General features: G+C 36.3%; 1 long non-coding RNA gene and 1 pseudogene across 2 annotated transcripts; one reads left to right on the plus strand and one right to left on the minus strand.

The window, feature by feature from the left end:
• Positions 1-21,151: 21,151 nt before the first annotated feature.
• Positions 21,152-21,725, minus strand: LOC109505269 (histone H2AX-like; annotated as a pseudogene).
• A 2,510-nt stretch (positions 21,726-24,235) lies between these two features.
• Positions 24,236-56,279, plus strand: LOC140854341 (uncharacterized). 2 transcript variants are annotated; one of them, XR_012137550.1, is made up of 3 exons: positions 24,236-24,316; positions 24,469-24,774; positions 55,694-56,279. It is a non-coding gene; the product is annotated as an uncharacterized lncRNA (long non-coding RNA). The 2 variants fall into 2 exon arrangements; XR_012137549.1 differs by lacking the exon at positions 55,694-56,279 and adding an exon at positions 29,494-31,127.
• Positions 56,280-72,089: the final 15,810 nt, after the last annotated feature.

Consider the following 72,089-nt stretch of genomic DNA (forward strand, 5'->3'; position numbering starts at 1 on the left):
CTTTGGGTGATGGAGATTCCTTCCTTTGTTTGTTTGATTTGGAGTCCGAGGAAGAATGTAAGTTCTTCCATCATGCTCATCTCGAACTCCCCCTGCATGAGCTTTGCAAAATCTTGACAAAAAGATTCATTAGTAGACCCAAAAATAATGTCATCAACATATATTTGTATAACTAATAAATCATCTTGATTTCTTTTAATGAAAAGGGTTGTGTCTACATTGCCTCTTGAAAAATCATTATTAAGTAAAAATTTGCTTAGCCTTTCATACCAAGCCCTGGGTACTTGTTTCAAACCATATAGAGCTTTATTTAATTTAAAAACATGATTAGGAAAAGCATGATTTTCAAAACCTGAGGGTTGTTCTACATAGACTTCTTCAGTAATATATCCATTCAAAAAGGTACTTTTGATATCCATTTAAAATAATTTAAATTTTATAAAGCAAGCATATGCAAGTAGAAGTCTAATTGCCTCTAATCTAGCAACAGGTGCAAAGATCTCATCAAAATCAATTCCTTCTTCTTGATTATAATCTTTAGCAACTAATCTTGCTTTATTTCTTATTACATTTCTATGTTCATCTAATTTATTCCTAAAAACCTATTTTGTGCCAATTATTGAATAATTTTTAGGTCTTGATACTAAAGTCCATATATTATTTCTTTCAAATTGATTAAGTTCCTCTTGCATTGCATTAATCCAATTATAATCTTTTTCAGCTTCTTCAATGGTTTTAGGTTCAAGATGAAAGACAAAAGCACAATGATTGAATGCATCTTTAAGTGAAGAACGAGTTCTTACCCCATGCATAGGACACCAATAATTAGCTCCTTAGGGTGATTGTGAACATACCTCCATTCTTTGGGTAGGTCATTTGTACCTTGAGGTTGTTCTTGTTGTTCTTCACCTCCCTCATCCTGTTTGTCTTCATGTTCCTCATCATCTTGAATTGTTGAATCTTTCAGAGTGATCTCCTTCATTCCTTCTATAAGAGGATCTGCATCATCAACACCTTCATTCTTCCTTGAAGGAAGATCGTTAGTTTCATCAAAGACAATATGTATTAACTCCTCTACTACTAAGGTTCTTTTGTTAAAAACTCTAAAAGCTTTACTAGAGGAGGAGTAACCAAGAAAGATTGCTTCATCGAATTTTGCATCAAATTTTCAAGTCTTTCTTTACCATTGTTTAATACAAAACATCGGCAACCAAAAATATGAAAATATGCAATATTAGATTTTCTTCCTTTCCAAAGCTCATAGGGGGTTTTCTTTAAAATTTATCTAATTAAAGCATGATTTAAAATGTAACATGCTGTGTTAATAGCTTCCGCCCAAAAGTATCTTGGAAGGTTGCTTTCACATAGCATGGTACGGGCCATTTCTTCTAGGGTTCTATTTTTCCTTTCTACTACTCTATTTTGTTGGGGTGTCCTAGGTGCAGAAAAATTATGGCCTATTCTTTTTTCATCACAAAATTTTTCAAAGTCTTGATTTTCAAATTTGGTTCCATGATCACTTCGAATGTTTAGAATTGAAAATCCTTTCTCATTTGTGACTTTTCGATAAAATTTAGAGAAAACTTGAAAAGTTTCATCTTTGTGTGCCAAGAAGAAAACCCATGTAAAACGAGAGAAATCATCAATAATTACAAAACCATATCATTTTCCTCCTAGACTAGTAGTTCTAGTAGGTCCAAATAAATCCATGTGCAATAGCTCTAAAGGTCTAGAGGTTGAAACAATATTTTTAGATTTAAATGAAACTCTTGTTTGTTTACCTAGTTGGCATGCATTACAGATTCTATCCTTTTCAAAATTTAATTTTGGCAAACCAAGAACCAATTCCTTCTTAATGAGTTTTGAAAGTGAATGCATGCTAATATGTGCAAGCCTACGATGCCAAAGCCAACTAGTCTCATTAATCTTGGCATTCAAGGATACTAGACATTGCATGTTTATTTGGATAGATCATTCAAATCTACCATATAAATATTACCATGTCTATGTCCAACAAATTTAATGCCTTCATTAATAGGACTAGTTACAATGCAAACAGAAGATTCAAAAATAACTTTATATCCTTTATCACAAAATTGACTAATGCTTAGTAAATTATGCTTTAAACCATCTACTAACAAAATATTTTCAATATACTTGGAGGGAGTGATACCAATGTTACCTATACCGATGATCTTTCCTTTACCATTATCTCCAAAGGTGACCATCCCTCCATTCTTAGCATCAAGTGTGATGAATTGGGATTCATCACCAGTCATGTGTCTCGAGCATCCGCTATCAAGATACCATTTTCTGTTTTCTCCTTGGGATACTAGACACATCTGCAGGCAAAAGTCAAGTTTTTGTTTTAGGTACTCAAGCTTTCTTGGATCCTTTTTGGTTAGTCATAATGGTTCCTTTTGAAACTCATATTTTCTTTACATTTGAGTTTACAGATTTGTTAGAGAAGCAAGTGTATGACTTGTGTCCTACTCTATCACATTTGAAGCAAGTAATATTAGAAAACTTGTTACTTGAAGAGTTTACATAGATATTTTTCAGATACTTTTGTTTCTTCAAGGGGTTATAGCCAAGTCCAGCCTTATCATACACGGCTTTTGATTTTCAAGAATCATATTAAGTTTATTAGAACTCAAGGTGAACTTTTCAACTATTGGTTTTAGCTTGACAATTTCATTCTTTAAAGTTTGATTTTCTTGAAACAGGGTAGATTTTTCAATTGAAATGCTTTCATTTTGTTTCAGTAAAGATTGATTTTTTGATTTTAGATCTTTGTTCTTTATCCCTAGTTTCTTTAGTTCATCAATTAAATCATAAAAAGCTTCATGAAGTTCTTCAAATGTAAAGTCACTAGGAGTTTCGGAATTTATCTCATTTTCATGTGTCATAAGGCAAAGTTGGCTTGTTCAGTTGAGTCTTCCTCTTCGAAGCTTGAGTCATCACTCCCACTCAAGTGGCCATCATGGCCTTCTTCTTGTACTTCTTGGACCTTCTTCAGTTATGGGATTCAGACTTGAAGTGTCCCAGTTTCTTGCATTCATAGCAGATAAGGGGTGGTCTTTATCCTTTTCTTTGCTCTGTTCCTTTTGTGAGTGGCCTCTTCCTCATCCTTGTTTTCTTTTCCTCAAAAACTTTCTTGAACCTTCTGGTAATGAGTGCCATCTCATCATCCTGCTCTTCATTATTGTGTCATCAGTTTCTTCATCTGGTTGAGCTGTGGATTTGAGGAGATTGTTCTCTTCTTTTTGACTTCTTCCTCTTGATGTTGTTTCATGCTCAGCTCATGTGTCATCAATGATCCAAGAAGCTCTTCCAAAGGTAGGATGTTCAGATCTTTGGCTTCTTGGATAGCAGTCACTTTGGCTTCTCAAGTTCTTGGTAAGGACCTGAGAATCTTTCTTACAAGCTCACTGTTAGAATAGGACTTACCAAGACTCTTTAAACCATTTATAATATCAGTAAAGCGAGTAAAATTTCAGTTATAGACTTATCATGCTCATTTTAAAAATTCATATTTATGACGAGCATGTTAATTTTGGACTCTTTACTTGATTAGTTCCTTCATGGGTTACTTCTAATCTATTCCATATTTCTTTAGCAGACAAGTAAGTTGAAATGCGATTAAATTCATTAGCATCAAGAGAACATATAAAACATTCATAGCTTTAGCATTTAGTTGGGCCATTTTCTTATCAACCTCATCCCACTCTTTTGGGTTTGGCTGATTCCACACCATCAATAATTTTAGTGGGTGTGTGGGGGCCGTTTACTATGATACTCCACATATCATAGTCAGTGCTTGTATGAAGATTTTCATCGAGCTTTCCAATAGGTATATTGGACCCATTGAAAAGTGGAGGTCGGTTAGTGGACTGCCCCTCGGCTAGAGAAGTGCCAACTTGAGTTGCCATAGATCTTTAGCTCTTTGATTGGTTAGATCAAAGTAGGGCTAGAGCACCGAGCTCTGATACCACTTGTTGCCCGACTATGCAACCCAAGAGGGGGGTGAATTGGGTTTCTAAAAATTTTAACCTTAACTTATATCTTATGAAAATTGTTTAACAATAGCTAAATAAATAAGGAGAGTATAGTTGATTCAAGGCTAATGGTTAAATGCAAGAATACAAGAGAATAAAGAAGTTCTAAAGAAGAGCAATTAGGCACAACACAAACAAAAAGGATTTATAGTGGTTCGGTGCCAACCTTGCACCTACATCCACTCCCCAAGCTCCTACTTGGGAATTCCAATCCACTAACTTGTATTCAACCTGAATACACTCATCGAAAACTCCGACTCTAGCTATCTCAAGCTAGTCTACTTGTTTCTCAGGTACAAACCAACCCAATACAATCCGATTCAAGTTCGGATCAACCTTCCCTTATTTTGGAACCCTTCCAAAACAAAAACAATAACTCAAACAAAGTATTACAATCAATAGCATAGAAAATATAAAAGAAGCTCCTTTAATGAGCGAATGAGGCTTTAAATATACTTTACTCAAAGAGAAGAAGGCTCTTTTTGATTTCCTCAAGGTGGTTGGAGACTTGAATAAGCACTTGAGGAGTTGGTGAGCTTGAATTAAAAGCTTCTTGAATGTTTTGAGTGGGCTCTTGCTTAGGGCTGAAAAGTATGCTTGAAATTCTCTTTTCAAAAATCTCTCTTCTTCATGATTCCCACCTTTTTATCCCTTTTATAACTTTTAAAAATGGTGGAGAGTAATTTGGACTGAAATAGAGCCGTTAGACCACATTAAATGAGCATTAAATGTACTTAAAATGGGTTAAAAATTAGCCATTACGAAACTTTTCCATCACAGGGGTTGACTCATGGGTCGACTCATGGGGTCGACCTCTGTGGAAAATAGCAAAAAATAATGGTTCTGTAATTTTTACCTAAAAACAGCAGGGATCGACTCATGGGTCGACTCATGCCTGGGGGTCGATCCATGGGGTCGACTCACCGACTGTGCTAGCCAAAAAATCTGCGTGCCAATCAGCTCTTTGTGCCATGAGTCGACTCATGGGGTCGACTCAAATTTTCAATCATAAATATCATTCAAAATATAGGTCCAAAAACTATAAAATTTTCATCAATGGATCATAAATCTTTTGTTCTAGCACTTGATGCTTTCAAATCAGGGTTTGGTAAAATTATAATTTTGCCCCTGAAATGCAATAAGTCTTTTTCAAGCAAAAATCATTAGTAATCTCTTCAAATGCTTTATAATCATCAAAATCAATCCAAGGAGCAACAAAAATAAATAATCTAAAATATCTAGAGCTTTTGAATCCACTAGACCAACGAATTAGAGAGTCTTCTTATGATTTCTCTTATAATGTCTCTTGATTAAGGTGTAAAGATAAACAAGCATGGAGCATGAAGAGATTTAACTCAACTATGATCCATCAAGCATTTCATTTTCACTCTAATTAAGAGACTTTTTCTTTCTTCTTTTTCTCTTGTGTTACCCAAGTATGGGCTATGAAGGGGCTCAAATCCAACTGTAATCCATCAAAATTTTGACAAAGAAGGAGAAGAAAGGATTTAGAGATTTGTGAGCCTTCTACCAATTATTTCCTCTTGTACTGAATCAAGAATGGACTATGAAGAGATTCTGACCCAACGATAGCCCATCAAATCTTTTGGCAAGAGAGATGAAGGGAGGACTCCAAAAATTAAAGCTCTAAAAGAAAAATTCAAAGGAGAAGACTTTTATTCATGGTCTAGCTTCATCACAAATCTCAAAAAAATTGCTTAGCTAGATATAGTTGATTTAAAACTCAAAAAAATAAAATAAAATAAAATCTTATGCTACTTGCTGGAATTTAACTTGTAAACATTAAAAATTATAGAATTAAAAGATACAAAAATTTAAACTACTCTATTATAGAAATTAAAATTATAAAAATTAAATAGAAAAAAATAATTTATTACTGAATAAAAATTTTGATATAAAAATTTTTTAACTCTTAAGCTATTAACAAGGCTTAAAGTTGGAATAAAAAATAATATAAAATAAACTCTCTTACAGAACCTGGCTTCTTTCCCTCTCTTGGCTTGGGGCCAACCTCTCCCTAGCTGACTCTCCTTCTCATGTGTTAGAAGGATAGAAGAAAGTGGGAATAAGGTGGCTAAAAAGATTTAAAAGGTAGGTATGTCTGCTTGTCACATAGGCTCCCAAAAAAAATTATGGTGTAAAGAGAGAGATGTGTTCAATAGAGAGGTATAAGGTATTATTTATTGGTGTAGGTAGGGAGAAAATTTTTATTTTTTTAGATATGGGATTAAAGGAAGAACTTTCTTTTTATTATTATATTATTTTGTTCCATCGCACATCCCCTTATGGATTGCATCAAAGGCTTTTGAAATCTCTTATGGACCCTACCGAAGATCGCTCAAAATTGGCCCATGTGAAGACCTAAGCCCAGTTTGCTTCTTTTTAAAATTTCTTCTGTGAGCTGCATGATGAAATGCTATGGGCCTCATATTGAAAAATATAGATAATTTTATGTATGTATTTAAAAAAATTTTAAAATAAAATACAGTGGAAGATAACTAGAATAATCATATTAACATAATATGTATATGATCTAATCATCAAATTAACCTACTCTAGGATCTATGATATGATATGTTGCATATAAAATCTAAAAAATAGAAGATAAAATCTATATGCATGGATGTAAGTAGTAGATCAAATCTACATCTATCTGAGTTCAGAACTCGATACCCAAGCACGGATCGATGATCATCATTGCTGAGAGATGTGGTAAAGATGATGCTTGCTAGTTGCTCATAGCCGCACATGTGTCTGGCCTCTATGAAAAATCCACTCGAAACTCCGATCTGATCAGTCTCCTAAAAAATGCTAGTTCATGAGAAGACCTTCTCGTTAGCTGATCTAGATCCTTTCTTCAAATCTCTTAAATCTTTTTAGAGGTTGAAGATGAACTTTTGGAGGAGATGAAGATGTAAAAGAAGTGTGAAGAGAAAATAATTTTTCCTCTTATTTTTCCTTCTTCCCAAACCCTAGGTCCAAACCCTAGGGGATTTAGATTTTGTGCTCACTTAAAGAGAGAGGACTCTCCTCTCTTTTTTTTCATGCCAAAAACCCATGCCCCAAGGCTTCTCACCATGAAGAGGACTTTTTCTTTTCTCTTACACACACAAAAGAGAAATAAATCTCCTTTTTATTTGGCATGTAAGGATATGGGTTGAAGAGTCCAACATTGTTTGGACTCTTCCTTTAATTGTCACCCCCTCTCACCAATTTACACCAAAATAAAAGATAGGATGCCCCATCCAAATTTTTTCCACTGTAAATCAGATCTCTATCTAATTTTTCATGCCACAAAATTTCTTTTTGTCACACAAAAGAAAGAGAATAAAGGGAATGGTGTGTGGAGTGATTTGGATAAGAACAAACACCACTTGATAAAGAATGTTTTGAAATCCAATTTCAAAACTTTTCTTTTATCAAACTAAACAAGATTTGGCATGGAAAAAGCAGCAACCCCAGATGTTATTTGCATATAGAAACCTCATGCAAAAATATTTTTGGTGTGAGGAAGGTGGCATCCAAAATAGGATGACGCTAGGGAGGAAGAATCCATTCTTTTATGGACTCTTGATTTTCTTATTTGACTCCAAACCAAATCATATCTGATTAAGCCTAAATAAATAGATGAAATTCAATCTAATTAGATTTATAATTTTTTAATCAAATTTTAATCAAAATAAAAATTGATTGAACCAAAGTTCTGATCAAATCAGGGATAATTCTCCCTTAGCGATTAGGTCATCTCATAATCGAGTCAAACCTAATTGAATCAAATTCAATTAGATTTTATCTAATCCTCTTTACTTAATCAAATTGAGCTAATCAATAATCTAATTATTAATTAATTTTCTATTAATTCACTAACACTCAGTGAATAAATTCATTACAAACTTTGTGTAAACCTTTGAACGATTCTTAATCTTTGATCAGCCACACGATTGTTAGAAACTTCTTTTGAGTGTGACCCCGTATGTTCAAACCTATGCTGGTAGTACAAGAATAAATTTTTAAATCAATCGATGTAACCTTCTAGCAATGGGATCCGATGTCTGGATAGGTCGAATGATAGCGAAGCAACATTCAAAAATCTACTGGTGTATGGTTATCATATAATTCATCCTTTTGATCCTAATGCTTAAGGAAACCCAGGGTTTGACTATCAACCCTGAAATAGTCATTCACATTATATTTCAATCTTTCAAATCCATCATATGGATTATCCGGACTCAGATTTTACTAAATTGAAATACACTGATGCATATCTCCTACTAATTCAGAGGAGTCAATTCCATCTTGACTCATGCACTAACTTGATAAGTACTTGACTGCACCCAGTAACCTTCCATCACTAAATTAGAAATTTAAATGGTTTGAAACTAAAGTACGGTGAGTTGCTTACAAATCATCATGGTGATCTCAGGTCTGAGAGACACTTATACCCATACCCTTCACGAGCAACTCTTGACAGCAGAATGCTTGGTAAATGGTCACGTTCGGTGATAATGTACTCCTACATCTCATCTGCATGTCATACCAGTGTCTCCACACTATTTGATTATGAGAATAACTAATGCGTATGGCACACAATGATCTATATTTGATATCGCTATTGTCATAGTAATAGCATATCGTTTGATCACGAACCAGTTTAAGGACTACGTGATAAATCTTCTTTTATCGATCAAAGTAGTCCTAAGGACTTCATCACAATATAGGAGTTCATTAGAAGATGTACCCTTATGATGAAAAAGGTCAAATAATTTTTATTATTGATCAATTCATATATATTTTTAATTAGTACAATCGTCAAACAATTGACTTTAGAACATATTTTCTAATAACTCCCACTTAGACTAAAGTCAATCAATATAGTATCATATACCCATCTTTGTTTGATCATCTCAGAACTCTTAGATATTGAGGCTTTACTAAATGGTTTGGTCAGAGTCTCCTTTCCATCAATTTTTTAAAGTTTGACGTCACTTCAACAGATTTTTGAATAAGGTGGTAGCGATGCAAAATGCTTGGCAAGCTAATGGAATTTCAGCTCCAAGGCATGAGCTATGGCTCTAGTGTTGTACAATACAGTAGGACCATCATTGGAGGATGCCACTCCTAGCTTGCCAGTGAACCTGTACAGTCACATAGCTTCTTTGCAAGCATCGAATATTGCAATGCATTCTGCCTTGCAATTTGAATTTGACTATAATTTTTTGCTTGGAACTTTTCCAATAGATTGCTCCATTATTTAGGATAAGGTTATATTCTGACATATTCTTGCTATTATTATGTCTAACTAGAAGTCAAATTTCTCAAGTTTTAAGTCAGATTCTCCATAATCGAATCGTCAGTCCTTAGTATTTCTGAAATACTTAAGGATGACCTACTAGTGACTCTCATCCAGATCTTACAGGTATCCACTCACTATCCTAGTGAGTATACCATATCCTGTCTCATATATGATGTATATGATAGAATAAATTCTACTCAAAAATACTCTATGTACGTAGATTGGGATAACCTAAGTAGCCTCTTAGATCTATCTCTATAGATCTTCATCCCTAAGATGAGGGATGTTTTTCTCAAGTCCTTTATGGAGAACAATGATAACAGCAAAATATTTATTTTCTGTAATGTTAAAAATGTTATTCTTGATTAAGAAAATTTTATTCACATACTAAACAAAAAATACACTCATAAAACTATTAACCCATTTGTATTTACAGGATTCTTCTTCATTCTCAATGAAGTCATGCATTTTGATAAATTCTCAACGAAGTCATGCATTTTGATCATTTATCAAAATGCATGTTCCAACTCCAAAATATTTAGCATTGCCATAAAAGAAAATATATCATTATGGTCAATACCATAACATTGACAATATCCTTAGGCAACCAGATAGGCCTTGTAGATCTTCACCTTCTCGTCTGCATCCTCTGATCCTATTGATGATCTACTTACACCCTATGGGCTATATCCTTTCGAGTGGATCAACTAGTGTCCATACACCATTGATCATTATGGACTCATTTTAAATTTTATGGATCCAAGCCACTAATCAGAGTTGGATCTCTACATGGCATCCATGTAGGTGATCGGATCCTTATTATTCTCATCGAGTTCAATAGGATCACATCCTGAAACTAGAAACCAAAGTATTTATCAGATGGATGGGATACTCTACTGGATCTCCTAAATGGTGCCACTACAATAGGTTTCGAGTTTGATCTAATCAAATCTGATTCTATGGGTTCGCTAGATTGTGTCGGTTCTTCTACCTGTCGAACTTCATAAGTTTAACATCAAAGGCATCAGTTCCTTCACCAAGATACTCCTTTTCTAAAAAGAATGTCCAATAACTTTTGTTCTTTAGCAAGGTAGAAGTAATATCTCCTAAATTCTTTAGGATTATCCTACAAAATAATACATATAGAATCGAGATTCAAGCTAATTGGTTTGCAAATGCCTGACATAAAACAAACACTCCCAAATTCTGAGGTAAGAAAGTATCGACTTATGTCTAGTTCATATCTCATATGGAGTTATTGTGATTGATTAATTTGAAATTCAGTTGAAAACATGACAAGTAGTCTCAAGAGCATAATCCTAAAAGGAGATTGACAAACTGATAAATCTCATCATGGATCGAACTATGTCTAACAAAGTCAATTCCAATAAAAGAGAATCTTATTCTTTTCTAGATATGTCATAAACTTATAGAAAAGATATTTTTCTCCTTGATCTGACCGAAGAGTTTCAATGTTCTTTTCAATTTATTTCTCTATCTTATTAAGAAATTATTTGAACATTTCAAATAATTCAAATTTATAGCAAACATATTTGTAGATCTAATACATCAGTATGTTTTAGATTCAGAACATCAAAGGCTTGTTCACTTTTTTCAGCAAAAGATGATTTGATCATCATACTAAGGAGATAAGATTGACAGGTTTACAATGATTCACAATCATTGACTTTGAGGATTATCTCCTGTTGATCCTATTCTTATTTATATGATCGAGTCTAAATTGCCAAAGATAGGCTTCCATGACATTATCTACTCTAAGGAGTTTGTTTGTTGTGTACAGTACACTAACAGACTGTGATAATTCGTAAATATCATTTCTTTCATTATCCATCATGATTTTGACATCATCTATAATGATATCACCAAAATCATTCTATGTTGATAATATAAATCCATCTTTAGCCAAAAGGCCTACGAAAATTACATTCTCAAAATGGACAATGGTGATAATCATCGAAAATGACATTATTAGAATCAAAACTTGCTTGAAAATTTTTAAAGCTAGAACTGAAAGATTTCAGATCCATCATTCAGGAATTTTCTACTATTTTCAATCTCTCTGCTAATCTGAAGTCATTGTAACAATTTGTATGGACTTCCAATATCCAATACTTAGGTAGTAGTGTTATAGATAGAAAAATCATAAAGTGTTATCATATAAGTACCTTGTCTAGAAACCCTTTGCTGATTTTTCTTCCTTAGCCTGTTTAGGTAAAGAGACTCTACCAGATTATGTTAACCTTAGATTCTTTTTTCAATTCAAGCTCCTTAGCCCAAGCACAACTCTTTTGGACCTTCTTTTCTTTTTTTTTTTTTCTAGAGATTGTTGCCCCACTGAAGACACATCTTCAGAGGTACAAAAGAACTCCTTTAACATTTGAAAAAAAATTTTCCACTGAGCATCATCAAATTTACAACTAAATTCATATTCTTCGCTGCTCTTAAAAGTACCACACGGTGATACGATCATTTGGCCACTTCTAATAAGTGCCTTTGATCGCATCATGTGTGTTGGATGTGGGAACATTAGGTGCTGGATCCATTATCATATATAGGATCCATTTATGCTATAGAACTATTTATAATTTTTAATACCATCCATCGAAGTTGGATCCTATAAATAAGTCACTGTCAAATAGTGAACAGAGCAACAGACATCTAGCCATAACTGAAAGAAAAATATAAGACATCTATGTTTATGAATTGATAAAGTCTAAAAATTTGGACTTTAGTCTAAAGATTCTCCCATTATTTTAGTCGAATTGGTAGCCTCTACCTCCAATCTGAGGAATTACTCTAATTCCTTAGTGGGTACTAGAATCCACATAGTTGCACATGAGCTCAACTTTGGTTGGCTCATCCATGTACATCTATGGGTAGGTTCTTTAACTAATTATTTCAGTAAATAATTTTTAATAATTGATTTAGTCTCAAGTAACTTTTTAGTTGATTTTAATCTTCTCTGCAAGCTCTGGTTAGGTCGAACCATTAACATGATTATACTCAAAAATCTAACTACCAAATAATCTGGCCTGACTTTGGTTGGCCAACCTGACTAATTGCTACAACAACTTGATTGAGTCATCTTATTATAAATGATAATTTCAATAGTAGATGAGCACTAGGCTTTTGAGCCTCCAATAATCATCATACTAATAAACCCATTATCACCCAACTTAATGGGAGGCTATGATTTAGTTATCATCATAACTATCTCATTTTAAGGATTTAATTTATGAATTAAGAAAAGAAAAGAAATCAACCAGTAAACCACAATCCTCCCACTAACTTTATCAAGTCATTTAATTTGATCAGAGTTATGCTAGTTGAAATGGCACCTAGATCAGTCACACTGATCAACCTTAGTGGCATGGGTTAACTCGAATTACTTAGCAGTCTAATCAAGACATAATCCATCAAATTGATCAGGTAAGTGAGATCGGTGGGAGGGTATGCTAAGCTTGCTTTAGGCACCATCAAAATGGCTAGTTAAGTTGCTCCCAATTAAAAATTATCGATCGAAATGAAAAAACTTACCTTAGACATCAATTGGTTAATTAGTTTCTATTTGATCAGCCTAATGATTCGGGTTTAACCACTGAGTCACAATCAAGGTCTATTTGGTCTAATCAAAGACTTGACCATCAACAACTATTATAATGATTTTAGAGAAATCTTGATTTAATTTAATTCAATATTTAGTTAGAAAAGATCATCGGTATAAGTAATATTGGCATCACTCCCTCCAAGTATATCGAAAATATTTTATTAGTAGATGTTTTGAAACATAATCTATTAAGTATTAGTTAATTTTGTGACAAAGGGTACAAAATTATTTTTGAATCTTCATTATGCATAGTAACTAGTCCCAATGATGAAGGCATTAAATTTGTTGGGCATAGACATGGTAATGTTTATATGATAGATTTGAATGATCTTTCCAAGATAAACATACAATGTCTGGTAGCCTTAAATGCCAAAATTAATAAGACTAGTTGGCTTTAGCACCGCAGGCTTGCACATATTAGCATGCATTTATTTTCAAAACTTATTAAAAAGAAATTAATTATCGATTTACCTAAACTGAATTTTGAAAAGGATAGAATTTGTGATGCATGCCAACTGGGTAAACAAACAAAAGTCTCATTCAAATCTAAAAATATTGTTTCAACTTCTAGGCCATTAGAATTATTGTACATAGATTTATTTGGATCCACTAGAACTACTAGTTTAGGTAAAAAATGTTATGGCTTTGTAAGTATTGATGATTTCTCTGTTTTACATGGATTTTCTTTTTGGCACATAAGGATGAAACTTTTCATGTGTTCTCAAAATTTTATTGAAGAATTACTAATGAAAAAAAATTTTCAATTCAAAATATTCGAAGTGATCCTGGAACTGAATTTGAAAATTAAGATTTTGAAAAATTTTATGATGAAAAAGGCATTGACCACAACTTTTCAGCACTTAAGACACCCCAACAAAATGGGGTAGTAGAAAGGAGAAATAGAATCCTTAAAGAAATGGCCCGTACCATGCTATGTGAAAGCAATCTCTCAAGATACTTTTGGACGGAATCAATTAATACGGCATGCTATATTTTAAACCATGCTTTAATTAGACCAATTCTAAAGAAAACGTCCTATGAGCTTTGGAAAGGAAGAAAATCAAACATTGCATTTTTTTCATATTTTTGGTTGCCGATATTTTGTTTTGAATAATGGTAAAGAGAGATTAAAAAAATTTGATGCAAAATTCGATGAAGCTATTTTTCTTAGTTACTCCTCTTCTAGCAAAGCTTTTAGAATTTTTAACAAAAGAACTTTAGTAGTAGAAGAGTCAATACATGTGATTTTTTTATGAGACTAATGATCTTCCTTCAAGGAAGAATGAAGGTATTGATGATACAGATCCTCTTATAGAAGGGATGAAGGAGCTCATCCTAAAAGACTCAACAATTCAAAATGAAGAAGAATATAAAAACAAACAAGATGATGAAGATGAAAAATAACAAGAACAACTTCAAGATACAAATGATCTACCCAAAGAATGGAGGTATGATCACAATCACCCCAAAGAACTAATCATTGGTGATCCTACATATGGAGTAAGAATTCGTTCTTCACTTAGAGATGCATCAATCATTTTGCTTTTGTTTCTCAATTTGAACCTAAAACCATAGATGAAGCTGAAAAAGATTATAATTGGATAAATGCAATACAAGAGGAACTTAATCAATTCAAAAAAAATAATGTATGAACTTTAGTATCAAGACCTAAAAATTATTCTATAATTGGCACAAAATGAGTATATAGGAATAAATTGGATGAACATGAAAATATGATTAAGAATAAAATGAGATTAGTTGCCCAAAGGGTTATAATCAAGAAGAGAAAATTATTTTGATGAGACCTTTGCACCTGTTGTTGGATTAGAAGCAATTAAGCTTTTACTTGTATATGCATGCTTTATGAACTTTAAGTTATTCCAAATGGATATCAAAAGTGCTTTTCTAAATGGTTATATTGCTGAAAAAATATATATAGAATAACCCTCCGATTTTGAAAATCATGCTTTTCTTAATCATGTTTTCAAATTAAATAAAGCTTTATATGGTTTAAAACAAGTACCTAGAGCTTGATATGAAATGTTAAGTAAATTCTTGCTTAATAATAGTTTTTCAAGAGAAAATGTAGATACAACCCTTTTCATTAAAAGAAATCATGATGATATCTTACTTATACAAATATACGTTGATGACATTATATTTGGATCTACTAATGAAACTCTTAGTCAAAATTTTGCTAAGCTCATGCAGGGGGAGTTCGAGATGAGCATGATGGAAGAATTTGCATTCCTCTTTGGACTCCAAATCAAACAAACAAAGGAATGGATCTCCATCACCCAAAGCAAGTACACAAGAAAACTACTCAAAAGATTTAGAATGGAGAGCTCCAAAATAATTGGTACATCCATGAGCCCATCACGTAAGCTTGACAAGGATGAAGGAGGTAAAAATATAGACTCAAAACTTTATAGAGGCATGATTGATTCTTTATTGTATTTAACTGCTAGTAGATCAGATATTATGTTTAGTGTTTGTCTATATACTCGCTTTCAATCAAATCCAAAAGAATCATACTTAAATGCAGTTAAAACAATTCTTAAATATTTAAAAGGTACACAAACTCTAGGATTATGATATTCTAAGGACTCATCAATTGACTTAATTGGATATTCAGATGTCGATTTTGCTGGATGTAGGTTAGATAGAAAAAGTACTAGTAGAACTTATCAATTTCTAGGAGTTAACTTAATCTCTTGGTTTAGCAAGAAACAAAATTTGGTGGCACTATCTACGGTCGAAGCCGAATACATTGTAGTCGGAAGTTGCTGTGCTCAAATCTTGTGGATTAAGCAACAACTTGAGGACTTTGGTATCAAACTCAATGAAACTTCTATAAGATGTGATAACACTAGTGCTATTAATCTAACCAAAAATCCAATTCAACATTCTAGATCAAAACATATTGAAATTAGATATTATTTCATAAGAGAACATATCCAAAATAAAGATATAATTCTTGATTATGTATGTACTGAAAAATAATTGGCTGACATCTTTACCAAGGCCTTAAGTGAAGATAGATTCTGTAAAATTATGAGAGAATTAGGAATCTTTGATCCTTCAGCTTGAGTATCTTTTTGATTCCAAATTTAATTTACCAAAAATTCATTGAACCAATTTATTTTTGAGCTAAATTCACATCTCTCCTTTCTTAAAAGCTCAAAACTATCCTTCAAATGATCAATCTCTTAAATAGATACCCTTCCTTCAAGTTTCAAGCTTTTTCAAAATTTCTCCATCATTTTTTTAAATTTTCCTTCTCATGAGTCAACCCCCAAGGTCGACCCTAGGGTAAACTTGTAATTTTTTATTAAAATCCATCAGGCTCTGTTTTATTGGAATTTCTCCGATTGCAAAGAGCTGACCCCTTTGCCATTCATCTTCCCCATTCTACCGAACAAGATCACCTCCCTCTCCACTCTCATCTCAAAATCTCTCTTCCCATCAGATTTTCTCTTTTAAATCACCCCTTTAGGATTTAAATTTCTCTTCTCTTTCTTCTTCGTTTGGGCGGTTCGAGCTTACCCTAGCTTCAAATCTTCTTTTCTAAACCGACCGTCTATCTCCCCAAAATCTTTGCTTTTCCTTAAAATCCCTTCCACTCTACCCCTCATCAAATCTTTCGGGCTGTTTGTAAGTCTCTCCTGTCCAAAATGGCTTCCAAATCAAAGCTACCACAGAGAAAAAAATTTATTCGAGGGTTAGAGGAAGATGTGCACAGAAAAAGAATGGCAGTCGAGCTCTCTTCTACTCCAACTCCAGTTCTAGGTCTGGCTCCAGCTTCTTCACAGTCCCCACTCAGCCCAAACAAGGTACCTCTCTCCAATCGAAAAGTGGAATTCAGGAAGAATATAGATTTTAAATTTTTTAAAAAAGAAGGGTTCTCTATTAGATCAAAGATTAAAAATCAAGGATGGAAGTTTTACTGTTTATTAAAAAAAAATACTTATATTGATTTGGTCAGAGAATTCTACTTAAATTTGAGTTACTGCAATAGAATAGTAAAATCTTTGGTGAAAGGGGTTAACATTGTTCTTGATCCATTGCACTTGGGATAAATCTTACACTTGCCTTATGAAGGCTATACTCATATGGAGCTCCTAATCAAAGAAGAAGGATTAAGTGCTATCTTAGGGAGGGCATTTACTGAAAACTTGAATAAATTAGAAGCAAAAATTCTTTCAATTGAGATGAGGCTTTTACATCACATGGTAACCAAACTGTTTGTCCCTAGGAGTGGCAGACATGATCTCTTATCTGGTAGGGACATATGCATCATGTACCATGTGATCACCAAGACCCCCCTGAACCTTCCTACTCTAATGTTTGAGATCATGAGAGAAACTCTAAATACGTCTAAGGCTCACCTGCCTTATGGTATGGCACTCACCCTGATCTTTAGGAGGTTTGGATTCTATTTTGAGGGGGAGGCAGTCACCAAGTTATCACACTCTGACACCATCAACTGCCACACACTGCACTGCATGGGTTTCTCAAAGACTGATGGCGGTTGGTCGAAGGGTGTTAAGGAGAGAGCTGAGGAGAGAGCAGAGGAGGCATATTTATGTACCACAATTTGGGAGCAGAGTAGATCCTTCAGAAGTCAGACTTGCAGACAATCAAATTGAGTTGATGTCCTAGCATGTTGCTTTCATTTTATCTCAGTAGTTTGCCACCTCAGGCTTTGGTCAGAGGATGATATCTCAGGCTGTTTCAGACCAGACCTTGATCCCTCATATCTATACTGTCTTTCAGATGCTTACAACTCAGTCTGTATGACTTGAGGAGCTTGAGGGATGTGTTCTGAAACTGACGGGCAGAGTTCTAGATTTGCAAAGGCAGGTATTAGCTTTATCCCATCCCAGCCGCATGAGGACATCATGGAGGTCTCCCACCTGTCTGCAAAGGTGGCTAGGCTTCAAGGCGTTTTATAGAGTGGATTTGATTTTTTGAGGAGAGAGATCAGGGGCACCAGTGAGACTGTCTCTACTCAGATTAGTGCCTTGATGCAGTCCATGATGAGAGCTGTGGAATAATTGGACACCATCAGACTTTCTCTCCTAGCACAGTCCATAGCTTCTCAGGCTACAGGATCTTCTCGCCCTTCTGCTCGTGCCGGTACTTCTACCCGTGGCCGAGGCAGACGAGGTCAAGGACGTGCCTGTGGCTTTGATCTTGAGTCTCCTCATCATATCTCTGACTCTTCTGATGCCTCCAGCCATGACATCTATTAGATCTAGCATAGTTAGTCTTTTATGTCTAGGTTCTAGCTTATGGCCTTTGTAATTTTCGGCTGATTGACTCATGGATAGTTTTTTTTTTTTTGTTATCCATGATTTTTGTATGGCCTATGTACTTTGACTTGACTCATATGTATTGTGACACACATGTCATATTTTGGATATATATATATATATATATATATGCTTTTATCTTATATGAATATCTTTGGATTGATTTTTTTGAATGGTCTCAATTGAAATATCTTAATTCTGTGATATGAAGAATGCTTATTATGAATGGCAATATCTTCTATATGAGCAAATTAAAATATCCTTTATGATTGCTATAGTGAGGGAGAGTCTCTTTCATTTTTTTCTTAAAAAATAGAAGAAATGATCTTAATTGATGTTGTCAAAAAGAGGGAGTAGAGAAATAAAATCGAGCAATAAGCAAAATTATCTAAAATCGAGCAATAAGCAAAATTATCAAAGCAAATTTGTCAAAAAAAAATAATCTTATAAACTATCTTAAAACTAACCTTCAAACTACTCATGATGCTTACTATTTAAACAATTGGCTATAATGTTTAAGTGATGCATCTTCATAAATTTGAAATTTTTAATCAATGCTTTATATATATTATATGTTATATTTTGCTTTTGCTCAAACATTTTGTCATCGTCAAAAAGGGGGAGATTGTTGCTTCTTGAATTGATTTTGATAATTACAAAATATTTGAGGGGATTACTAATGATTTTGGCTTGGAAAAATATTTATTGTATTTCAGAGGCAAAATTATAATTTTACTAAGTTCTGATTCGAAAGTCTCAAGAGCAAGAACAGAAGATTTATGATCTATTAGAGGCAATTCCATACTTTTTGGATGGATATGTTGAGAGAAATTCAAGTTTAAAAAATTGGGTCGACCCCTTGGATCGACTCCTGTCAAAAGGGGCTGAACAACACGTCATTTCTGGCTGGCACACCCAAAGAGGACGACCCCACGAGTCGACCTCTGTTGCTATGTAAGCCAAAGTTGTAAAACAGTCAGTTTTTGTTCTGTATATGTTATATGTTATATTTTGCTTTTGCTCAAACATTTTGTCATCATCAAAAAGGAAGAGATTGTTGCTCCTTGAATTGATTTTGATGATTACAAAATATTTGAGAAGATTACTAATAATTTTGACTTGAAAAAAGATTTATTGTATTTCAGAGGCAAAATTATAATTTTACTAAGTTCTGATTCGAAAGCCTCAAGAGCAAGAACAGAAGATTTGTGATCTATTAGAGGCAATTCCATACTTTATGGATAGATATGTTAAGAGAAATTCAAGTTTAAAGAATTGGATCGACCCCTTGGATCGATTCCTATCAAAAGGAGCTGAACGGCACGCCATTTCTGGCTAGCACACTTAAAGGGGACGACCCCATGAGTCGACCTCTGTTGCTGTGTCAGCCAAAGTTGCAAAACAGTCAGTTTCTATTCTGTACCATAGAGGTCGACTCATGGAGTCGACCCCTGTGCAGAGGTCGACCCCATGAGTCGACCTCCTGTGACGAAAACTTCCGTAATGGCTAGTTTTTAGCTCTTTTTGGTAGTATTAATGCTCTTTTAATGATCTCCAACGGCTCTATTTTCAGCTTAGATTTATCTCTAGCATCCATTGAAGATATAAAGGCACTTAAAAGAGAGAAAAAGTAAGATTTTTCAAGCATTCATTTCAGTCCTAAGCAAAAAGACCTCTTCAAGTAAAAGAAGCTTTCAATTCAAATTCACCAACCCCTCAAGAGCTCATTCAAGTCTTCAACTACCTTGAGAAAAATTAGAAAAACTTCCTTCGTATTGTGTAAAGTGTATTTAAAGTTTTATTTGCTCATTAAAAGAGCTAAATTTATATTTTCATGTGATGAACTCATATACTCTGTTTTGTCTTAATTTTTAATTTTGGAAGGGTTCCAAAACTTGAAAAGGTTGGTCCGAACCTTAAATCGAATTGTATTGGGTTAGCTTGTATTCAAAAAATAAGTGTTCTAACTTGAGATAGCTAGAGTCGGAGGTACCGACGTTGTATTCTTGTTAAATACAGTCTAGTGGATTTGAATTTCCAAGTAGGAGCTTGGAGAGTGGATGTAGGTGCAAGGTTGACACCGAACCACTATAAATCTTGATTGTTTGTGGTGTGCTTACTTACTCTCTTCCTAAATTTATTTATTTTCTTACATTCTTGCATCTTATTGCTACACCTTGCTTAAATCACACATTACATATAACTTGCTTAGTATTACTTAATCCTTGTCGTTCTAAATTAACTTTAAAATTTTGAAAACCTATTTCACCCCTTCTCCTTCTTGGGTTGCATAGCTGGGCAACAAAAACCAACTGAGTTTATTTGTCAGCTCAAAAAAATAAATACACTATAGTTAGAGAGATTATAGTGAAATTTTTAAGGAAAGCTTAGAGAGTGGACGTAGGTATGGATTGCATCGAATCACTATAAAATTCTTGTATGTTTGTGTTGTACTTTTGATGTTTGCTTTATTTGATTTTATTCTTGCTTAGCTTTGATTTAATTCTTGCATGGCTTCTCATATGCCTTAATTATATTTAGTTTCCGCTGTTGCATATTGTTATCACCTCACAATCACTCAAGTTAGGTTAAATTGAAACACATATTTGCTTCAGGCTTAATTTGGCTTAAAATTTAATCAACCCAATTCACTGCCCCCCCCCCCTCTTGGGTTGCTACCTCTGGGCGACAAAAGGGTATAGTTTAATTCAACATCAAAAAGGTATTGCAACAAGTTAACCTAATTCATACATCAAATTATCACTACCAAGGGAATGCAACCCCTAAGAAGAAATATCCCCATCCTTTACTAAATTATCTTGAGATGGTTAGACATCTAAAACTCCTATGATGCAGATCCAAGCTCCTCCTTCTCCTTCCCCACCTTCTTAGGCAGCAGAGTTTGGTGAATATTAGGCAAATCACCACCATTAGCAATAGTCACCATCCCAAGAAGCTTGCTCAACTCCTAATCATTCCTTACCACAAGCTGTATGTGCCTCATAACAATCCTAGTCTTCTTTCCTAGCCAACTCTAGAACATAAAAAATATCATTAAAAAAAAAAAAAAGAAGATCAAACTTTGAATCAGAAAGGTTCACAAAAATAGAACAAAAATCCATAAAAAAAAGATCAAATTTTGAAAAAAGAACAAACTTTGAATCAGAAGACAGAACAGAAATACATCCAATAGATATCAGACTACTAACCTCAGTAGTGAGGTACTCGAGGATGGCAGAGATGTAGACAGGAGCGCTGGCACCGACGCACTCGACGTACTTTTTGATCTTGAGGAAGCGAGCAATGTGGTCGATGGGGAACTGGAGGCCAGCCTTCTGGGACTAGGAGACGGACTTGGAGGACTTGGGCTTGCCCCTACCGCCCTTGGTCGAAGCTGTGGAACTAATCATCTTCTTCTTAGATCAAGGGGAAAAAGCCGCTAACCCTCTATGGAGGCCAAGAGGATTAGAACAAGGGATCGACTGGTTCGCTTCCGTTGGTGGGATGGGTTAGCTACAGATCACCAGTGTGGCTATTGGGAAAGCGACAAACTAGTGAAGGGAAACAAAATGAAAGAGGAGATGGAAGAGGAAAGGTGTGGAAAAAATCTCTTCGCTGAAAGTGGAAGGGAGTGAGAAAAAAAAATCTCGTATGCAGAAGAGGAAGCTAATTAGGGACGCGTGGGATATTTTGGGATGAGTTGGGATATACATTTCAAAAATTTTTATCAATGAAAATAAGATTATTTCTAGTAGTTGGAGTAGATTGCTAAAAAAAATAAGATTATTTCCAGCAGTTCGATCAGCTTGTTGGAAAAAATAAGATCTTTCCAGTGATTCAATCGAATCGCTGAAAAAAATAAGATTTTTTCCAGCAATTGATGTGACCATCAGAAAAAAAAAAAGATTTTGCCTAGCGGATTTGAAAAAATACTGTCTAAAATTTTTGTTACTAGTGGTTTTCTATATTCGCTGGTAAAAGTGTTGGATCTATGCCCTAAAAGTCAATTTTGGCTAACACATTTCATATCTCTAAGATATGATTTTGTACTTATTGGGCAGTTATATTATCATTTATGTTTATGTATCCATGAATCATCCAAGGGATTAACAAGATGATGACACATATTCTCAAAAAGTTGAGAATTTGAGACATGTGTCATTGATGGCTGATTCCTAAATTGCTCCTGATCATAGAATCATCATGGGGATGGTGATTGATCTAAATAGACCAATACACAGATCACTTCCTTCGGACAGATGGATCTCAAGTTTGTAGCATAGAGACACTAGAGCGAAAGTGCAAGTAGTTGTGAGAGAATAACTAGCATTGAGTGTGATCAATACGAGAAGTCACATGGATATCTGCTCATTCGTTAGTGACTTTCTCGATGCTGCAGTTGTATGACTGGTCCTTTGACCTGAGATGACACTACTGCTCGTAGTGAAGCTACTAGAGTTTGACTGACACATCAACATAGGTCTCAAAGAGTCCTTATAGTGGATGTTGGTGACAGTTGGTCTACTGTAGGTGTGGGGTGTGCATCAAGATGGGATCTATCGACACTAACAGAAAGGAGTAGTCCAATGAGATTTAAGAGAATGAGTCCTTAAGTCTATGGCCATAGCAGTGTGATTGATGAAAAAAAAATTTTATAGAATCACAAATGGACTCGAGCTGATTGAATCTATCATATGACTGATGTTGAGGTTTGACGATTCATCTATGACCTGTCATCTGGTTGGAACTCACGATAGAGGGACTGTATCATTTGTTAACTACACCTAGAGGTTCATCTTTTATTGTGCTGAGTTGCTACTACATACTGCTAGGTGTCACTGGTGGATTGTGAGACTCACAAGTATCATCTTGATGATCGATGATCCTTGATGGGCAGAGTTAGAATTGTTCCAACCCATTGAAAAGTATTTCAATAATATTGTGATAGAGATCACAATATATCTCACTACAAGACAGAATAGAACCTATAGGGTCACACACAAAAAAGACTTTTGACTGATCAAATGGTTGAATTACGATTATGAATTGTAACAGGATTTGATTATCAATTTGATTGATGATTGATCTAATACAAATGTTGCATTATGTAACTTACTAAAGAGTTAGTGAGTTATAGGAGGATTAATTAGCAATAGAATTGCTAATTGGCTCAATTTGATTGAGCAATGGGGCTTGCATCAAGTTCAATTTGATTGAATTTAATTTGACTCATTATGTGTTTGACTTGATCAACCCCAATTGGGTTATAGGATAACCCCAAAAGGATCAAATGATTAGTCCCAATTGAATTAGAATTTGGGTTTGACTCAATTTTTAATTAGACTAGGATATATGAATTCTAATTTGGACTAAGAATCTTCATTTCTTGGGTGTATCAAATCCTAATTGGATTAGAAATAAAAAATTGAGTTTGACTCAAGCACCAAGAAAGAGTCCAATAGGACCAGGACTCCTCTTCCAATAGGAGACATCTATTCTAAATAGTTTGAACTCTAAATCAGATTTGGATTCTCATTTATTTGAGTCTAATTTGATCTTAATATGATTAGAATTAATTGATATTTTATTTGACTTAAAATAGCCACCAAAATGAAGAGTCCTGTGAGATTTAAACACCTTGATTCCATGCACCAAATATGTCCCACGTTTCAACCTGTTTTGGATGCCTCATCCAACCAGATTGGATGCCACTTTTTTCCTCCTTTTTAGCATGTAAGAGAGAAGAGATATCACCCAATTTACTGTGTAAAATCTGGTGTGAAACCTGGTTGTTAGGTGGCATAAAAAATTAGGAAGAGTCCTAACTAGTTTGGACTCTTGATTCTTATCCAAACTAGGTCTCCTCTCTAGCCTATTTAAACACCACCCCTTGGATGGTTTTTGTAGAGATTAACACTAGGTTTCCACATCCTAGAGGAGAGGATTTCACATGGAGAAAAGCAAAGAAAGAAGGGGTGACATCCATGGTTCTTGGCATGAGGTTTGTTATGCTCCCTATCTCTTCTTTCTTGCAACAACCAATTGTTAGTTGTTAGGACATCATCTTCTCCCCCTTTTGTCCATGTTTAGACATGGTTGTCTCCTCTTCCCTTTGTCCAAAAGTTGGATAAAATTATTATATCTCTATTGTAGAGATTTGGTGCATGGATTTTAGGAAGAAAAGAGAAGAAAAGATTTTTCTCATGATCTCTAGCATAAAGATCAAGATCCTCCTACATCTTCTTGTTCTCCAAGTGTATTTTAGAAGAAAAGAAGATTTTTAACTATCAATATGCGATCTCTGCAAGAAAGTTAGCACTCCAGTGAGATCAAAAGGCTTCTGATCAGATCAGAGTCTTATATGGATATCTGTAGAGATCGGATGCTTGTGTGGCTAGAAGGGACCTTCGGAAGACATCCATGATCATCTATTCGAGTTGAAGATTGATCCATATCCAGGTATATTTTATATTTATTTTTTTTATTTAATTTATATATCTGAATCTTATCTCACATATGATGATCCTATTTATGGTTTGAAGATTTGATCTTATGCATGCTTAGATTAAATTAGATTTAATCTGAAAAATTTTAAAATTCCACTGTGTGCTTGTTTTGCAAAATCAGACGTGCATGAAACCATAAAACTATAACAGTGGTATCAGAGCTACATCATATGCATGAGATTAAGATTTAGATTTAAAATCTATAGAAAAAAATTTTAGATCAGAAAGATTTTGATGTCGTTCTAACCTAAGATTGTCCTAGCATAATTTGTTATACTGGATGGTTGTCTTAGAATGATGTTAAAATTTTTAATTAGATTGGATATTTAGATTTGATTTTTTTAGCATATATGTGATATATGTTTTGTTATTTAAATCTGAAAAGAGTATCGAGATCTATTTTAATTCATATATATGATATATGAAAGCATGTTTAAGAGCTGAAATTTATTTCTATGACTTGAACATGTTTATGTATGTGAAGTTAGAAAATATATCCCAAAAGTCAATCGTCAAGCTGTTGACGGTTGAGCAACCTTGTATTGTAATTGATTTGTTAATAAATAAAATATATTTTTGATATTTTCATCACAAGTTTTCATCTTCTAATGAACTCTGTTGTTGTGATGAAGTCTTTAGGACTATTTAGATTCAATAAAGAGGATTTATCGATTAGTCCTTAAAACTGTTCACGACCAAATGATAGGCTGTTAATAAGGATGACAACTTCTATCGAGCATAAGTCGCTGTAGGCCATATGGGTTGGTTGTCCTCTTAACCAAGGAGTGTGGAGACACTGGTATGACATACAGGTGAGATGTAAGGGTACATCATCATTAAACGTGACCAACTCTAGAGCATTCTGCTGTCGAGAATGTCTCTGATGGGATATAGGTATACGTGTCCCTTAAACTTGAGATCGCCTTAGTGACTTGCAAACAACTCACTGTGCTTTGGTATTGGACTAACTAAATTTTTAATTCAGTGATAGAAGGCTTCTGGATATAGTCAAGTACTTGCAAAGTCAGAATGTGATCGAGATGGGATTGACCACTCCAAGAGTTGGAGAAGAATGAATCGCTGTATTTCAATTTAGCAAAATCTTGACCAGGATAATCCATCAGATGGATTTGATATTTTGAAATACAATGTGGACAACCTAATCAGAGTTGACAGTTAAACTCTGAGATGTCCTATAAGCATTTTGGTCAAGGGGATGAATTATATGGAAACTATATCCGCATGGGTTCTAAGGATGTTGTTCTACACATTCGACCTCTCCGGCCGTCGGGTATCATTGCTAGATGGTCACTTCGATTGGTACAGAAATTTATTTCTGTACTACCAACTTAGATTCGGACCTATAAGATCACACACATTAGAGTTCATAATCCGATCGGATAGTTGATCAATGATTAAGAATCGTTCTAGGGTTAAACGATCAATACGATTGACATTTAACCTAATGCAAGTATTGCAGGAAGATCGATTAGTAATTCGATTGCTATTGGCTTAATATAATTAAGTCAATGGGCTAAGATTAATTTTAATTGAATATAATTTAATTAGATTTGGTTTGGACTTGATTGGATCAAGTCCAATTAGTTTATTGGATAAGCCAAGTGCAAGGAAAAACTAGTCCTAGTTCAATTAGGACTTGGGTCAACCTAATTTCTAATTTGATTAAAAAATTAAATCAGATTTAAATCTAATTTAATCATATTAAATTAAGTTTTTAATTGGATTAAGATATATTTTAATTGGGTCGATTTGGTTTTGGTTTGATTTGGTTTGAGAAACCAAATTTGAACAAGTCATAGATTGAACCCTAGTAAGACTAGGATTCCACCTTGCGCCATCTTAGCCCCCCATGCCCACTCTCTTATTTTATGCAACAAAACCTTCTCTCTCAGGCCTTCATGCATGCCCAAAAATTTTCACTCTTTCTCTCTTACATGGAATGTGGTTGTGGACCAAGTCAAAGTAGGAATTAGTTTGGATTTCAAATTCTATGAGATAAAATTTTAGGAAACCAAAACTCTTTCCTTATGGCACTGATTTTATCCAATTTTTTTTGAAATTTTTGTGAGTTTTATGGAATATATTGTGTGTCCTTTGCTGGTGGTTCATGGAAGAAAAAGAAAGAGGGGGTGCCCATGAGTTGGGCACCCCTTGTCTTGCCTTATTTGGATTTTCCTTGACTAGGTATTTGACCTAGATAAAGATTCTTCATATCTCATTATTTTTTATGAATTTCTTCTTGAAATTTTTATGGATTATAGAGCATTGAGAGACCTTTGAGGCATGTGAAAATTAGGAAGAAAAAGTGTTGGGGCATAAAGATATAATAGACACAAAACTAAGTGTCTAGGTGAGTGCAAAGAGAAGAAAAAGAGGGTCTTCTTCTAGGGTTGCTGTGTTCACCTCTTCCCTTCCTCCATCTTGAGTTTTCTAAGAGTGTCTCAGATCTAAAACTCCTTCTCCTACTTCTCATCTTTGGAAGAGTCTAAATCAAGAAGAAGGAGGCATCTGATCGACCATCGAAGAAGGATCAGCGCAGTACTAGCATACTGTACTGATTTTTTGGATCAGAACTTCTAATCGTGATTCGTGGGCTTGTGTGGATGACTCCTAGAGGTTGATGCATGTGTGGCTCGCAACATCATCCTCAAGCCCGGATCAGCAAAGTTAGAACGTCTAACTTGCAAGGTAATAGATCTAATTTATTATATTTTACATATATTAGATCTAGTATAGAAATATGTTGATATGATCAACATGTAGTTCTTGCTCTTTATATTTTAATTTTTGATTTAATACCATGTAATAATCATGTAATAGGATCTTAGATCTAAATTTTTTTTGATTTTATAAGATAAATTTTGATTTATTTTAGTCTTCCGCTGCCTGATCTTAAAAAAGTTTCAAGATCTAATCCTTAAACCCTAGATCTGGTTCCTTCAATTGGTATCAGAGCCTAGGTTGTTTATTACATGATTATTTATATATACTTAGATTATTTTTTATATTAGATCTACTTTATAATCTGATTGTTAAATCTAAAATTAAAATTTTTAGATCAATCACGAACTGTAGGTTGTCCTACTGTAAGGTTTACCCCTTACAGTGCAAAGATTGTCCTAGTTCGTGTAGATCTATCTTTAATCATAAATTTATTAAATATAATCTAGATTAAATTTATAATTTATTAGATTTAAAAAATATTTAAATCTAAAATAAAATCTCTTTGTTAATAATTTTTGTGCAAAAAAATCATATATTTGTCTGAAAAATTTGCGCAGTTTAAAGTTGAAATTGTTTCAATTACATGAACCTGTTTAGATTAGATCTAAAGTAGTTTCATACTTATTTCACTTATATTTTGATTATAAATCAAACATGCAACTTGGTTGGTAGAACCATATTATAAAATTATTTTACAAATATGAAAATTATTTTCAAAAAGCCGAACCCCAATCCTCAGCCCAAAACTTAATTGAGAATTAAAAGTTTGTTTGATTAGGTTCTAGGATTGTGAATTGAAGAACCTAAGACACAAACCATAACACATTGGGTTAATGGGTTAGTGAGAATTAGGTCCATTAATTAGGTTAGACCTAAGGTTAGATTAAGGATGAACTTAATTAGAGAATTGACTAAATCTAATCAATTATTGTCTTAGATTAGGTCAATGATTCTCTAGATCAATTACAATAGTTGGCTAAGCAGTCTAGCACAAACTGTTAGGTTGATCTAATCGAAACTAATTAAACCAGTTGGTGTCTAAGGTAAACCAGACCGGTGATTTTTAATTGGGAGTTCGCTTATCTGACCATTTCTAATGGTGTCTAAGGCAAGCTTTGGCAGACCCTCCCACCGATCAAACTTATCTGGCCTCTTGGTGAAATTATATTTTGATCGGATCACTTGACTATTTGAGCTGACCCATGTCAGCTAGGTAAATCAGTGTAACTGATTAAGTGCTCCTAGACCAGCCCTTTTAATGGTCTCCCTTAAGTTGACTTGATGAAGCCAGTGGGAGGATCATGATAAGCTGGTTCATCTAACCTCCTCCTCTAAATCAATTAAATCCTCTAAAATTATTAGATTCTTAAAATAAAATAGTCATGGTGATAACTAGATCATAGCCTCTCATTAAGTGGATGATAATGGGTCCATCAGTAGGATAATCATTGGAGGCCCAAAGGCCTGGTGCTTATCAGCTGATGGAATTGTCATTCATAATATGATTTCTTGACTGCATCTTTCTAAATGGTGGTTAGGTTAGCCAACCAAAGTTGGGTCTAATCATTTATTGGCTAGATGGGCCAAGTATGGTCATGTTAATGGTTGGACTTAATCAGACCTTTTCAGTGGAGGCCAAAGCCTACTGATTAGAGACTGGAGCAAAATTAAAATTACTAAAAATTATTTAGAAAAATAATTAGTTATGAATCTACCCTTAGATGTACATGGGTTGACCAACCAAAGTTGGGCTTGTGTGCAGTCTAAGTGGATTCTAGTACCCACTAAGGAATTAGGGTAATTCCTCGAATTGGAGGTAGAGGCTACCAATTCAAATAAAATAGTGAGAGAAACTTTTTGATTAAAGTCCAAATCTTTAAGTTTAATGAATCAATTACTAATTAGGTTATGGTTTTTCTTTGTGCAGATATGGCCACTTCTCTATCGCTCTGATCATTGTTGGACAATGATAAGTTGGTAGGACCCAACTTTAGTAGCTGGTACCGAAAGTTGAAAATAGTTCTGGAGCATGAACGGATCCTATATGTGATAACGGATCCTGTACCTGAGGAGCCAGCTACCAATACATGTGGAACAGTCAGAGATACTTACCCGAAGTGGCTCAGTGATCGGATCACGGTGCACTGCATCATGCTGGCTGTCATGAGCGACGAGTTCAGTCAAAGATTTGAGATGGCTCAGCCAAAGGACATGCTTCAAGTGTTGGAAGATGTCTTTGGCACACCCGATGATGTGAAAAGGTACAAGACTAGTTGTGCCATCTTCAACACCAAAATGCGGGATGATGCCTCTGTCACTGATCATGTATTATACATGATCGAGCTGATGGAGCGTTTAAGCAAGCTCGACTTTTTCTTACAAGAGCAGCTTGGGAAAGATGCAATACTGAACTCGCTACCCAAGTCTTATCTCCCATTCCTCACTCATTATAGAATGACAAAGCCTGAAGTAAACTACCACGGGTTACTGGGGTTGCTTCAAAACTTTGAGAATTTTTACCAACTCCACAAGGAGTTGGTGAACTTAGTGGGAGGTTCGTCTTCTGGTTCTCGATCCTTTAAGAAAGGGAAGAAGAACAAGAAGAAGAAAGTGAAGAAGGTGCAAGTTCAAGCTGGGACATCTGTGCAGGGCCAGACTAGAAAGATCAAGCCCGAAAAGAGTCTATTCTACTGGCAAGCACCCTAGATTAGATAGTGTATCAGATATCTACTTATGGCACTGTAGGCTAGGTTATATAAACAAGAACAGAATAAACAGGTTGACTCAAGAGAAAATCCTCGAAGTCAGTGATTATGAATCAATTTCAACCTGTGAGTCCTGTCTTCTTGGTAAAATGACCAAGTCACCTTTTACTGAAAAAGGTGAGAGAGCTACTGAGCTCTTGGGCCTAGTACATACTGATGTATGCGGACCCATGAGCACAAGTGCTAGAGGTGGATATTTTTACTTCATCACTTTCACGGATGATCTATCCAGATATGAATATATCTATCTGATGAAATATAAGTCGGATTTATTTGAAATGTTCAAACGATTCCGAAGTGAAGTAAAAAAATAAACTGGGAAGAGTATTAAATCTCTTCGATCTGACCTAGGAGGAAAATACTTTTCTGGTGAGTTTCTCACATATCTAGGAGAGAATGGGATTCTCTCCTAATGGACTCCTTCAGAAATATCACAGCATAATGGTGTGTCTGAAAGGAGAAATCGGATTCTGTTAGACATGGTCCGATCCATGATGGGTTTTGCTAGCTTGTCGATATCCTTCAAGGGATATGCACTCAAATCAACCTGTTATCTGTTAAATAGGGTTCCAAGTAAGTCTATAATTAAGACTCCATATGAGATATGGACAGGGCGTAAGCCAGCACTTTCACACCTTAGGGTCTGGTTGTGCCCGACCTATGTCAAACGGTTAGTTACAGATAAACTCAAACCTAGGTCAGACAAATGCACATTCATAGGGTACCCCAAAGAGACCAAAGGATATTTTTTCTACCATGCTAATGAACAAAAGGTGTTCGTCAGCCTTAAGGCAATCTTTTTAGAAAAGGAGTTCTTTGGTGAAGGAACCATTGCCTCTAAGGTTGAACTTGATGAAGTTCAATAGGTGAAGGACCGACACCAATAGCTAAACCTGAGTCAGATTTGATTAGATCAGATTTGGAGCCCAATGTACCTGCACCATTAAGGTGATTCGATAGAGTACCATATCAGTTGGACAGATACTATGATTTTTTGGTCCGAGATGGTGATCCCATCGAACTCAATGAGAACGATGAGGATCTGATCACCTATATGGATGTAATACAGAGACCTAATTTTGAAAAATGGCTTGAAGTCATGAAATTTGAAATGGAGTCCATGAAGGTCAACGATGTATGGACATTGGTTGACCCACCTGAAGGGGTTAAATCCATTGGGTGTAAATGGGTCTTCAAAAGGAAGAGGGGCGCAGACGGAAAGGTGGAGACCTATAAAGCCCATCTGGTTGCCAAGGGATATTGTCAACGTTATGGTATTGACTATGACGAGACGTTCTCTCCTATGGTAATGCTCAAATCCATTCGGATAATGCTTGCAATAGCTACCCATCTGGATTATAAGATCTAGCAGATGGATGTAAAGACAGCTTTCCTGAATGGAGAGCTGACCGAAGAGGTGTATATGATACAACTTGAGGGATTTACATCCACAGATGAGTCCAAGATGTGCTAGCTTCAGAGATCCATTTATGGATTGAAGCAAGCTTCTCAGAGTTGGAACATGCATTTTGATAAGGTGATCAAAACATATGACTTCATTAGAGCCCTGCATCTATAAATGGGCAAATAGTCCAGTTGTGGTATTTCTTGTCTTGTACGTAGATGACATTCTCTTAATCGAGAATGACATCCCCGCACTACAGAAAATAAAAGTTTAGTTGTCATCGCAGTTCTCCATGAAGGACTTGGGTAAAGCATCCTATATCCTAGGGATAAAGATCTATAGGGATAGATCTAAAAGGATACTTGGATTATCCCAGTCTACGTACATAGACACTGTGCTGAAGAGGTTCAGTATAGAGAATTTCAAGAAGGGCTATCTACTGATAGGCCATGAAATTTCTCTCTCCAAGAAGGATTATCCGATAACTCCTGAAGAGAGAGAGTGAATGAGTAGAGTCCCATATGCTTCGATCGTGGGATCTATCATGTACGTCATGACATGTACAAGGCCAGATGTGGCATACTCACTAGGAGTAGTGAGTAGATACCAATCTAATCCTGGAGAAAATCATTGAAAAGTGGTTAAAGCCATCCTTAAGTATTTGAGAAATACTAAGGACCAATGATTGGTTTATGGCGAGTCAGATCTGAAACTTATGGGGTTCACAGACTCCTGCTTTCAATCTGACCATGATGACAGCAGAAGCGTGTCGGGTTATATTTTTACTCTGAATGGTGGAGCCATCTGCTGAAAGAGTTTCAAGCAGCATACTATGGCACTCTGTTTGTGAGGCAGAGTACATCGCAGCATCGAATGTCGCGAACGAAGTTGTGTGGCTAAGGAAATTCATCATCGAGCTCGGAGTAGCACCCTCCCTCGATGGTCTGATCCTGCTCTACTACGATAGCACTGGTGCCATAGTTCAGGCGAAGGAACCCAAAGCACACCAGCGGACGAAGCACATTTGTGCCACTTCAACCTGATCCAAAAGATCGTGGATCGAGATAATGTCGACCTTCAAAAGATCAACGAAAAGGAGAACCTGACCGATCCCTTCACTAAAGCCTTGACAATAAAGGAGTTCGACAACCATAAGTTGAAGATGGGTATTAGATACTGTGCCGAGTGGCTTTAGGACAAGTGAGAGTTATTGAAAAATATATCTCAAAAGTCAATCGTCAAGCTATTGACGGTTGAGCAACCTTGTATTGTAATTGATTTGTTAATAAATAAAATATATTTTTAACATTTTCATCACAAGTTTTCATCTTCTAATGAACTCCATTGTTGTGATGAAGTCCTTAGAACTTTTTAGGTTCGATAAAGAGATGATTTATCGATTAGTCCTTAAAACTGTTCATGACCAAATGATAGTCTATTAATAAGGATGATAGCTTCTATCGAGCATAGATCGCTGTAGGCCATATGGGTTGGTTGTCCTCTTAACCAAGGAGTGCGGAGACACTGGTATGACATACAGGTGAGATGTAAGGATACATCATCATTGAACATGATCAACTCCAAAGCATTCTACTGTCGAGAATGTCTCTGATGGGATATAGGTATAAGTATCCCTTAGACCTGAGATCGCCTCAGTGACTTGCAAGCAACTCACTGTGCTTTAGTACTGGACTAATTGAATTTCTAATTCAGTGATAGAAGGCTTCTGGGCACAGTCAAGTACTTGCAAAGCCAGAGTGTGATCGAGATGGGATTGACTACTCCAAGAGTTGGAGAAGAATGAGTCACTGTATTTCAATTTAGCAAAATCTTGGTCAGAATAATCCATCAGATGGATTTGATATTTTAAAATACAATGTGGACAACCTAATCAGAGTTAATAGTTAAACTCTGAGGTATTCTATGAGTATTTTGGTCAAGGAGATGAATTATATGGAAACTATATCCGCATGGGTTCTAAGGATGTTGTTCTACACATTCGACCTATCCGACCGTCGTGTACCATTGCTAGATGGTCACTTTGATTGGTATAAAAATTTATTTTTATGCTACCAACTTAGGTTCAGACCTATGAGGTCACACACATTAGAGTTCATGATCTGATCGGATGGTTGATCAACAATTAAGAATCGTTCTAGGGTTAAACGATCAATACGATTGATATTTAACCTAGTGCAAGTGTTGCATGAGGATCGATTAGCAATTCGATTACTAATTGGCTTAATTTGATTAAGCCAATGGGTTGAGATTAAGTCTAATTGAATATGATTTAATTAGATTTAGTTTGGACTTGATTAGATCAAGTCCAATTAGTTTATTGGATAAGCCAAGTGCAAGAAAAAACTAGTCCTAGTTCAATTAGGACTTAGATCAACCTAATTTCTAATTTGATTAGAAAATCAAATCAGATTTAAATCTAATTTAATCTGATTAAATTAGATTCTTAATGGGGTTAAGACCTATTTTAATTGGATTGATTTGGTTTTGATTTGATTTGGTTTGAGAAACCAAATTTGAACAAGTCATAGATTGAACCCTAGTAAGACTAGGATTCCACCTTGCGCCACCTTAGCCCCCCCATGCCTCCTCTCTCTTATTTTGTATGACAAAACCTTCTCTCCCAAGCCTTCATGCACATCCAAAATTTTTCACTCTTTTTCTCTTACATGGAATGTGGTTGTGGACCAAGTCAAAGTAAAAATTAGTTTGGATTTCAAATTCTATGAGATAGAATTTTAGGAAACCAAAACTCTTTCCTTATGGCACTGATTTTATCCAGATTTTTTCTAAAATTTTTGTGGGTTTTATGGCACATATTATGTTCCCTTTGCTGGTGGTCCATGGTAGAAAAAGAAAGAGGGGGCGCCCATGAGGTGGGCACCCCTTGTCTTGCCCTGTTTGGATTTTTCTTAACTAGGTATTTGACCTAGACAAGGGTTCTTCATATCTCATTATTTTTTATAAATTTTTTCTTAAAATGTTCATGAATTATAGATCATTGAGAGACCTTTGGGGTGTGTGAAAATTAGGGAGAAAGAGTGTTGGGGCATAGAGATATAATAGACACAAAACTAAGTATCTGGGTGAGAGCAAAGAGAAGAAGAAGAGGGTCTTCTTCTAGGGTTGCTATGTTCACCTCTTTCCTTCCTCCATCTTGGCTAAGTGACTTACATGTGGAGTTTGCTCTCTGCTCCTCTATGTATTTCTACTAGAGGTAGTCGTGTATTCTGCTATTCTATGTGCTTGGATATCTGGTGAGACCTAGGCTCCTTAGCAAAGGCTATGGTGTCATTGTCTTTGTAGTATAGTGTCATGGTATTTGATGACATGACAACCAATTCTGCAACTAACATTAGAACCAGAATGCATCCTACACATCTATAATGTACTCAGCTTTCATTGATCGATTATTTAAAATCTTTTCAAAATATCGACACAGGAACACACCCATGATATAGACATTCTACCATTAATATCAGACATAAAATTTGAATTGGTGTATCCTCCCACTCCTAGCTTTGATCTTTTTTCAAATTAAGAACATATTCTCAGTTCTTCTTAAGAGCTTAAGGATATTTTCACAGCAATCCAGCGCTCTCTGTTAGAATACAACCGATATCTACTTATGACAATCACAGTAATAACTATATCAGTTCAAGTATATTATATGGCATATATCTATGCCCGAGAGGGTAGCAGACTCCTCTCTGAGATTTCTATGCTGAGATCTTTCAGCATCTACTCTCTATACTTTTATCTATGAAAATACAAGCATCCAATTGCATCTATCTCTATAGATCTTTAGGATGCTTGCTTTATGTCTTTTATAGAGAAATCTATATTCAACCATATTTTAACCGATGTCAGTTTTGGACATTTTCACTGACCCTTTTGAAATCTATAATTTCTCATATCTGATCAAATAATTTGATCATATCATTGAATGAATGTTCCAACTCCAAGATCATTACAAATTTTGTGATCTCCTATCACAAGGAGCGAAATCCATAGGCTATTCTATATAAAAATTTTCAGAAGATTTCTCCTCAGGAAAGCTATTTCACATCACTTTCTTGGAGTCGATGTCTCACATCGTCTCGTTGTAGGTTTTGGGATCATCTCTATTTTTTCATCTCTAATGAGAAATGACTTTCTCTACATCCTCTGTTAAGCATACCCGAGTACCTTTCGAGAGGATTGGAGATCCTACTATATGTACAAAGTAGAGGAGGAATATACGTCTATTGGCTCATGATGATAAATAGGTTCTTAAGGTTCCAAGGCTTACTGCTCTTCAGAGACACTCTCTTTGAGCTTAACTTTCCTCCCACTGCTTCATCTTGATCCAATAATTTTTCAAGAAGATAGCATGTCGGGTCACAATCACATTGTGATCCTTTCAGAAAGTAGTATCTCAAACTCTTTTAGGATGAGCTTTATAGACCTATCCTCTAACATATCCACCTATTGTCCTAGACACAGGCTGGATATCCTTGAATTTCAAAATAATCAAGATTCAGTTCTCACCATGCAATATCTCATATGGTGTGGTAGGAATAGGTTTAGAGAGAATCCAATTTCATAGAATTAAAACATGTCCCTAAAGAAACAAAATAAATTAGTAAAGTTCATTATAGACCAAACCATATCTCATATAGTCTCATGACTCTTCTTATCTCGTTGAGTGAGATGTACTAAGAGCAGTCCAATATGAAACTATGCCATTTTATGAGATAATCGAAAAATTTTTTTTATTAGTATTGCATCCTCGATCCGATAGAAGTACCTTTAGAAATTTTCGATTTGTTTCTCTACTTTATATCTGAATTATTTGAACCTTTTAAAATTTCAGATTTGTATCTTATATACAAGTAGAGACAACTCCTTGGTTAGCACATCACATGGGCTACACACATCAAATGTGTACAAGGATAAGTATCTCAGTGGTCCTTTTCCTCTTATCCTACAAGAGTAGGTTGGTCATATTTTCTCAAAGAAATGATACACAAACTAGATTTGACTCAACAATCAATGAGCTCAAGCCCATATTTCTCCAGTTTGTTAATCATTTCTTCTCCAATACGCCTTAGCCTAAGGGTCCACATATACTTTAAGCTTATCTCAATTCTGGATCTCTCAGATCCAATGACATTCACTATTTGCTCAAGTAAGTTCATATATGATTCACCATGTAAATGATAAAGATCGTCTCTAAAAACTAAATTCAAATGATGATCGTGAAGAATAGATACCCATGACCGCAGCAGCAACTGTTGCCCTATAGCCAATTCAAGGGTTACTTCCTCAACCCTCTATCTTCCCATCGACTCTACACTAGAGTCCATAGCTCAACTGGAAGAAGAAAAAAATCATAAGAATAGCATTGAGCAATCTTGACATGCCTACTCTAGGCATGTATTTGTTTCTTCAGGCTCTCTAGATATTTACATCTGAACTTTTTCAAGATTTTTTTGTTATTAACACTTTGATCAATTTAGATAAAGTACCATGATGGTCTTTTATATGGTAGTTTACCATAAACTATCCATATAAACTAATCAGAGATTGCAGGATCAAATCCATAAGCAAATCCTTGTGCATGATCATGTCGAGCTTTTTAAGCTCCTTAATTTCTTTGATTATTATCAAATAACGATCATAGACTGACTCTCCATCACGTATCATATGCACTGTACGACTTTAATCATCTCACAATATTTGCAGATGAATCAACATGTCGCAGGTAGTAAACATGTGCTCATGCATAGCACCTATTTTAATTGTCATTGTCCATTCACTCATTAAGTATAGCTCATTGACTATAGGTTGGATGGATTGTTAACATCAGAATATCCTGATAGAGAATATTGCTTATTTTTTTAAGATTTAAGAATAATTCTTAGGTTTGTGAGCCAATCTATATAACTGGTTTCGGTTAATCAGTTGATATCTAGGATTCAAGCTAGAGGGTTGGAAGCTGACACAATAAACAACAGAGAGTAAAGATTCTAATTGAATATTTATACTTATTTTGTGATTTGCTCTAGAAACTTTTAGATGTAAAAAGTGACTCCCACTATTTTATCAGATCTCCTACACTCTCTGGATGGAGAAACGAAAATTCTGACGTGACAATTGGATTTCTAATGGGTGCGCGGTCCCATCGATGCCGTGCACTTCACCTAACAGTTATTGGTAACATGAATGAATACCGATGCATGGATAACTCTTTGTTCAGATACTTTTCTAAGCATGTTGCAGCTACTTGATCTCTAAGTCATATGGGCTCACCTAATAGTTATTGCCGACACTCCTTAGTTAAGTCAAACCCACCGTTCACAAGCAGGTGTAAAGCCATCATTGAATCTCTCACCTAACAGTTATTGGATTAAATCCCATCTTTACTCCACAGCAACTCTTTGCTAATAGAGTGGTTGCATATTTTCGATGCAACTGAACCACTGTAACCAGCTGAAAATAATCAATGCCGGTAGCACGCCCGCACATCTACAATGGTGGAAGACCTTGGACTGAATATTTGTGGAGAGATTTGAGTTTAGATCTCATCTAATCAGCCATCACATGACTGATGTAATTGACATGGGCTAAATCAAACCACCAAGCAACCATATTTGAGGCTCAATCTTCCAAATTGGCTAGATAGTAGAGATTGGTGGGGGTCCCCCCATTGCTTTCCTTAGATATCAATAAATTGATCAGATAAGTGAATGAAACTAATTAAATAACCACCTTTCAATTATTTGCCTTAGATATCAATTGGACAATTGATCCATAGGCTGGTAAGTCACTTTGCCAGCCTAAGACTAAAAGCATGTCTTGTGAAGATAGGGCTTGGTACATGGCAGATTGGCTTTAGTGCAAGTGAGAGATTATTGGATCTATGCCCTAGAAGTCAATCTTGACTGACACATTTCATATCTCTAAGATATGATTTTGTACTTATTGAGCAGTTATATTACCATTCATGTTTATGTGTCCATGAATCATCCAAGGGATTAACAAGATAATGACACATATTCTTAAAGAATTGTAAATTTGAGGCATGTGTCATTGATAGTTGATTCCTAAATTACTCCTGATCATAGGATCATCATGGGGATGGTGATTGATCCGAATAGACCAGTGCATGGATCGCTTTCTTCGGACAGATGGGTCTCAAGTCTGTAGTATAGAGATACTGGAGCGAGAGTGTAGGTGGTTGTTAGAGAATAACTAGCACTGAGCGTGATCAATATGAGAAGTCAAAAAGATGTCTGCTCACTCGTTAGTAACTTTCTCGATGCTACAGTTGTATGACTGATCCTTTGACCTAAGATGGCACTACTGCTCGCAATGAGGCTGCTGGAGTTTGACTGACACATCAACATGGATCTCAAGGAGCCCTTGTAGTGGATGTTGGTGATAATTGGTTCACTGTAAAAGTAGGGTGTGCATCAAGATGGGATCTATCGACCATAGTAGAAAGGAGTAGTCCTATGAGATTTAAGAGGCTGAGTCCTTAAGTCTATGACCATAGTAGTGTGATTAATGGAAAAGAGTTTTCATAGAATTATAAATGGACTTGAGCTGATTGAATCTATCATATGACTGATGTTGAAATCACGATAGAGGAACTGTATCATGCATTAACTGTATCTAGAGGTTTATTTTTTATTCTGCTGAGTTACCACTACATACTGCTAGATGTCACTGGTGGATTATAAGACTCACAAATATTATCTTGATGATCAATGATCCTTGGTGGGCAGAGTTGGAATTGTTCCAACCCATTGAAAAATATTTCAATGATATTGTGATAGGGATTACAATATATCTCACTATCAAATATAATAAAATCTATAGGATCACACACAAAAGAAGCTTTTGACTGATCAGATGGTTGAATTATAATTATAAATCATAACAGGATTTGATTATCAATTTGATTAATGATTGATCCAATGCAAATATTGCATTATGTAACTTACTAAAGAGTTAGTAAGTTATAGGAGAATTAATTAGTAATAGGATTGCTAATTGACTAAATTTGATTGAGCAATGGGACTTGCATCAAGTCTAATTTGATTGAATTTAATTTGACTCATTATGGATTTGACTTGATCAACCCCAATTGGGTTATAGGATAACCCCAAAAGGATCGGATGATTAGTCTCAATTGAATTAGAATTTGGATTTGACTCAATTTCTAATTAGACTAGGATATATAAATTTCTATTTGGACTAAGAATCCTCATTTCTTGGGTACACCAAATTCTAATTGGATTAGAAATAAAAAATTAAATTTGACTCAAGCACCAAGAAAGAGTCCAATAGGACTAGGACTCCTCCAATTAGGAGACATCTAATCTAAATAGTTTAGGCTCCAAATCAGATTTAAATTTTTATCTATTTGAGTCTAATCAAGTCTTAATATGATTAGAATTAATTGATATTTTATTCAACTTAAAACAACTACCAAAATAAAGAGTCCCATGAGATTTAAACACTTTGATTCCATGCGCCAAATATGTCCCATGCCTCAACCTGTTTTGGATGCCTCATCCAACCAGAATGGATGCCACTTTTTTTCTCTTTTTTAGTGTGTAAGAGAGAAGAGTTATCACCCTATTTACCATATAAAATCTGGTGTGAAACTTGGTTGTTGGGCGGCATAAAAAATTAGGAAGAGTCCTAACTAGTTTGGACTTTTGATTCCTATCCAAACTAGGTCTCCTTTCTAGCCTATTTAAACACCACCCCTTGGATGGTTTTTGTAGAGATTAACACCAGGTTTCCATGTCCTAGAGGAGAGGATTTCACATAGAGAAAAGCAAAGAAAGAAGGGGCGATGTCCATGGTTCTTGGCGTGAGGTTTGTTATGCTCCCTATCTCTTCTTTCTTACAACAACCAATTGTTGGTTGTTAGGACATCATCTTCTCTCCCTCTTATCTATGTTTGGACATGTTATAATTTGGGGTTTGAAGCATGCATATGTATTTTAAAAATTTAATTTTTTAAACATCACAGTAGAAAATAAGATTAAAATAATTTTAATCTAAATTTTGTATGCATAAAAATATAAAACCACATGGATCTATTTCATATGCTGAAATTGATATATGTTGAAATTTAAATTGTGATCAAATCACATATCCTTTTCACAATATCTTTCTTCAAATCTAGATCTAAAAGAGATGAAGCTCTCTATTAGCTATACAAGTATCCGGTCTCTACGAGTATCCACTCGGGATCAGCTTGGAACAGTGCTCTAAGATCTGAATTTTGATTCTTCAAAATTCAGCCTGCTGAATCTGAACAAAGTCTGGATCACGATCAACGTTTGATCTTTCTCCTTAATCCTTATCTTCTCTTCCTCTCTAGCCTTTCTCCTTATCTTGTAGTGCTACAAGAGACCAACAACCAGTAGATGAAGAGCCGCCCAATGCCTTGGGCATGTGCAAAACTTGGGACGCGTGTCCCAAGTAGTATGGCATGGGGACTCCTAAGGAGAAGAGAAAGAGGGAGGAAGAGAGGGCGTGGGAGGTTCTCTTGGGGTGGAGAGGTGCTGGCTTGGATGGTATTAGGACCTTAGGGGACCTTCTCTTTTATAGGCATAAAGATTGAATCCTATTCAATCATATAATACAAATCCTACTTGCATTAGGATTCCTATTAACTTAAGTTATCCAACTTATATTAGGAAGTCCTTTAGGCACCAACTATTGGAGCTCTTGCACCCATAATTAGACACCCTCTTTTGCACCCAAGAGATACTACATATGAGAACTAAAGAATCTCTAATCAATAGATATGTCCAAATTGAATAATTCAAAGTGGTGCCCCATAATAACTATCAAAGAGATTCATAAGGGACTTGCACTCTTAATTTATGTGATCCATAATCTTAGACATCCAATAATTGAAGTCTCATGAATCTTATTTATGTAGATAATTAGAAGATAATTAAGTTAGAATTAACTTATCAAATAAGTAATCCTAACTGAAAGAGAAATTGGGTCCAACCATGTGCTAGCAAGGTTACCATAAACCTAATAGATTTCTCTAAACCCAATTGACACTTCATAAGCTCAATTACTAATTTCAGACATGATCCTTTTGTTGTGTGACCTCATAAGTTCAATTCTATCTGGTAGTAAGACATACAATGATCTACATCATTGTAACATTGAAACTCTTTTCAATGGGTCGAAACAATTTCACTCTAACTCAATCAAGGATTATTGATCTAAAACAACCCTAGTGAGCTCTCACAATCTATCAATGACACCTAGCAGTATATAGTGGCAACCCAGTAAAACTAAAATGAACCTTTAGGTATAGTTAACATGTGATTCAGTCCCTCTAATATGAGTCCTGACTAGATGGCAGGTCATGGATAAATCATCAAACTTCAACATCAGTCATATGATAGATTTGATTAGCTCAAGACCAGATGTGATGTCTATAAAAATTTTTTTCCATCAATCACTCTATGGTGGCCACAGATTCATGGACTCAGCTTCTCAAATCCCATAGGACTACTCCTCTCTATCAAGGTTGATAGATCCCATCTTAATGCACATCCTACTCCTACAGTGGATCAACTGTCATCAATATCCACTACAAGGGCTCATTGAGACCCATGTTTATGTGTCAATCAAATTTCAACAGCCTCACTGTGAGCAGTAGTGCCATCTCAAATCAAAGAATCAGACATACAACTACAGCAATGAGATAATCACTAACAATTGAATAGAATCCAAGTGATCTCTCGTATGGTCACGCTCAATGCTAGTTGTTCTCTAACAACCATCCACACTCATCGCTCTGTGTCTCTACATAGTAGATTAGAGATCCATCTATCCTAAAAGAAGTGATTTGTGTATTAGTCTATCCAGATCTGTCACCGTCCTTATGATAATCCTATAACCGAAAATCTTTAGAAATTAAATACATGTCTCTAATTCTCAACATCTTGAGAGTATATATCGAAACTAATTTTATGGATGATTCAAAGACACATGACACTTGACTAAAAAAAAATTTACTATTTTATTGATCATATCAAAATATTAAGTATAAAATTATGTCCTAGATTAATTACAATGTATCAGCCATATTGGCTTCTAGGATATACATCTAACAATCTTCTATTTGGACTAAAGCCAATTGGCCATAAATCTAAGTCCCATCTTTTCAAGATGGACTTCCATTTTCGGTTGGCTCAGCTGCTTAGTCAGTAGGTCTACTACGTTATCCGTGGAGTCTACTCTTCGCATCTCGATATGAGGTTGTCGCATATATCGGTGCTCTATGTGTTTGGATTGCTGATGAGATCTTAGCTCTTTAGCAAGGGCTATGGTGTCATTGTCTTTGCAGTACTGTATCATGAAATGATATCCAGTTTTACAACTAACATTAAAATCAAAATTCATACTATACATCTATAGCACAGTCAGCCTCCGTTGATCGATTACTTAGAACCCTTCTAGTAAATCGAACAAGAATACACCCTCAAATCGCAACTCAGAATCACCTCCAAATATCAAGAACAGATCCTTAGTCTTTCTTAAGTACTTAAGGATGTTCTTCACAGCTATCCAGTGCTCCTTATCTAGATTCGACTGAAACCTATTTGTGACATTCACAGCAAAGGCAATATCAAGTCGAATATATAGCATGACATACATGAGGCTTCCTATTGTCGAAGCATAAGAAATCCTACTCATGCACTGAATCTCCTCAAATGTGGTCAGACACATCACCTTGGAGAGACGAATACCATGCCTAAGAGGTAAAAGACCTCTCTTGGAGTTTTTCATGCTGAACCTCTTCAGCATCTTCTCTATATATAGCTTTTGTGACAGGTCAAGCATCCGTTTAGATCTATCCCTATAGACCTTTATTCCGAGAATATAGGATGCTTTTTCTAGATCTTTCATAGAGAATTTCTTGGACAACCATCTTTTGATCATGGTCAACATGGGAATATCATTCCCAATGAGAAGAATATCATCCACATACAGTATGAGGAAGGTGATTGTACTCCCACTGACTCTCTTGTATACATAAAATTTTTCTTTATTTTTAATGAAATCAAATGATTTGATTGCCTCATCAAAATGATGGTTCCAACTCCAAGAAGCCTGCTTTAATCTATATATGGACCTTTGCAGCTTGCAGACTCTATGATCACTATCACCGGACATGAAACCCATAGGCTGCTCCATATAGATATCTTCCTCAAGATATCTATTTAAAAAGATAGTTTTTACATCCAATAGGTACAATACCTTTAGGTGGATCCACTAAAGTTCAAACTTGGTTCGAGTGCATCGAGTCAATTTCTGACTTCAAAGCATCTAACCATTTCTCGAAATCGATATTAGACATCGTCTCGTCAAAGGTATTGGGATCATCTCCATGACTCCTATCTCTCATAAAAAATATTTCCTTTATTTTCTCCGTAAGCATACCCGTGTACCTTTCAGGAGGTCAGGAGACTCTGCTAGATCTATGAGGTGGTAGAGGAACATCAACTACTGACTTATGAATTATAGATTCCTGATGATCTATAGCTCTAGGCTCTTCAGAGATCTTCTCTTCGAGCTCTACTAACCTCCCACTGCCGCTATCCTGGATAAATATTTTTCTAGGAATATGGCATTTCGACTCACAATCATATTGTGATCTTGTAGAAAGTAGTATCCCATAGATTTTTTTAGATACCCTATAAAACGAGCTATAATAGATCTATCCTCCAACTTTTTTCCATCTGTCTCTTGACATAGGCTGAACATCTCCAAGTCTTAAGATAACCCAGACTCGGCTTCTTACTAAACCATATCTCATACGGTATGGTAGGAACAGACTTTGAAGGAATCCTATTCAACAAGTGAATGGTAGTTAACAAGGCATGTCTCCAAAGAAATAAGGATAGATCAGTGAAGCTTATCATGGATCTAACCATATCCAATAGAATCCTGTTCTTCCTTTTAGATACCCCATTGAGCTGAGGTGTTCCAGAAGGGGTCCACTGAGAGACTATGCCGTTGTCCTTAAGATATTCTAGAAATTTTTGACTAAGATATTTTCCTCCTCATTCAGATCGAAGAACCTTAACGGGCTTGTCTGTCTGCTTTTCTACTTCATGCCTGAATTCTTTAAACTTTTCAAAGACCTCAGACTTGTGTTTCATTAGATACATATATCCGTACTTAGACAAATCATCGGTAAAGGTAATGAAGGAGGTGTAACCATCCTTAGTCTGTACATCAAATGGCCCACACACGTCAGTATGTACCAGGACAAGTAATTCTGTGGCCCTTTCCCCATGTCCTACAAAGAGCAACTTAGCCATCTTTCCTCGAAGGTAAGATTCACAAACTGGATATGGCTCTGGGCAAAGAGAGCCAAGGATCCTATCTTTTTTCAGTTTGTTTATCCTATCTTCTCTAATATGGCCTAGTCTATGGTGCCATAAGTACTTTTGGTTAATTTCATCTCTGAGTCTCTTTTGACCTACGGCACTCACTATTTACTCGTTTAGGTTCACATTCACATCAACATGCAAGTGATAAAGACTGTCAATTAAAAGACCTCGTGCAACCAATTTATTTCATAAATAAATAGAACAAAAGTCTTTATTGAAATTAATTTTAAAACCTTTCTGTGCTAGCACAGACACGAAAATTAAATTTTAACTAGCTACAGGAATATAATAATAGTCTTTCAAATCTAATCTAACGCTAGACGGTAATCGAAGAGGGTAAGTGCTAATGGTCTCTGCAGCAATCTTTGCTTCATTGCTGATCCGAAGGATCATGTCATCTTTTCTTAACTTCCTACTTTCTATCAGACCCTGCATTGAGGTACATATATGAGCACTCGAGCTAGAGTCCAATACCCAATTAGAAGTAGAAGAAACCATAAGGTTAGATTCAATTACGAGCATACCTTCGAAAGGTTTGTCACCCATTTTGATCTTTTTGCTCTCTAGGTATTTTGGACAGTTTCTCCTCTAGTGGCCTTCAGCATAATAGTGGAAACACCTTTTCTTTGGCTCAGCCACCTTTGGACCATCCTTTTTTGGCTTGCACTCTTTCTTCTGCTTCTCTGCAGCTTTAGCCTTCTTCCTTCCAACAGACTTTTTCTTGGAAGAAGAAGTCCACTCCACAGTAAGAACAGAGCTCCTTGAACTCTTCAAGGTACTCTCCGTTGTGACCAACATGTTGACAAGTTCGAAAATAGTACAATCAAGTTTGATCATATGAAAATTCATGATGAATTGATTATATGAACTGGTAAGGGATTGAAGGATCAGATCCATCTACAATTCCTTTTGCATATCCATCTCGAGCTTCTCAAGCTCCTCAATATCCTTGACACTGTCATACAATGCTCATGGACAGACTGTCCTTCACGCATCTTCAGGTTGAAGAGTCTTTCGGACACTTCGAAGCGTATAGTATGGCTCTGCTCACCATACAACTCTTGTAGGTGAGTAATCATGCCTCGAACAGTAGACATATGCTCGTGCTGGCTTTGCAACTCATTTGATATAGACGCCAGCACATAGCACTTAACCCGACCATTTTCATCAGTCCACTTTTTAAAAGCAGCTCTCTGCTCAGCAGTAGGATGGTTTGGCAATATAATGAAATCTTGGTCGAGAACATGGCTTAACTTTTTTGAAGTCAGGACAATCCTGAGATTTCTGAGTCAATCTTTGTAATTATTATCGGTCAAATGATTGGTTTCAAAGATGCAAGCTAGAGGATTTGAGGCTGACATGTTGGTTTAACTGTGAGAGTAAATATTCAAGTTAGACTTTTGTACTTAATATTTTAATTTGCTTCTAGAGACTTTAAGATGCAAATAATGACTCTCACTAATTTTTTGGATCCCTCCACTCTCCAAAAACGAAACAAAAATTCTGACGTGACAAAAGATTCCTAGTGGGTGCTGCGGTCTCACCGATGACATGCATCTTACCTAATAGTTATTGATAACATACACATCGATGCGTAGGCAACTCCTTGCCCAAATGCTTCACTAAGCATGTTGCAACAACTTGGTCTCTAAGTCATGTGGCTCACCTAACAGTTATTGCCCACACTTCTTAGTTAAGCTCGACCTACCATTTACAAGCACGTGCAAGACCATCATTGGGTCCCTCACCTAACAGTTATTAGGCCCAACCCCATCCTTATCCTGGAGCAACTCTTTGCTAATAGAGTGGTTATGTGTTCCTGATGCAACTGAACCACTGTGACCAGTCGAGAATAATCAATGCCGGTAGCACATCCGCATATCTACAACGGTGGAAGACCTATGGACTTTATTTATGGAAAGGTTTGGATTTACATCTCATCTAATTAGTCATCATATGATTGATCTAACTGGCATGGGTTAAACCAGATTGCTAAGCAACCTAATTCAAGATCCAATCTTTCAAATTGGCCAGGTAAGTGGAGAACGATGGGGTCTCCCCATTGCCTTCCTTAAACACCAATGAATTGGCCAAGTTGGCTAACAGAATCAATTAAATAACTATGTCTCATTAACTTGCCTTAGATACTAATAGGTTGATTGATAAGAATTAGTTAGCTCAAGCGAATCGGGCTCAAACCAACGAGCCAAATTAGGTCTTTAAGTTAATCGATTCTACATATGGGACTCGATCTATTTGATCAACAATAATTATATGATCATTAACTTAATTGATCTAACTTAATTCAATACTTGACTCAGTTTGACTAATTACTTAATCGAATTAGATCCATATGACTCAAATAAAAAATCTTAGATGTAATCCTATTATATGACCTAATTTTTGATTTTTCTATGACCAAAACTCTCATGTACAAACACAAATTTCAGATTCTAAAATTATATTTTAGATTTAAATATTTTGTATGAAAGTAAGTTTTAAAATATAAAAATAATTTTCAGATTTTAGCATACAAATATATATCATATATATGCATGTATAATTAGATCTAAACAAAATTTTAGATCTAAGCATGATGTAATATATCTCATATACTAGTCATGAATAAGATTAAAAATAAATTTATAATCTAAATATGTAATCATATATCACATATATGAATCAAAATTCAGATCATAAAAAATTTTAGATTTCATACATGCATCTATATTTCACATGAACATTAATTAGAACTCTTTCTAGATCAAAATTCAAATCTATGCATGCAACAACATATCAACTATATGTTCTAAAATTAAATCTAAAATTAGATTTTAAATTTGAAGATCCATCCATACATCTTATGTATTAAGAAAAAAATTAATTTTGAAATCTTTTCAAAGATATGTATATCAAAATTTAGCATATGAAAACCCGTTGCTCTGATACCACTGTTGTAATTTGGGGTTTGAAGCATGCATATGTATTTCAAAAACTTAATTTTCTAAATACTACAGTAGAGAATAAGATTAAAATAATTTTAATCTAAATTTTACTTGCATAAAAATATAAAACCATATAGATCTATTTCATATGCTGAAATTGATATATACTGAAATTTAAATTGTGATCAAATCACATACCTTTTTCGTAATCTCTTTCTTCAAATCTGGATCTGAAAGAGATGAAACTTTCTGTTAGCCACATAAGTATCCAACCTCTACGAGTATCCACTCGAGAGCATGGAACAGCTCTTTAAGATCTGAATTTTGATTCTCTAAAATTCAGCCTGCTGAATCTGAACGAAGCCTAGATCGCGATTAATGTTTGATCTTTCTCCTTGATCCTTATCTTCTCTTCTTCTCTAGCCATTCTCCTTACCTTATAGTACTACAAAAGATCAACAACTAGTAGATGAAGGGCCGCCCAATGCCTTGGGCGTGTGCAAAACTTGGGACGCGTGTCCCAAGTAGTATGGCATGAGGACGCCCAAGGAGAAGAGAAAGAGGGAGGAAGAGAGGGCATGAGAGGTTCTCTTGGGGTGGAGAGGGGCTGGCTTGAATGGTATTAGGATCTTAGAAGAGGTCTCCTTTTATAGGCACAAAGATTGAATCATATTCAATCATATAATACAAGTCCTACTTGCATTAGGATTCTTATTAACTTAAGTTATCCAACTTAAATTAGGAAGCCCCTTAGGCGCCAACTATAGAAGCCCTTGCATTTATAATTAGACAACCTCTTTTGCACCCAAGAGACACCACATATGAGAACTAAAGGTTCTCTAATCAATGGACACGTCCAAATTAAACAATTCAAAGTAGTGCCCCATAATAACTATCAAAGAGATTCATAAGGGACTTGCACCCTTAATTTATGTGATCTATAACCTTAGGTACCCAATAATTAGAGTCTCATGAATCTTATTCATATAGGTAATTAGCAGATAATTAAGTTAGAATTAACTTATCAAATAAATAATCCTAACTGAAAGAGGAATTGGGTCCAACCATGTGCTAGTAAGATTACCATGAACCCAATGGATTTTCTAAATTCAATTAATACTTCATAAGCTCAAATACTAATTTCAGACATGATCTCTTTATTGTGTGACCTCATAGGTTCAATTCTATCTAGTAGTGAGACATACAATGATCTACATCATTGTATCATTCAAACTCTTTTCAATGGGTCAAAACAATTCTACTCTAATTCTATCAAAGATTGTTGATCCAAAATAATTTTAGTGAGCTCTCACAATCCACCACATCTAGCAGTTTATAGTGGTAACTTAGTAGAACTAAAATGAACCTCTAGGTGTAGTTAACGTGTGATTCAGTCCCTCTATCGTGAGTCCCGACTAGATGGCAGATCATGGATAAATCGTCAAATCTCAACATTAGTAATATGATAGATTTGATTAGCTCAAATCTAGATGTGATATCTATGAAAATTCTTTTTCATCAATCACTCTACTGTGGCCACAGATTCATGGACTTAGCTTCTCAAATCCCATAGGACTACTCCTCTTTATCAAGGTTGATAGATCCCATCTTGATGCGCACCCTACTCCTACAGTGAACCAACTATCGTCAATATCTACTATAAGGGCTCATTAAGACCCATGTTTATGTGTCAATCAAACTCCAGCAGTCTCACTACGAGCAGTAGTACCATCTCAAGTCAAAGGACTAGACACCCAACTACAACATCGAGACAATCACTGACGATTGAATAGAAATTCAAGTGATCTCTCGTATAGTCATGCTCAATGTTAGTTGTTCTCTAACAACCATCCGCACTCGTTGCTCTGTGTCTCTATACAGTAGATTAGAGATTCATCTATCTCGAAGAAAGTAATTTGTGCGTCAGTCTATCCGGATCTGTCATCATCCTCATGATGATCCTATGATCGAGAGCCTTTAGGAATTAAATACGTCTCTAATTCTCAACACTTTGAGAATATATATCAAAACTAATTCAATGGACGATTCAAGGACACATTACACTTGAATAAAAAAAAATTTATCCTTTTATTGATCATATCAATATATTAAGTATAAAATTATGTCCTAGATTAATTACAATATGTCCGCCATGTTGGCTTCTAGGACATACATCTAACGGGATATTGTTATCTCCTCTTCTCTTTATCCAAAAGTTAGATAAAATTATTACATCTCTATTATAGAGATTTGGTGCATTGATTTTAAAAAGAAAAGAGAAGAAAGGGTTCTTCTTATGATCTCTGACGTAGAGATTAAGATCCTCCTACATCTTCTTATTCTCCAAGAGTATCTTAGGAGAAAAGAAGATTTTTAACTGTCAAGATGTAATCTCTGCAAGGGTGCTAGCACTCTGGTGAGATCAAAAGATTTTTGATCAAATTAGAGTCTCATGTAGATATCCGTAGAGGTTGAGTGCTTGTGCGGCTAGAGGGGACCTTCAGAAGACATCCATGATCATCTGTTCGAGTTGAAGATTGATCTATATCCAGGTATATTTTGTATTTATTTTTCTCTATTTGATTTCTGTATCTGAATTTTATCTCACATATGATGATCCTGTTTATGGTTTGAAGATTTGATCTAATGCATGCTTAGATTAAATTAGATTTAATATGAAAAATTTTAAAATTCTACTGCGTACTTATTTTGCAAAATCATGCGTGCATGAAACCATAAAACTATAACAAAAAGAGTGTTGGTGAATCTTCTTTTTCTTGTAGTGAGCTACTTCCAAGTTGATAGAGATAAGATCTACTATTAATCTCCTATCGCCTACCCATCCTCTCTAAGAAAGCCCATACCTGAAGCTGTAGCACAAATTTCTTCGGGCCTAAAACTATAACTCTGAAGTCCATACTCCTGTAACTTTAAGTTTTTGAATCTAAAAATCTAAACTCTGATTACCTATAAACCTGATCTTTAAATTTCTACAGCCAAGCTCCAAATCGAGCTTCCTAAGCTCGATTCGCTACCTTCTTATATAAATATTCATGAAGTTTGAATGAAACTCTGGGTGGCACCACCTCCCATTTCATCAAAAATGTTTCTTCTCTAATTAGAAGGACAAAGTGCTAGCTTATGTTTTCCATGGGAGTGTTTGGATTAAGTACTCAAAAAACTTATCTCCAAAAACCACTTTAGAATTTGAGATGTGGTACTCATTCGTGTCTCAAGTAAGTGGTGCCTTGATGTGAACAGCATGATTACCCACTATGATTTGGATACCGTAAATTTAAGACAAAACCTACGCCATTCATGGTACCCTGCTTTATGCTTGGCAGGAAAATGATTAGTTTATTGCATCGGTTAACAATCATCCTTAACAGACCAAAATTGTCCTCCCTAGAGCCACTCATAGAGATTAGTGATAGACATAACCCTTTATGCGAAGGGTTGATCAAAAGAGCATAGAGGGTAATGTTGACTAATATAATATCCAACCCATCAACCCAATTAAAATAGTCACACGAATTTCAAAGTGATGGAAAAAAGAGAGAAAATAAAGAGAAGAGTCCCAACATCTTCTTCTCTACTCTCATTGGACTCCTGATTGGAGTCAAAATCTAAAACTAGGAGGGTGTCTAACTCCTTCCCCTCTTTATCTCTATTTAAAAGGATCATCTACCATCGATAGCCTCTAATCATTGCCAAGAAGAACCATCTTCTCCTTTTTGAGTTCATCGAAAATCATAGTTGAATGTTGTTGAGAAAGCCAGGTAATGGCCGGCATTCTTCAATTGATCATCCTCCCTTCTTTTCTTAGCTATTAGGTCATAGATTCTGACTGACGAACCATCGAATTTTGTCAAAAAGGGGCTCGGATTGATTCTCCTATTTCTACTTTGATTTGCACCTCTTTTTTTTTTTATTTCCAACAGCTGTTATCATCCCTGACCGTCGACCTATATCGCCGCAACCTACATCCCCGGCCACCACCACCGTCGGAGAGTAGCTCCCCTATTCTGAAGAACAAGGGGAATGAGAAGTCCCCTCCCTCTTCCCTCCCCCTCTCACCTTCCTCTCTCTTCCAATTTTCTCTCTCTAAAATTATTTTTTTCTCTATGAAATTTTTTCTCTCTAGAATTAGTCTAGTCAAAAAAAAATTTAATGATTTTGACCAAGCTTAGTGAAGGATTCTGATCTGCGATTGTGGAACAGCATGCTGGCAGCCATCTTGACTTGATCGGATACTATTAGACTTGATCACCCATGATTTTTATTAAATAATCTGTATACTAGTTCAATCATGATTTAATGAAATTATCTTGCTTGGATCGATCAAAATGTCGAATAGTATCATTTGATCAGTCATGTTCCATCTTATTAATTTCTCTTTACTATGATATTTCTTCTTTACTTGATTTATGAATCCAATGAAGAGTCTCTAGCTCTGTTGCTTTGAATCTGAGTTAACCTAATAGATAGATTTTGAACCATCCTATAGATTGGACAGTATATCTGCACCATCCTTATCTGTATCGAGCATCATAAGATTCAGTCTATGTTAATCTCTATTGAGTTTTGATATCTTAGCTGTCTTTGATTAGATAAAGTTACTTAATCGAATTAAACTGACCCTGATCATCGAATGACATATTAGCCTCCACTTCCATTATTGTTGGACACTACTGATTTAACATCCTTGATCTATGTTAAACCACCTATCTTCTAGCCTAATCTTGATCAATGAAGTTATGATAATTAGACCAACCTGGATCATTGGATGCAACTATCCATCTCCTATCTTTCCATAGTTATTTATACCCTTCCTAATTATTAGACTTGATTCTGCAATAAAAAGATGTTCGATAGTGGATTCTACAATCTATTTATTGAAGATTTGAAATAAAACTTCTAAAATTATTCGAATCTTATCAAAGTATATATAAGGTAAGTAATGAACCATCTTTTTGAGATATTTTATAATTTACTTTGAAAGTTAATAATTAGTCTTGAATATATGATGATTTATGAAACTATATTTTGAATAGAAAGAGATTTACATATTTAAGATTTTTGAAACATTATGGTTTAATTTATTATGAAATATGCATATGTAGAATGAAATTATGAGATATATATATATATATATATATATAGTGCTTAATATCATAGGATTTGAACTCTCAGCCTAACTATATTTAGTGGATTCTATCAATAGGGGTTAAATATTGGTATTCAGTGGATCCTACCAATAGGGGTTAAATATTGATATTTAGTAGATCTTGTCAATGGATGTTAAACACTGATATTCAGTGAATCTTGCTAATGGAGGTTAAACATTAGTATTTAGTGAGCTCTATCAATGGAGATTATGTATTGACACTCTGATCATTGAGCTCTGGCCCCATCATAGATTATAAATATGGTCATAGTTAAAGGTTGTTGAGTTATACGTGATTTGTTTCGAATCAAAATTATGATTATATATGAATATAAATATTGAAAAAGATTTGATTTGCATTAATTAGCATAGAATATGTTCATATATTTACTCATGGCATTTGCTTTTGACTATCATATCTTACGATAATACCTGAAATATCTAATTAAGATATTTATTACTTACTTGACTATCAAGCTCATTAACTCTCTCTTTTTTTTCAGATTTAAATACTTAATTTTGAATGTTGGTACTGCTTGGGAGTGAGTTTAGAGACAAAAATTAACAGTACTAGTATCAATTGAGTTTACATATAGATTTATTATTATATTTTATAGGATTATTATTGGAGTTTTAATTAATGTAATATCTTTTGAATATTATTAAAATTTTATAAGAGATTAAAGTTAATTATAGTTAGTTAAATATTTATTATTAATTTTACTGTGATGCATTGATATTATATTTGGAATGTCTTGCATGTTTGTAAAGAGAGTTCTCCATGAGTATGCAGCGGTTACCATAATCTCTAGACTCACGATCTTGGATTGGAGGCGTAGCAATTAATATAATATCAGAATATAAGTGGATAAATTATGACACATAGAAACAATCATAGGATAAATTTAGGTGGATGGACATTAGGAACATTAAGATATAGATCTATGATGATTGCAGTGTAAGTTATCTTTATGATTTTTGCTTAAACCTTGTGAATATATTTGAAAAAATTTCAAAAGAATTATGATTCATCGGGTTTGATATATGATGCGGCAATCTATGGATTATATATAATTAGTTGGATTTTGATCTAAAGTAATGGCAAGAAGATTGATCATGAGAATTTATTGTACATTGTGATTATTAGTTTGATCATCGATTGTTTAAATGAATTTGGGAGCTTAAATTTGATATGGACGTAATACTATGATAATATTTCTAGGTTTGAAGTTAATTATTGAGTGACAAATTAGAATAAATTAGCAAGAAGTTGGATTAGATTTGATCTAAGAAAGATTTTTATGATATTTGATCAGAATATTCTTTAAGGTTTATACTGAAATATAAGTTATATATGAAGCTTGCATATAGAAGCAATAATATAGTCCGGGATATTGCGAAGAAGTCTATTTTTTATTGAAAAAATTGATTATGAAATTGTAGAATATTTATTTTGATAGAATCTTTAATTATCATCTTTGGATTCAAGTAATGGATCTTATTTATGTCTATTAGAGACCATATGGTGTGTACGAAGCTTCAATTCAAAATTTAGATTTCTAAGTTAATCTATAGATCCTATTTATATCTATCTTAGGATTATGGGATTATGAGACACTATAATTTAAAATTTTTGATTTATAAACTGAGGCCCTTGGTAAAATATGATATTGCATAGAGATTTGATTTTAAGAGGCTTGCATGCTTGTTATGGAAGGATTTTGATAGATGTCAAAAATCTCGATGGAAGAAACTTTAAAAGAAATGATTGAGTATGTTTTACTTAGATATTTTGATTTAAGTCCTAACTTGACAAAGCATCGGAAGATTTTTCTTATTGATTTTATTTATAGAATTTTGATTTAAAATTTATTAAAATAAATTGATAAAAAATTAAGATTTAATTTATATTGGATGATAGTAAACCTATATGATAGTTTTGAATACGTTATAAGATGATTGTATTCCGGCCAATATTTGGGATGAGAATCAAAAGTTTATTTTTGACTTTAATTAGAATTTAAAATTTTAGATCTTTTTCATCATGGAGTAATATTTTGGTCAAAATTACATCATAAATCTAAAATATTTTGATGATTTAAATCAGAGTATGCAGTGAAAATATGGTGATTTAAATTATTTTAAGGTAGTCGATAATATTAATTTTTTGAATTAAAAATTTATGATAGGTGATATAATTTGATATTTTTTATAAAAAAAATTTATTGATAATGAAAAAAATAATATTTTTGATGATCGACGATATAACATAAAAAATATTAAAATATTTAATATTTAATTTTTATTATTTAATATTTAATTTTTTTTATATTTTTTAAAAATATTAATCATCAAAAATTAATCACCAATAAATGCTCTCCGTGTGCGCAGATACGGAGCTTAAGACAGTCCGTCCCTATTCATAAATTTTCAAAACAACCAGCAGCATGATTTGATTTGGGGGACCCCTGAGTTTTAAAGAGCAGGGAGACTTGGGATTTTTGAAGGCTGAGATCATGATTTGGATGGGGCCCAGCGAGGAAAAAGCCAAGGCACGGTTCGGCTCACAGGGGCATTCACGCGCGGCTATAGGTCTTTATGTGCTCCATTCACATGGCATGGGGGCGCGGGTTCAAGTGGGTCCGAGAGGTTTGAAGCTGGCTGCACGAGTATGGGGGAGTGGGAGCGGTTCATAGCAGCCTGGGCTACGGTTTGAAGGCTTATACGGTTTGAGAGCTTGCGCGGGAGCATGCGTGCGGAAACGATGCGAGCAAGCAACCTGGTGCATGGGTCCGAACGTGGGCGCAATGTGGTTTGAACGAGCCGGACCAGGTGCAACGATTCATGCGGACGAAAGAAGGCTTGTGCGCGGGTTTGAGCACATGAGACGTGTGACGGAACGGATGCTGACGGTTTTAAAAGGAAAGTAACAAAAAAAAAAAAAAAAAAAAAAAAAAAAAAAAAAAAAAAAAAAAGGCGCCCCCTTGTTCACTCTCTTCCTCTCTGTTTAACCAGCTACCTATCTTTTCATCCATTCTTTACAAATAAAATTCTAACCATTCATCTACCTATTTTCTTTAATTCCATATCTAAAAATCATAAAAATCCCTTCCCTCCTAACACCTATAAAAAAAATCTCTATACCTCCATCGTAGAAATCAATTTGAGAAATTCGAAGAAACCTTCAAAAACTTTGTAAGGAGGAGAGAAGGGATCATGCACAGCTAAGGATCTTTATCTTTGGAAAGCAGATGAGGTTTTTAAGTATTTATATTTTATAATTTTTTTATATAATTAAAATTTGATTGTAATAATTTTTTTTTATGAATAATTTTTTTTTTATTTTTTCAAGTATTGTGCTTCTTATTTAGACTATAATTTAGATTTTTGAATAGCCTATGACTACGTAGAAATGAGTCGTGATCTAAGAATATGATTCGTGCTCAGCGAGATAGGCTATACTTGGAATCTGATTATAGATTATTTTATTTTTATATTTTGAATAGCTTATGGCTACGTAGGAGCAGATCAAAGTACTATGATCCGTATCCAGCGAGATAGGTTATGCTTGAGGATCAATCATAATTTTAATAATTGCATGTTGAAGAAATACTTTGTATTATACTAAAAACTGAATTGAAATCTTGAGACATCTTGTTAACTCCTGGATTGATTTTGATGATAACAAAAATATTTGAGTATAATTTATTCAGTTACTAATATTATTTTTGAGGATGTGTAGCTTTCAATTCCAAGTACTCACCAAGTTTCAAATATTTTCTATAAATTAAATGAAGTACCACCACTCAAGCAATTTGTGAAGAAACTCTAGATTAGATATACTTTCGAAAGAATGTTAATAATGATTAAAATCAAGTTAAGAAGGTAAGTTTAGCCTAGAAATGAAATCGGAGAAGAAAGACTGGTAAAGACCTCATGGCATGCTTGGTACGTAAGCTTAATCGATCCAATGGATATTTGAGTTGACTTAGTCTCAGAGGATAGTAGAAGATAGAGAGGCTGATATTTGAAACATTGTTTAGTTAGCGGACCAAGTTAGAATTGAGCCGACTCAAACAGAGAGTAAGTCGACTTAGAGGTCAGTTAGTCGACTCAGTCTCAGAAGACAGACAAGATAGAAATATGAAATTTTTAGGTCATGACTACTGAACCAACCAAGTGGTCACTTAGCCAATCCAGAGATCAACTTAACCGACCCAGATAGAGACTGAGCTAACCAAATCACAGAGAAGCAGCAAAAGATAAAAAGGTTATTTTTCAGTCGTCTGATACTTAGCCGATTAAGAGGATTTTGAGTCGATCCAGTGAAAAACTTAGTCGACTCAAAAAAAAATTAGTCGACTAAATTACTATAATGGCTAATTTTTTAAATCTGTATTTTTTCGCCCCAACTTGCTTCCAATGACTAGATCTTCATTTTCAATGGCTAGGACATTAAATACTGCCTCTTCAGATGCCTTAGAATGGTGGAAAAGCTTGAGAATATAAATGAAGCACCTTAGAGTATTAAAAATAATTTTTGAACATTTATTGAAGAGCATTCAAGTCAAGTTTAGTTTATTCATTGTGTGAGCCATATTGTGAAAAAGAGTGATTTCAAGACATACTTGTATTATTCTGATCATCCACTAATCAAAGGAAGTTAGGTTATAAGTATTAAAGAGCTTCACCAACTTCCTTCAAGCATTTAAAGAGAAGAAATCAAGCCAACAAGCGATATTCAGAATTTCTTTTCTCGGGCTTCATTGAGTTTTTGTTTCTAAACTCATTTACTCTTGTATTAATTGTGATTATGAATTTTTATTTTCAAGTTTCTTGGAATGAGAAACTTAGGTTAGTCCAAGCCTAGAGTTGGATATTGTATTGATTTGATTGATGAGCCAAAGATAAAACCTATCTGGTTGATTGTTAACCTAGAAAAAATAATCATTATAAAGTTATGGTTGGTGAGCCTAGGTCAAAATCAACTGGAATGGATTGTGAACCTAAAAAAAACAATCGAACTATAATCAAATTAGTGATTATAGTTGAATTTTCAAGTGGTTTACTTAGAGAGTGGATGTAGGTGTCGAGTTTGATGTCGACCACTATAAAAGCTTTGTGTTTATAATTATGTGACTTTTTTTATTATTCTTATTCATTACTTATGTTTTAATTAATTTCATTAAGCACTTTGAAGTAAATTCAGTACAATTAAAGTTTAAATTTTTAATTATCCAATTCATCCCCCCACTTGGGTAGCCATCCTTGGACAACAAGTGGTATCAAAGCAGGTGCTCACTTGTTACTCATTTATTTTGAGCTAAAGATACTATAACAAACCCAAGTAGGACTTCATTGGTTGAGGGACAATCAACCAATAGACTTCTATTTGTCAATGGGATCTGTTGGGTGTAAACCCCCCCCCCAGCCGAAGTTCGTGTCCGAAGTGACCCCTCGGGGATTCTATAAGAAGACTCCGTCCGGACTCATACGGGAGCTGGACTTCGCTCTCGACTCCGATCGCAAGAAGACTCCGTCCGGACTCCTACAGGAGCCGGACTTCGCCCTCGACTCTGATCGAAAGAAGACTCCGTCCGGACTCCTGCGGGAGCCGGACTCCATCTCCGACTTCAACTACAGACAAGCTCCGTCCGGACTCCTACGGGAGTCGGACTCCGCCTCCAACTTCGGCTGTAGGCAAACTTCGTCCGGACTCCTATGGGAGTCGGACTTCGCCCTCGACTTTGATCGAAAGAAGACTCCATCAGGACTCCTACGGGAGCCGGACTTCGCCCTCGACTCTGATCGCAAGAAGACTCCGTTCGGACTCCTACGGGAGCCGGACTTCGCCCTCGACTCTGATCGAAAGAAGACTCCATCCGGACTCCTACGGAAGCCGGACTCCATCTCCGACTTCAACTGCAGACAAGCTCCGTCCGGACTCCTATGGGAGTCGGACTCCGCCTCCAACTTCGGCTGCAGGCAAACTTCGTCCGGACTCCTACGGGAGCCAGACTTCGCCCTCGACTTTGATCGAAAGAAGACTCCGTCCGGACTCCTACGGGAGCCGGACTTCGCCCTCGACTCTGATCGCAAGAAGACTCCATCCGGACTCCTACGGGAGCCGGACTTCACCCTCGACTCTGATCGAAAGAAGACTCCGTCCGGACTCCTACGGGAGCCGGACTCCGCCTCCAACTTCGACTGCAGGCAAACTTCGTCTGGACTCCTACGGGAGCCGGACTTCATCCTCGACTTCGAACGCTGGTAAGCTCCGTCCGGACTCCTACGGGAGCCAGACTCCGCCTCCGACTTCAACTGCAGACAAGCTCCGTCCGGACTCCTACGGGAGCCGGACTCCGTCTCCAACTTCAACTGCAGATCGGACTCCTACGGGAGCCGGACTCCATCTCCAACTTCGGCTGCAGGAAAATTTCGTCCGGACTCCTACGGGAGTCGGACTTCGCCTTCGACTTTGATCGAAAGAAGACTCCGTCTGGACTCCTACGGGAGTCGGACTTCATCCTCGACTTCGAACGCTGGTAAGCACCATCCGGACTCCTACGGGAGCCGAACTCCATCTCCGACTCCAACTGCAGACAAGCTCCGTCCGGACTCCTACAGGAGCCGGACTTCATCCCCAACGTCGACTACAGGAAAACCTCATCTAAACATCTCCCACAACTTCACATCGGTAGCCCATCCTCAGGCGAACGGCGAAGCTGAGGTGACCAACAGAACCCTTCTGCAGGGGATCAAGACAAGGCTTGAAAAAGCGAAGGAAACTTGGGCAGACGAACTTTATCATGTGTTATGGGCATATCGAACTACCTAAAGACTGCCCACAGGGGAGACCCCCTTTGCTTTGGCCTTCGGAACGGAGGCCGTCATCCCAATTGAGCTTAAACTTCCATCGGCACGAGTCATGGCATTCGACAAACATCAAAATTCGCAAGGTCTTAAAGCCAACCTCGACTTGCTGGAAGAAAGGCGGGAGGTAGCTCAAGTTCGAATGGCAGCCTACAGACAGAAAGTCGCCCGCTATTACAACTCCCAGGTCAAGAATAAAGCCTTTAGAGCAGGAGATCTAGTGCTTCGACGAGCCGCTGTCTCGCAACCTCAGGATCGAGGGAAGCTCGCCCCAAACTGGGAAGGCCCGTATGAGGTCAAAGAAGTAGTCCGGCCCGAAACTTATTACCTCAAGGAGCTCGGAGGAGCAGACCTCCCGCGACCATGGAGCTCGAAAAACTTACAAATGTATTACCGATAACTTTATTTTAAGTAAAAGTTGCATATCTACATGTCTCCCCTCTTGGCACTAGCTTATATCGACAGGGCAGTCAAAACAAACTATGTCGGAAGCAGGAGGGGAACTTCGTCTCGACAAAGTCGAAGGTCTGGTTCTCTTTAGACCAGATGGGGGGAGAGGCCCTGCAATGCCCATATGCGCCCCCACAGCCCTGTTAGGGACAGGAGGAGAACCTCGCCCTAACTTGAGCAAAGTCGAAGGCCCGATTCTCTTTAGATCGGATGGGAGGAGAGGCCCTGCAACGTCCATATGCGCCCCCACAGCCCTGTTAGGGACAGGAGGAGAACCTTGCCCTAACTTGAGCAAAGTCGAAGGCCCGGTTCTCTTTAGATCGGATTGGGGGAGAGGCCCTGCAACGCCCATATGCGCCCCCACAGTCCTGTTAGAGACAGGAGGAGAACCTCGCCCTAACTTGAGCAAAGGCGAAGGCCCGGTTCTCTTTAGACCAGATGGGGGGAAGGGCCCAGCAACACCCATATGTGCCCCTACAGCCGCGTTAGAGACAAGAGGAGAACCTCATCCTAACCAGAGCTGAAACCTGTTACGGCAGAAATAGGGAAAGAACCTCGCCCTGACATCAATTAAGGTCTGGTCATTCAAGACCAGACGAGAAAAAGGGGGACCTTCCCCAGTGGCCCCTTCGCAATAAAACTTCGTCCGGACTCCTACGGGAGCCGGACTTCGCCCTCGACTTTAATCGAAGGAAGACTCCGTCCGGACTCCTACGGGAGCCGGACTTTGTCCCCGACTTCGACCGCTGGTAAGCTCCGCCCGGACTCCTACGGGAGCCAAATTTTGCCTCTGACTTCAATTGCAGGTAGACTCCATCCGGACTCCCACGGGAGCCAGACTTCACCCCGACTTCACCTACGGGAGCCGGACTCCTGCAGCTCCACTAAGAGCGGAGGGAAAAATCCCACTCGAAAAAGAAAAAGGGGAGAGGGGTTAAAAGGGAAAGTGATGGACTGAGTCGGTGATAAATGGAAAACAAACAGCGTCAAAGATGCAGAGAACCCCATCTCAGCAAGGATTGGGGTTCTTATCAAGAACCCCAGCTTTCAAGGAAGCTTTCAACGCAAGCCCAAGATAAGATAACTTCCTCAGGGTGACGGAAGCTCAAACCTTCGAGCTCGAGACCTAATGGGGGGCACTAAACCCGAGCGGCCCCAGACGAATCTGCGACCACGGACGAAAAAGATGGATCGATACGATGACAATCGGATACCTCTGAACGATGCAAAGGTCGAAAAGAAGCTCGGCAAGCGACAATTCAACACATGAGTAAAAGAGGTAGCGAAAAATTTTCTTCTCATATTTTTCATCAAATATGCATTATAGAGCTATTAAGGTTGAAGGAAAAGGATAACTAAAAGGCGAGCCAGCGTGACAACTATCGGTAACCTACGGACGATGTCAAAAAAAAAAAAAGAAAAGAAGAGAAAAAGAAAGAAGGGAATACAACAATAACAATGGTAAAGGAAAGAAGTTCGGCGGACAACAATTTGATGCAAAGTGCGGACGAAGTAACAAAATCTCCTTCTCATTTTTTGATTAACAAGATGTACGTTACAAGATCCAGAGGGCCAGAAAAGAAAACATTATTACAAGGCTCGAATACAAGGCTCGGAAGGGATACACCGGAGGCCACTTCAAGCTGTAGACTTCTCTTCCCGGTTCTATCCTTTCCAGCCATATTTTTTAGTGCGTGTGATAAACCTCTCGGCTATCTCCCCCCACCTCATTCCGCTCCATCTCCGAAATTCCAACCCTAGGGAGAAAAGGATGGGATAGAATTCAGGGGGCAGCAAAGGCAACGGCAGCGGCGACGATGATCTGTTTCAAGAAGAACCGGAGTTACCCTGGAGGCAACGATGGCACCGGAGATATGCGCCACCATCGGGTGCTCCATGATAACCGCCGTCCTAGGTGTTCCGACAAGGTCGGCATGCGCTACTTCCACCGTCCCCACAACAAGTTTTACTGCCCCACTGTCGGTGCCGACCGCTTCTGGTCTCTCGGCCCCGACGACATCAAGGATCCTGCCACGGCTTGTGACGACAGCTCTGCCCCCTTGACCGGTGTCACCCCGTTCAGCTACTCCAAAATTCTCAGGCGGAACGCCTTCACCGGTTGTCCCCGTTATTAAATCCCTGTTGTTGAAGAAATTTTTTCTCGAGCCCCCTTTAAGGCGACAGGAACCCTCAGTGACAGTTTGACAACTGGAGAACTCACAGATCACTGTTCTCCTCCTCACACTCTTCCTAGTTCGTGGCATCCTCTTGAGGTTGGCCTTCGAGGTGGAGGCCCCGACAGGAGAACCCCTCGGAGAGACTCGGGGAACTGAAGACGGCGGAGAGCCGGCGGAGATGGCAAAGACCGGTGCGAAGGATGCTCGGAGTCAGAAAGGGCACCGATGGAGTGGCTGAGTGGCTAAGCTCTTAGGCGGAAGAAAGACATCGACCCTCAGGCGAAGTGAAGCCCCTGGAGGAAAGGCGGGGGCTTAAATAGGCAACGGAGCCTGGCGCAGTTATGGTGGCAGGTGTCCCTAGGCCAACCAGTGCCCACCGCGTGTCCCACTCACTGTGGCCTAGGGTTGATCGTTCGCAGACTTTCATGGCGTGACGCTTAGGATCACGTCCTGGTGGGAGTTTCGAAAAAACTCTTCGGGTCGCCCTAATCGAAAAAAGGCTCCAGCATGCATGCATTAAATGCCAAGATTTTCGAGGGCGGTCGTATGCAGAATTCAAGGAAACGACTTCGGCTGTGAAAATTTTCTGTACTTCTTCTGATCGAAACTTGAACTCGAAAGTAGGGGGACTGGTGTTGGGTGTAAAACCCCCCCAGCCGAAGTTCGTGTCCAGAGTGACCCCTCGAGGATTCTACAAGAAGACTCCGTCCGGACTCATACAAGAGCCGGACTTCGCCCTCGACTCTGATCGTAAGAAGACTCCGTCCGGACTCCTACGGGAGCCAGACTTCGCCCTCGACTCTGATCGAAAGAAGACTCCGTTCGGACTCCTACGGGAGCCGAACTCCATCTCCGACTTCAACTGCAGACAAACTCCATCCGGACTCCTACGAGAGCCGGACTCTGCCTCCAACTTCGGCTGCAGGCAAACTTCGTCCGGACTCCTACGGGAGCCGGACTTCGCCCTCGACTTTGATCGAAAGAAGACTCCGTCCGGACTCCTACGGGAGTCGGACTTCGCCCTCGACTCTGATCGCAAGAAGACTCCGTCCAGACTCCTACGGGAGCCGAACTTCGTCCTCGACTCTGATCGAAAGAAGACTCCGTCCGGACTCCTACGGGAGTCGGACTCCATCTCCGACTTCAACTGTAGACAAGCTTCGTCCGGACTCCTACAGGAGCCAGACTCCGCCTCCAACTTCGGCTGCAGGCAAACTTCATCCGGACTCCTATGGGAGCCGGACTTCGCCCTCGACTTTGATCGAAAGAAGACTTCGTCGGACTCCTACGGGAGCCGGACTTCGCCCTCGACTCTGATCGCAAGAAGACTCCGTCCGGACTCCTACGGGAGTCGGACTTCGCCCTCGACTCTGATCAAAAGAAGACTCTGTCCGGACTCCTACGGGAGCCAGACTCCACCTCCAACTTCGGCTGTAGGCAAACTTCGTCCGGACTCTTACGGGAGCTGGACTTCATCCTCGACTTCGAACGCTGGTAAGCTCCGTCCGGACTCCTACGGGAGCCGGACTCCACCTCTGACTTCAACTGCAGACAAGCTCCGTCCGGACTCCTACGGGAGCCGGACTCCGTCTCCAACTTCGACTGCAGACCGGACTCCTACAGGAGCTTGACTCCATCTCCAACTTTGGCTGTAAAAAAATTTCATCCAGACTCCTACGGGAGCCGAACTTCGCCCTCGACTTTGATCGAAAGAAGACTCCGTCCGGACTCCTACGGGAGCCGGACTTCATCCTCGACTTCGAACGCTGGTAAGCACCGTCCGGACTCCTATGGGAGCTGGACTCCGTCTCCGACTCCAACTGCAGACAAGCTCTGTCCGGACTCCTACGGGAGTCAGACTTCATCCCCAACATCGACTGCAGGAAAACCTCATCCGAGCTCCTACGGGAGTCGGACTTCACCTCCGACTCTAGCTACAGACTCCAACCGAACTTCAGCCGACAAGTCTGGACCCCCTGGCAGGCCGTAGTAACGGCCATGACTCTGCTCCACTCCCTGCGGTAGATCCTACGCGGCTCCATTACTCCCTGGCAGGCCGCAGTAATGGCCACGATTCTGCTCCACTCCCTGCGGTGGATCCTGTGTGGTCCACCACTCCCTGACAAGTCACGACAATGGACGTCGCTCCACTCCCCGCAACTGATTCCACATGGCGAGCCATGGTGACAGCCACGACTCCACCCCATTACTCTTCATGATAAATTTCTCCTGGTCCCGTACAGCCCACTACGAGGCGATCATAAACAGTCGCTATCAACCCGCTGCTCCCCCAGTCTATAAAAGGGAACCCCAGATACATTATTCTCTAAGCTCTCATTTTTTAACTAGAAACTCTGCTAAAATTTTCATTCGAGCACTCCATTCTTGTTGAGGCAGAGAACTGACTTGAGCATCGGAGGGTCTTGCCGGAGCAACCCCACCTCCGATTTAGACTTCTTTTGCAGGTTCCGACGATGACCGCGACCCCCACAACTCCAGCTTCTCCGGTGCAGGCAGATTTTTGCACCAACAGGATCAATTACATCTATTGAAAAGTAAGAATGAGAATATTTATATAAGCATAAGATTATGACATGTGGAACGTCATAATAAAGGGCCCACACATACCCACAATCACTGTTGATGGTGTGTCCATCTTCAAGCTCGAAAAGGATTGGAATGAATACGACAAAAAGCAAGCTCAACTCAATGCCAAAGCAATGAATATGTTATATTATGCTTTGGATATAAATGAATTCAATAGGATATCAACATGCTTATCCGCCAAAAAAATTTGAGATAAACTTGAAGTCACCCATGAGGATCTTAGTCAAGTCAAGGAATCAAAGATAAATATGTTGGTACATAAGTATGAGCTATTTAAAATAGAACTACATAAAACTATCATTGAAATATTCACAAGATTTACTGATATATTAAATGATTTAAAGAGTCTCGGAAGAGATAATTCTAACAGTGATGTTGTATGAAAAATTCTTAGGTCTTTATCAAAGAATTGGGAGCCAAAGTGACCGCCATTTAAGAGAAGGACTTAAATAAATTAGCATTGGAGGAGCTCATCAGTTTTTTTATGACCCATGAGCTGAACATGAACCAAGGGAAGAAAGAAGAGGTGAAAAAAAAGAAGTCAATTGCCCTTAAAGCTGTTGCCATCCATGAAGAAGAGAATGACTACGAAGAAGATTCGAAAGATGATGAGGAGATGGCTATGATAGTGAGAAGGTTCAAAAAGTTCATAAGAAGGAGAAAGAAATTTGAACTGAGGAGAAGGTATAACAAGGGAGAAGGTAGCAAAGAGAAAGGGAAGGAAAAAGAGAAAGAGCAACCACCTCTTTGCTATGAGTACAAGGAGCTCGGGCATTTTCGAATGGATTGCCCACTATTAAATAAAAGCTTCAAAAAACTAAAGAAGAAAGCATATAAAGCTACATGGAGCAATGATGAGGATTCTTCTTTAAGCAAGGAAGAATGTCAAAGAGAAAAGAAGGCAAATCTTTGCCTTATGGCACTTGATGATAATGAGCTAAGTAATGATGATTCAATTTTAGATTTTACTTTTGCAAATTATATGATGCATTCAATGATCTAATTTATGATTTTAAGAAGCTATCTCATAAATATAAAGAAAGAAAATCAAACCTTAAGTAAGGATAAAGCTAAAATGGAAGAAAATATGAAGGAATTACAAGATAAGCTAGATGAATTAACTAATAGAAATGAATCTTTACAAGAAGAAGTAAATAAATTAAAATATATAATAGCTAAATTCACACTAAGCTCTCAAAATATATAAATATTAATTAAAAAATAAAAGATGATTTTTGATAAAATCGGTATACAATATAATCCATTAAAGAAGCAAACATTTTTAAAGAATGTGTTTATAAAATCTCAAAATCAAAGTAAGAACATAACTTATTTTACATGTAACAAGCTTTGACATAAAGCTATAGAATGCAAAATAATAAATGCAAGTAAAAGTTTTAACACAATCAAACCAAAGATAAGATAAATTTGGATTCTAAAAGAAACCATTTGTGCTAATTCTAAAGGACCCAAGTTAGCTTGGGTACCTAAATTTGCTTGATTATATGTGTAGGTGTGCTTGATATCCGTGAGAGCTAAAAAAAGATGGTACCTTGATAGTAGATACTTGAGGCATATGATGGAAGATAAATCTTAATTTATCTCTCTTAAAGCAAAGAGTAGAGGTGTGGTGACTTTTGGAGGTAACGATAAAGGCAAAATTATTGATTTCATTAATATCTTGATAACACCCTCCACTTGTATAGAAAATATTCTATTAGTTGAAGGTTTAATACATAATTTACTTAGCATTAGTCAATTATATGATAGAGGCTTTAGTGTTTCATTTAAATCATCTCGTTGCATTGAAACTAGTTCATTTGATGATAGTATTAAATTTATAAGAAAAAGATATGGCAATGTTTATATTGTTGACCTTGATAAATTAAAAAATGAAAATATTCAATGTCTTGTTGCTATGAGTGCTAAAGTAAATGAATCTAATTGGATTTGACATAATAAACTAGGTCATGCAAGTATGGACTCATTGTCAAGACTAATTAAACTTGACTTAGTAAAAGTTTATCTAAGATAAATTTTGAAAAGAATAAGATTTATAAAGCATGTCAACTTGGTAAACAAACAAAATTTTCTTTCAAATCCAAGAATATTGTTTCAACTTTTAGGCTACTAGAACTACTTCACATGGATTTGTTTGGACCTATTTCAATGACTAGTCTTGAAGGAAAAAGATTTGGTTTTGTTATATATGATGATTTTTTAAGATTTACTTAAATTTTATTTTTATCACACAAAGATGAAGCTTTTGATGTCTTTGTTGATTTATTTAATAAAATAACAAAAGAAAAAGATTGTAGTATTTTGAATATAAGAAGTGATCATGGTATCGAATTTAAAATCATAAATTTAAAAATTTTTATTTTAAAAATAAAATTAATGATAATTTTTCAGCACTTAGGACACCTCAACAAAATGAAGTGGTTGAAAGAAAGAATAGAATATTAATTGAAATGACATGGATCATGCTTTATAAAAGTAACCTTCCAAAATGCTTTTGGATGGAAGCTATTAACACCGCGTGCTATATACTAAATAGAGCACTAATTAGACCTATCTTGAAGAAAACTCCATATGAACTTTATAAAGAAAAAAAACTTAATTTTTTATATTTTAAAATTTTTGATTGTAGATATTTTATTCTAATAAATGATAAAGATAAACTAAAAAATTTGATGCAAAATCAGATGAAGATATTTTTTTAGGTTATTCATCCGATAGTAGAGCATATAGAGTTTTTAACAAAAAGACATTAATTGTAGAGGAATCGGTGCATGTTATTTTTGAAGAAATTAATTCTCTTAAAGCAAGAGAAGAAGAGTTTGATGTAGATACAGATAATCTTGAAAAGGAGTTAAAGAGCATGACACTTGAAGGCACTTCCTCTCAAGAAAAAGAAAATGAAGAATAAGATGTGCCACAACCACAAGATGAACAAGGTACATCCAATTTATCAAAAGAATGGAGGTATGATCACAATCACCCTAAAAAATTAATTATATATGATCCATCTCATGGTGTTAAAACTAGAGCATCACTTAGGAAAGCTATGAACCATATTGCATTTGTATCACATTTAGAACCTAAAAATATAATAGAAGTTGAAAAAGATCTTAATTGGATATTGGCAATGCAAGAAGAGTTAAACCAATTTGAAAGAAACAAAATTTGAGAATTAGTTGAAAGACTTAAAAATTTTTTAGTAATTGGAACTAAATGGATCTTTAGAAATAAACTTGATGAGAAGGACAATATAATTAAAAACAAGGTTTGACTGGTCGCACAAGGATGCAATCAAGAAGAGGATATTGATTTTGATGAATCCTTTGCATCCATGGCTAGACTTGAAGCTATTAGATTGCTCTTAGTATTTGCTTGCTTTATAAATTTCAAACTTTCTCAAATGGATGTAAAAAGTGCATCCTTGAATAGATTAATTGAAGAGAAAGTTTATGTAGAACAACCTTCAGGTTTTGAATATCAAGAATTATCTAGTCATATATACAAACTTAAGAAAGCCTTATATGGATTAAAACAAGCACCTAGGGCTTGGTATGATAGGTTAAGCAAGTTTTTATTAAACAATAATTTTAAAAGAGAGAATATAGATAAAATATTATTTATAAAAAAAAATAAAATGACTTATTGATTGTATAATTATATGTTGAAGTCTTGTATGGAGAGTTTGCTAGTCTTATACAGGATAAATTCGAGATGAGTATGATGAGAGAGCTAAATTTTTTTCTTAGACTCTAAATCAAATAATCAAATGAGGAGATCTTCATCAATCAAAGTACATCAAAAAAATATTAAAAAAATTTGAGATAGAGAATGTCAGAGGAAGTGGCACCCCTATGAGCATAAGTTTCAAGCTCAATCAAGATTTAAAAGGAAAACCAAAGGATCCAAAGCTATATCGAGGTATGATTGGATCTTTGCTTTATTTAGCTGCAAGTAGATCGGATATAATATTTAGTATTTGCATGTGTACACATTATCAATCAAATCTTAAAGAATCTTATGTAGTTGTAGTTAAAAGAATCTTTAAGTATTTAATAAATACTCAAGATATTAGTTTATAGTACTCAAAATAATCTTCATTAGACTTAATTGGATATAGTGATTCTGATTTTACTGGTTGCTGCTTAGATAGGAAGAGTATAAATGGTACATATCAATTTTTAAGAGTGAATTTGATCTCATGATTTAGTAAGAAATAAAGCTTAGTAGCCTTGTCTATGGCGGAAGCCGAATACATTGCTGTCGGGAGTTATTGTGTACAACTATTATGGGTCAAACAATAACTAGAAGACTATGGCATTACTTGTAATAATATTCCTATTCGATGTGACAACACTAGTACCATAAATTTAACTAAAAATCTTGTATTACATTCAAAAACAAAATATATAAAAGTTAGACATCATTTTATTAGAGATCATGTGCAAAATAATGATATAACTCTTGAATTTGTGTCCACTGAAAATCAAATTATAGATATTTTAACTAAGCCTTTAAATGAAAAAAGATTTTATGCTATAAGAAAGCAATTAAGTTTATTTGATTCATATTATTAAATTATTGAATGTGCTTGTGTGTTGAAATGATTTGTTCAATGTGATGAATGTTTTTGAATTATTCATATTTAAATTCCATTAGAAAAGATATGTTTCACTTTATCATTTTTGGCTTTGAAACTTTGAATGTTCGGTTTTGTATCAGACTGAGCTGGCTAACATGAAAAACTTAGTCGACCCAGTACTTAGCCAACTCAAAATTAATCTTAGTCAACTAAGTTATCGAAAATTCTGTTTTTAAATAGAATTTTTCATGGGATCATGGCTGTTCATCTTTCATTTATTTCTTAGCTGATCCACAATCAGAACATGAGGAACCCTAAAATCCATCCTCTAGAACCCTAATCCACTACAAATCAAGGAGGGATTTGGATTTATGGTGCCCAAAAAGCGACTCTCTATGCATCCCCACTTTTCATCATCTCGGATCCATAGAGAAGAACATCGGACCAAGCATCGTCTAGACCACCCTGAGCCATCTTAGTCCGCTCCTCCTCCTCCTTCAGTCGTTCTTCCTCCTTCGGCTGCTCCTGCTCCACCATCTTCACCGGCTCCAGCACAGTTTACTCCACCCCCAGCTCAGCCCACACCATCTCCTGGAGAAGTGATATCTTCTCTTCAAGAGTAGTAACAACAGGAAGAAAAATTGATTTTGGATTCTTGGAGAAGGAAGGTTTTAAGATTGGTGAGTGTCTAAAATTCCAAGGTTGGGAGTTTTATATTTTCTGAATCTGCCTACATACCCTAACCTTGTGAGAGAGTTTTATGGGAGTACAAAAGTTAAGGCAAACTCTTTTGAATCTGAAGTAAAAGGTGTTAAGATAAATTTATCTATTGAAAAATTGGGAGAGTTGTTGAGGGCACCCACTGAAGGGGCAAAAAGATTGGCTGATCATGCTAGTGGGTTACGACTGCTTTTTGAGAGGGATGATGCTGTGGATTTTGAAGAGATTCTTGGTAAGCATTTATCTACTAAACACCGGTTGCTCCACCATATGACTTGCAAGATTCTTATCCCCCGGATTGGTAGATTTGATTATGTGACAAGAAATGTTGTTGTCATTATGTACCACATTTTGAAGAAGAAAAAGTTTAATCTCCCAGCAATCATGTTGAGGATCATGCAAGAGGCACAGTCGAGAGCCAAGCTGGCTCTTCCCTATGGCATATTTTTTATCTTGGTATTTCAAGATTTTGGTGTTTGTGTGGAAGGAGAATCTTTTATGAGCCTAAAGCATTATGACACCTACAATGAAAAGTCACTAAAACGGATGGAGTATAGAACGATTGAAGGGCAATGGTCCAAGACTGATGAAGAAGAAGAAGGTTAAAGTGTGCTGGAGCCCATGCCACGTTCTGTAGGTTTGTCTATTCGGTCAGTACCTTCTATGCCAGTTCAATTTGAGGAGGATCAGATTGAGGATATTATGCAGTGGGTTGTTGCTCGAATGAGGGACATTGTTCGAGAGGGGCTTGCTGAGCAGCATTCTTCCATGTCTATGGATCCATTGTCCTCAATCCCTCCTGACCGCACCTTAGATAATGCTGCATGTAGTTTCATCTTTTTGAGCTTAAACCCTTTTTGTATGACTTGTTGCTTGTTGTTTAAGCTTTTTTTGAATTTATGATGTATGCCTCTTTTGGACCTATATAATGTTTGAACTTTTTCTTAAATGTATGAATGAAACTTACAATTTTTTTTTCTTTAAATGTGTATTGTCTCCCTTTGTACAATGTGAAAGGTTCTTATGTGACAGTATTTATATGTATATTGTCTTCCTTTTTGATAATGAGAAAAAGGGGAAGAAAATTAATGAGTATATGTTGAAGTTTTAAGAAATTTGAAACCATAGAAAACAAATGGCACACTCTAAGGAGAAATATATACAAAATTTAAAATTAATTTGAAACATAGTTATCATATTCAAGGAGAGTTTATGAAATTTGATAAAATTTGAATGAATATGATGCATATACATTGATTAAAAGAGAGGTATTTGAAATTTGAAAGAAAGGTATATCCAAAGGATTTGATCATCATCAAAAAAGAGAAGATTATTGATCCATGGATTAATTTTGATGATA

The sequence above is a fragment of the Elaeis guineensis genome, chromosome 16 (assembly GCF_000442705.2).
Source record: "Elaeis guineensis isolate ETL-2024a chromosome 16, EG11, whole genome shotgun sequence".
NCBI classification, from domain to species: Eukaryota; Viridiplantae; Streptophyta; class Magnoliopsida; order Arecales; family Arecaceae; genus Elaeis; species Elaeis guineensis.